Genomic DNA, 56,158 nt, shown 5'->3' on the forward strand with positions numbered 1-56,158 from the left:
AAAGGACAAAGCTCTGTTCTCAAAGTGTTTGTTTACATTCTATCAGGGACGACGTGCATACAAAAAATATCTATAAAGTAAAGAAACTGACTCCTGTTGGGAGGACATGTTTGTGACTGGGCCAGAAGATAAACTGGTATATTACAGTAATCTCTAGATTAGGGGCAATTAAAATATTAGCTTTGAAGACAGGAGACAGATTCAAACTCCAGCTCCAATATTTAGTGCTTGACTTTAGACAAATTATGTAGGTCTCTGGGCCTAGGTTCATCCTCTGTAAAATAAAGAGGTTATACTAGATAGCCTCTAAGGGTCCTCCCACCTTTGACAATCTGTGCTCTAAGTTCCCTCCTAATTCTGACATTTTTTGTTTTGAGATTTTTCTCAACTCTGGCATTTTATGTTCTATGCTCCTCTTAGCTTGGACATCCTGTTTTCTAAATTCTTTCTTAGCTTTGACATCTTGTGTTCTAAAGTCTGACATCCTCTATTCCATGCTTCCTTCCAGTTCTGACATCACAGGTTCTAAGGGCCCTCCCAGCTCTGACATCCTGAGTTCTAAGGTCCCTCCCAACTCTGATATCCTATGTTCTAACACTCCCTTCAGCTCAGACATCTCATGTTTCTTTTTTTCCCTCAATAGTATTTTATTTTTCCAAATACATGTGAAGATAGTTTTCTTTTTATTGACAGAACCCATGCCAAGGTAATTTTTTATAACATTATCCCTTACACTCACTTCTGTTCCGATTTTTCCCCTTTCTCCCTCTACCCCCTCCCCTAGATGGCAAACAGTCCTATATATGTTAAATATGTCGCAGTATATTCTAGATGCAATATACGTGTACAGAACCAAACAGTTCTTAAAGATAGTTTTCAACACTCATTTTGTCAAACTTTGTATTCCAAATTTTTCTTCCTCCTTCTCCTACCTTACCTCTCCCTAAGACAACAAGCAATCCGGAATAGGTTAAACATGCTTAATCCTTTAAAACATATTTCCATTTATGTCATATTGTACAAGAGAAATCAGACCAAAAGAAAAAACATGAGAAAGAAAAAACAAAGAAAAAGGTGAGAATTCTCTGTTTTCATCCACATTCAGTCTCCATAGTTCTCTATCTGGATATAGATGACATTTTTTATCCCAAGTCTATCAGAACCATCTTGAATCATTGCTTTGCTGAAAAGAGCCACGTCCCTCACAGTTAATCATCACATAATCTTGCTGTACCTGTGTACAGCTCATTTCATTCAGCATCAGATCATTTAAGTCCTTGTAGGCTGCTCTGAAATCATCCTGCTCATTTATTAGAGAACAATAATATTCCGTAACTTAGTCAGCCATTTCCCAACTAATGGGCACCCACTCAGTTTTTAATTCCTTGCCACTAATGTCCTTGCACAAGAAGGGCTGCTACAACATTTTGCATATGTGGGTCCTTTTACCTCTTTTATGATCTCTGGGATACAGACCTAGTAGTGATACTAATAGATCAAAGAGTAGTTTTATAGCCCTTTGGGTATAGTTCCAAATTGTTCTCCAATTTTGATTAGTTCACAACTCTACCAACAATACAGTAGTGACCCAGTTTTCCCACATCCCCTCCTATATTTATCATCTTTCCCTCTCATTTTAGCTCATCTGAGAGGTGTGTGTATAGTGGTGCTTCAGAGTTGCTCTAATTTGCTTTTGTTCAGTCAATTATGATTTAGAGCATTTTTTCATATGAACATAAATGGCTTTAATGTATTTCATCTGAAAATTTTCTGTTCATATCCTTTAATCATTTATCAACTGGGGAATGACTTGTAGTCTTATAAACTTGAGTCAGTTCTCTTATGTATTTTAGAAATGACACCTTTATCAAAAACATTGTTTCCCAGCTTTCTGCTTCCCTTCTAATCTTGGCTGCACTGGTTTTGTTTGTGCAAAACTTTTTTAATTTAATGTGATCAAAATTATTCATTTTGTAATTCATAGTGTTCTCTAGTTCTTCTTTGACTACAAATTCCTCCCTTCTCCACAGATCTGACAGGTAGACCATTCCTTGCTCTACTAATTTGCTTATAGTATCACCGTTTTGATGTTCCATTTTCTAAGATCTCTCCCAGTTCTGACATCCTGTGTTCTAAGTTCTCTTGTACCCCTGAATTTTATGTTATAAAGTCCTTCACACAGCTAATGTTTGAAATGGGATTCGAATCCAGAACTTTCTAACTGTTCTTTAAAAAGATGTTCTATACACATTTTTTTTTTTCAGTTCATAGAAGTTACTTCCTTTCTATTTATTTTTCATCACTTCAGAGGGGCAGCTTTCCAAAATACATTATTCAGGTCCCAGTTGCCATGAATAGAAGACATAATTTCACTGTATCATCACTGCAATGATTATTTTTCATTTGGGTTTTTCTTTCTTTTCCATTGTTGTCATTTCTACGTGGGGAAGAGTCAATGTACCTCTGGAGGATAGAGGGAATAAGGGCGGAGAATGCCACCTTCTTTCTGATTTCTTGTTGTCTGTGGTCAAATGAAGGCAAAGAAACCAGATTAATAAAGGTTTTCCCCCATAACTTCTGCCTTTTTTCCTATTCCCCAGTTCATAAAATGGAGCTGAGGGAGGAGAAACTGAGGGAAGGAATTCTCCTCAGGTCCTCACAGACCAAACTAGACTGAATCCTGGACACAGTGCATCCTGGGCACAGGCCCCCTAGTCTCAGGGTCTCTAAGACTTGCCAGGACTCACTCTTAGTCCTTGGAAGGACCATTCAGTCCTGGGCAAGGCCCAGGCTCTCTATCCCGGGAGGTCTGGTCTGGCATCCGAGTGGTCTTCCATAAACCATCAGAGGAGCTGCTCCCTTTCTGCTTATAGACAACATCCTTCAGTTACTAGAAATCAGTCAGTCAGTGGACAAGCATTTATCAAGCACCTAGTGGGTATTAAGCATTAAAGATATAAAGAAAGGTAAATACACTGTTCCTGATCTCAAGGATTTTACAATTCTTCCAGCCAGGACAGAGTGAGTCCTTGTATTGTTCTGGCTACCGCCTGGTACTTTTTAGGCAGGTGGTACACAGGGCTGTCTCCCCTCTGATGTACTTTCCAGAACCTTTCCCAGATACCAAATATAGGTTTCCTATGATGTTGTGGTCCTCAATCCAAATTTCCCCAAACTTCCCTTGATTTCCTACAATGATAAAGCAGATGCAATTGCAGCTGTGGGTCAGACCCAGGATATGGTGGTACTCTGCAGTAGCTGATGAGATGATGCTGATTAGCTTATCTTGTCCTTTAATTCCAAAAATGGAACCAAGTGTCAGATTCCAGCTCTCCTATGGAAGCTCTTCTCAAGAACATGAAGGCTGAGCTGGAGAATTTGAGGAAGATGGCTGACAGAGTCAGGTCTCCAAACTCCTTCAGTAAATTGGTAAACTAGGTTGCTAACTCTGTAGGGAATTTTTAAATGTACTTATTAGTTTTCAACCATCATTTTTATAATGTTTTGATTTTCATTTTCCCTCCCTACTTTCCTTCTTCTCTCCCCAAGATGGCAATCAATCTGATATATATTATATGTGTACAATCATTTTAAATATATTTCCACATTAGTCATGTTGTGAAGAAAGAATAGGAGCCAAAGGGAAAAACCACAAGAAAGAAAAAACCAATAAAAAAGTGAAAATAGTATGCTTTGATCTGCATTCAAACACCATAGTTCTTTCTCTACATGTGGTCAGTATTTTCCATCACAAATCCTTTGAACTGTCTTGGATCATTGCATTACTGAGAAGAACAAAGTCTGTCACAGTTGATCATTGCACTATGTTGCTGTACCATAACAAATATGGAAATATGTTTAGAATATGTCTAGAAGACTTGCACATGTTTAACCTACATTGGATTGCTTGTTGTCTAGGAGAAAGGGAAGAGAGAGGAGGAAAAGAAGGAAGAAAAATTTGAAATACAAGGTTTTGCAAAGGTGAATGTTAAAAACTACCTTTGCATGTATTTGGAAAAATTAAAAGCTATTATTAAAAATAATGTTGCTGTTATGATGTACGCTGTTCTCCTTTCACTGAGCATCGATTCATGTAAGTCTTTCCAGGTTTTTTCTGAAATCTGCTGCAGGAACTTTTGAGGCCAGTTTTAGGAGAATGTCCAAATGATCATGCTTCCCCTTGGAGGAGATGAAGTTTCCAATCCATATAGTATAGAAAGCCCAGTACCAGGGAGAGAGAGAAAGTATGGATGACTTTGCCCATTCTCACCTGCTACAGGTGTGGGGACCAGGTTCTTGGGTAGTTGGGTAGGCACAGGGTCACGGGGCTAGGGTTTGGCTGATGTAGCTTCTGGTTCTACCATGGGGAAGAACAACTACCTAAAGCTTATTTTTAGAATTGTCGGTCAAATAGGAATCAGTAGGTCCTGAACTCGGATGCCGGAGTTTTGCTCGAGTTCTGGGTTGTTCCAGGGAGACTGGCCTTGATACAAATGGGGCTTTACTGACTTGACTGCTGCTGAAATGAGAGGGCAACGGAGGCCATTTAACAGGGTTCCTGGGAGATGGCAGCCTTGAAAGCCAAAGAAGGCTTGGCAGCCAGGAGAGACCAGAGCTGTCCATCTCCTGGGGCTGAATGGAGCCACTGGCTCAGAGGCCTTTGAGTAACTCCCATTTTCACAGAATTGGTTTCACAAAGTATTTTCCTCATAACAAAGTACTTGTGATGGAGAGGACACCAGAACTGGAGTCAAGGAGATCTGGATTAAAAGCGCAGACATTTGTGAGCCATGTCACCCAGACAGGAGTGTACCCCCATGTTATTTCTGTGTGTCTCTCTATCTCTCACTACTCTGCGTCCTTCTATCTCTATCTCTGTGTCTCTAACTCTGTTCAGTCTCTGTCTCTCTATGTCTTCTATCTCTGCGTCTCTAACTCTGTGTGTCTATCTCTGTGTCTCTCTGTCTGTCTCCCTTTCTGTGTCTCTCCATCTGTGTCTTTCTCCTCCCCCTTTGATTCTTCCCCCGGTTTCTTTCAAGTCCCTGTTAAAATCCTGCCTTTCTCGGTTCCCCTTCATTCTAGCGCCCTCCCTCAGTTGCTTATCGCCAATGTATCCTGCCTGCGCCTTGTTTTGTTTTGTTTAACGGTTATGTGGATATTGTTTCCTCCTTTAGACCACTGTGACCTCTGAGGGAGCGGGGATCGCTATTTCTCCTTCTTTGACTCCCCAGAGCCCAGCACCGCGCCCGCCGGCACGTAGTAGGCGCTAAATAAATGCCTGTGGGCAGCGGACCTCTCCCGTCCGCCACCTGGTAACGGTTTTGCCTGCATGTGTTCACGCACCTTTTGTCTCTACGGCAGACTGTAGGCTTCTTTGGGAGCTGGGGCTGGTTTGTTGTTGTCTCAGTAAAATCAATGAATAAATGCTAGTTGACTGAGTGACTGAGCTAGTCCTGACTCCGGAAAATACTTAAACCCAGTCCCCCCCTCCTCCTGAGATAAATAAACAAAAAACTCGGGGGGTCCGGCCGCCTGTAGGAATCTGGCAGTAGGCCCTTCCCCCAAGTGTCCGAGGTAAACCTTCCGAGGTGATTAAGGGTTGCAGATGGAGCTCGGCTCTAGGACAAAAGTGTCCCCCAGATTGGGGTGGGGCGGGGACGGCTCAGCTCTCATTGGGGTAAAAAAGGCAAAGCTTCGCGAAGTTAGGAAACGTGTCCCTAGCGGCGGCCCTTACGCAGCGTCCCGCGAGACGTTTACCTGGGCCCCAGGTGAGCGCAGAAGGAGGAGCTGCGCTGAAGCTACTCACCTGGCGGGACAGGTAAGCGGGGCGCTGGCGGGGGGGGCGAGGGGGGTCCCGCGACTGGCCTGGGCTGGCTTACCTTACTTGGACCTTACCTGACCTGGACTCACCTGTCTCGCTCTCACCTGTAGCACTCCTGGCGGCTGGAACTGGGCCGGGGCCGCTCCCAGGGGCGCCGCTTCCGGGCCGACCGGGTCCTGGGGAGGAGCGGCCTGGGCACCCTGACCCGGCCGGGAACTCCTAGCCTAGCGCTGCCCAGGATCCCCAAGGCGAGGGTGGGGTAGGGCTGGGACCGCGGGAAATTCCGTGCTCTCCCGTGCTCCACCCCGCAGCTCCAGCCCCGGAGACCCCCCCCCCCCCCCCCCCCCCCCCCCCCGGCAGCTCCAGCCCCTGCGACCCCCTCCCCCCGGCAGCTCCAGCCCCTGCGACCCCCTCCCCCGGCAGCTCCAGCGACCCCTTAGTGAGCGCGTATGTGCACCCCACTCGCCCTGCAGGTGCGTCCCCCACCCAGCGACAGCCGGTGCCACCCCAAACCCGTCCTGTGCGTTGCAGTGACAGTTTGTGCGACCCCCGCCCCCATGCCAGTCTGTCCCTCCCCCAATCCGGCTGTGTAACCGGGGCCAAACTCTTGTTAGCACCTGGTGTTTCGGAGGGTTTCCCCCCTTGGCAGTCTCAGGGCCAACAACTGTGGATGTCTGGTGAAGGAAGTTCTGGAGAAACCCAGGAGGCGGGCTGGGGGTCTGGGGGCGCGATAGGGCACTAACGGAAGAGCCCAGACCTCTGACTGGAAGACTGAGCCTGGGGCCAGGGAGGTGTGAACCCAGCAGCTCATCTGTGCCGGCTTCCTGTCCCCTTCTCTCTAGTCACTGTGTTTAACTGGTTCCTACCCTGAGTCTGTGCGGAGCCGTTCTAGGGACACAGAAGGGGAGGACTCCCCTACCCATAGGCTCGGAGGTTAAAGAGCCGCTAGGATTCCTCTGGCCAGAGAGTCGTAGACTTGGCTCTCTCACAACCCCTTTATGTGAGCACACATCCAGCATTTACTGATAATCATTTCTGGACCCTCACATTCAGTTAGGAGATCCCATATGGAGTCAAGAAGCCGGGATCCAGCCCCGAATAGCCTCTTGATGTGTATTGGCTGAGTGAGGGAGACAGAAATCTATGAATTTGATGGATGGTGGGGATCTTGGATGAGGGTGGAAAGAAACACAGCTGATGGGTGGGGAGGGGCTTCGAACCCTCCTTACTCAGCCAGGGAGCTTGGAAATTTGAATAACTTGCCTAACATTTTAAGATCTGGAAAGCTTTTTTCCTCACAACATCCCTGTGAGGTAGGAAAGTTCAGGCATTAATCCATTTTATAGACCAGCAAACTGAGGCTTTTTGAGGGGCAGAGTGATTCGCCTGTAATAGAGTATTCGTTATGTGATCATAACTAATGTTAGAAGTAGATAACTTTCCTGAGGCCAGCTTCAGCAGTAAGAAATTACAGTAATCAGGGCATAGTTGCAATGGAAGAAACCATTCAGGAGACCCGAGTTCTAGCCCTGGATGTACCAATGATCAGTTTTGTGCCCTTGGTTGAATCGGTTTCCATAGTACAATGGGAGAAATCGTTTTAGTTCCTATGTATTTTGCATTAGTACACCTCAGGAGATGGGATCTTTTGCAGCATTTGGGATGTTCCAACCTGTTTGAAAAGAACCAGACCAGCTTAGAGAATGGAGTGCATGGGATGGCATCCAAGGGAGTTGGTGGCAGGGGGAGAGAGGCCTTCCTTTATCAATCAACAAGCTTTATTTGGTTTCTGGGAATACAAAAGCAAAAGTGAAATAGTTTTTTCCTCAAGGATTTTTTTTTTTTAATGAGAAAGATAGTGTGTGGGTCTCTATTGCATGTTCCAAAAGTCTTAAGGAATTGGAAGCTTTAATATATTTACTGATGATTATAGTAGGGACTGTCACCATCCTGTGGGGAGGGGGGGGGGGAAGAAGAGGAGGAGGAGGAGGGAGGAGGGAGGACAGAGAGCAGCTGAAGCAGGGACTGGGGCTCAAGCAAACAAGGGTTCCAGCCTTATTGCACTCGAGGGTTTGGGGTTAGCTGATGGGAAAAGGAAGGAGTTCTGCATCTGGCCATTAATTGTTTTTTTTTTTTTTTTTTTTTTTTTTTAATTTAATAGCCTTTAATTTACAGGATATATACATGGGTAACTTTACAGCATTAACAATTGCCAAACCTCTTGTTCCAATTTTTCACCTCTTACCCCCCCCCCACCCCCTCCCCTAAATGGCAGGATGACCAGTAGATGTTAAATATATTAAAATATAACTTAGATACACAATAAGTATACATGACCAAAACATTATTTTGCTGTACAAAAAGAATCAGACTCTGAATTATTGTACAATTAGCTTGTGAAGGAAATCAAAGATGCAGGTGTGCATAAATATAGGGACTGGGAATTCAATGTAATGGTTTTTAGTCATCTCCCAGAGTTCTTTTTCTGGGCATAGCTAGTTCAGTTCATTACTGCTCCATTAGAAATGATTTGGTTGATCTCGTTGCTGAGGATGGCCTGATCCATCAGGACTGGTCATCATCTAGTATTGTTGTTGAAGTATATAATGATCTCCTGGTCCTGCTCATTTCACTTAGCATCAGTTCGTGTAAGTCTCTCCAGATCTGGCCATTAATTGACCATTATCTGTGAAAACCACTAGTTAGGGAGGGAAGAGGTGATGAGAGCTGAAGGGATTGCCTAGAATAGGACAGACCCTGGGAGTCTGGATGGGAGAAGAGAGTTAAATAAATCTGTGTGTCCATAAAGTGACATCTTAGCTGAGGGTTTATCACCGGAGGGGAGCAAGGGACAGAGAGTTTGCCTTGAAGCAAAAGGCTTGGCAAGTCTGCCCAGTCTGAGTTCTAGATGGGGAGCCTGGACTTAGACTTAGGGCAGATGAGAAATAGAGCAAGGAAGGAAGGAAGAATATTGATGTCCCCATGGAGGCCCCAGGATGAGGGCAGAGTTAGAGCCCTTGTCTTTGGGATCCTTCTCCCAGCCTAAGGAGCAGAAGGCAGGATGACCCACAAACACTTCTATGTTTAGGGGCACAAATGGCCTCAGGTTGTGGTGAGTTAATAATAATAATAATAATAATAATAACAATAGCATTTATATAGCACCTCAAGGTTTGCAAAGCCTTTTACCATGATCTCATTTGAACTTCACAACAAACCTAAAAGATAAGTGCTACTCTTATCCCCATTTTGCAGATGAGGAAACTGAGGCAGGGTCACACAGCTAGGATTTGAACTTTGGTCTTCCAGACTCCAGATCTAACAGAAGACAGCTTCTACTGAGTGAAGAAAACTGAGATTCAGCCGTCTTTATGATCATCCCTTGGAAAGGCAGTATTGAGGAACTAGATTGAGTTAGAAAGGCCTGGATCCAAAAGCCACTTTAGACATTTATCAGATAGTGAACAAATCAGTGAACAGAGTGGTGGACATGGGAGAAAGAAGAGCTGAGTTTAAATTTTGCCTCATGTTTACTGGCTGTATAAATCTGGGCAAATCTGGACAAAAGCCCCCTGTTGTTTTGAGTCGATCAGAATGGCTGTTGCTTCTAGTTGCCAGTGCTGTTTAGTCCTGGGAGCTCAGAACCTAGCGGAGGAATCAAAGACACAGGGATGGATGATGGAGCTGGTTGCATGAACTAGTAACATCAGAGGATCTGGGCTTGCAGGGGGTCTGTGTCCCCTGGAACAAGCTCAGTCCTCTGTATCCAGATTTAGACTTGTAAAGGACCCCCATCTAGTCCAAGTCCTCAGCTTGAGAGAGGGGGAGCCAAGGATGTGGGGTGCCTTGCCTAAACTGATGCGGCCAGTAAATGGGCTATTAAACTAAAGGTGGGAGCAGGGTCAAGGAGACATGAGGTAGGGCACAAACTATCTCAGTTGGGGAGAATGCATGCTAGGCTTGGAATGGAGAAGGCCTGAGTTCAAATCCAGCCTCAGACACTTACTAGCTGTGTGCCCCTACACAAGTCACTTAATCTCTGCCTCCATGTACTCCTGTGTCAAATGTGGATAAGAAGAGCGCTGTTCTCCCCGGTTATTGTCAGGATTGGATGAGATGATAATCGCGAAGCTCTTAGCACAGGGCCTGGCATATAGGGAGCTCTGTGTAAATATGGTCGTTATTGCCATTCTCAAGGCATTGTTACTCCCATCTTTGTTCCTCCACTATTGAAGGAAGATTAATGCAATCATCCGGATCTCTGAGCAAATATAACTAACTCACATGCACTTAGCAAGATGCTTTCCCATCATTCCCTCATCCAGTGTTTCAGACACTTCTGTGAAGGTCGGGCAGGTATTGTCCACCCATTTAACAGATCAGGATGCTGAGGCTGAGAGGTGAGGTGACTTGCCCAATAAGTTTGTAACCATCATTCTGAGCTATCTTGTCTTTTCCTACTACATTTGTCTGAGTAAATGCATTCCGCACCTCCTGCCCCCAAACCCCTTCCAACCATCTGCTCACCATCCTTTCCTGAAGGAGAAAAAAAAAATCCCAAAAGAAATTGAAGACGGCCAGGAAACTCCAGATGGGGGAAGTGGTGTTCAAAACCAGAATCAGAAATCATCTGGTGTAAATCTCAAGTACCTGTTTGTTGGCTGACATCTCCTTAGAGCTGAAAACACTCTTAAAACCTCAAACAAGAGGGACTTCACGAAGGCCTGGGGAAAGTGATGGACACAATACCAGCTCACCTTTCTGTAGCACTTTAAAGTTTCTCACTAACAATACTCTGAGCTAGAATGTAAAGATTATTCTAATTTTAAAATTAAGAAATGGGCTTGGAGTCGGCTTAGATCACACAGCTAGTTTGTAGCATCACTGTGTCATCACTAAGTTTAATGCCTTTCTACCATACTACACTTCCTGGTTGGTTACTGGTAGCTGGGGTTTCCTGGGCCCTCCTCGGTCACCCTTCTGCTCATTTCCCCCAACAGGGTAGTTAGAATATTCCTTGCTCTCCATCGCTACATCCAGGTTCTTCCTTCTACCACCATCTCTCATTACTTCTTCCCTGTCTCCCACTCAAAATTCTAGGAACTGTTCCCTCCTGCTCAATTCCTTAGGGTCTGACAGCTCCTTCCCAACATAGTCCCATAGTTGGCTGTAGGTGTTGGGAGGCCCTGGGAAGCCTTGGATTCAGTCATCACCTGCACAGTAATGATTCTCAAATCTGCTCATATAGTCTTGACCTTTCTCCTCCAATCGCAGATCTCTAGCATGTCCAAAAAAGGAATTCACCTTTCCCCCAAAGCTTCCCTTCTTTCTAATTTCCCTACTATTGTTGAAGGTACCAGCATCTGCCAGTCACATAGGCTTATAACGTGGGTATCATCTTCATCTTTCTCTCTCCCTCCATAGAACTTACAAAATCCTCTGTTTGGCTTTTAAAGCTCCATAACTCCCCCTGCTCTGCTGTTTCAATCTTTACTGCCCCTTTCCCCTCTCTTAACTCCAGTAACATCAGCCTCTTTGCTGTTCCTCAAACTAGACTGCCCACCCCCCCACCCCCCAATTCTGACCATTTTCACTGGCTATTTCCTACATCCGGAGGGCTCTTGCTTTTCCTCATCTCATCTTCCTGGCTTCCTTCAAGCCCCAGCAAAAATTCTACCTGCTCCAAAAAGACCTTTCCCGATCCTTCCTAATCCCAAAGCCTTCCCTCTATTGATTATTTCTAGTTTATCTTGTCCATAGTGTATTGTATGTACGGGTCTACACTGCATCTCCCTTGGTAGATTGGGAACTCCTGTTTACCTTGTCCATAGTGTATTGTATGTACGTGTCTACACTGCATCTCCCTTAATAGATTGGGAACTCCCTTTTACCTTGTCCATAGTATATTTTATGTACATGTCTACACAGCATCTCCCTTAGTAGATTGGGAACTCCCTTTTACCTTGTCCATAGTATATTTTATGTACATGTCTACACAGCATCTCCCTTAGTAGATTGGGAGCTCCTTGAAAGCAGAGGCTGTTTTGTTTGTTTTTTGCTGTTCTTTGTATCCCCAGTTTAGTGTGCGATCTGGCATACAATTGATACTTAATGGCTGATAAACTATCAATTAGTCATACAAGGTTCAGTGTGGTAGAGATCTGGACATACATCTAATAAGACCTGTATTTGAATCTGAGTCTGATTGGTTTATTAGCAATTTTACTATGATTTTCTCTGCCTTAATCTGCTCTTTGGTAAAATGCGAATAGTGATACCTGTAGTATCTAATTCAACAAGTATTTACTTAATACCTATTCTTTGTCAGGGAATAAGGATATAAACTTAATACAGAGCTTGGTGTGTAATGGGCCTTTAATAAATGCTTATCCATTAATTGATTGAAGTACATTTATAGATGTATGTACATACATATACATGCACAAACCCCATCTGAGGTAGAAGGGGAGGATGGTGGAAATTTCTCAACCCCCTTCCTCCCCCAAACAGAGGTGTCAAAAAATACTGGCCAAGAAAGGTCTATTATCTTCAGTGCTATTGGGGACCAGATTAAAATGCAATTAGGAAATATTACCGAGATAAAAAATATAATAGAATCTAGATTATGTGAATATGTGGTTTTCTGAGTCAACATGCAGCCTTATTAATGGCGACAAATTCTGGTTTTACACTTGCCTCCACCCTCTCTCCCATACTGGGATGGAGGAAGGTCTTTTCTAGCCAAGGTGTCCTAACTGCAACAGGGAAGATGAAAGATGGGATAAAGACTCAATTCTCTCCAGGCAGAGCAATTTGCTGCATGTCTCAAGTGACCCGAATGGATGGGAGGAATAAGGGCTACTTCTCCTTCTTCAAATCAAAGGTTTAGCAGTGAGCTGGGGGAAGGGTAGCTACCTTTGACCTTAAAATCAGAAAAGGGTAGGATTAGTGAGACTGAACTCCCCCTGATTGAGTGGGATGCTAATCCAAAAGATGGATCACGGGTTCATCACTAAGAAGAGCTTACTGCAGGATTGGTAAGGACCCCAAAGATCAAGCATTAGTTGCCTTTGAATCAAGAATTAGTTGAAACACTGGGATTAAGGGGAAATAGAGGCAAAAAAAATCCCACTGCCTTTGGGAATGGGTAACCTGGATACTAGTTGCAGCTCTGTGGCTAATTCTCCCCTTTCTAGGCCTCCAGTTTTCCTCAACAAAAGGAGGACTGGACTAAATAAACACTGATTCGTTCAGGCTCTGACATCGTGTTTAATATTCTGGATTCTAGTCCTAAACATTGTTATGTGAAGATCTTTCTGATAGACAATAAGGGAAATATAAATAAACGTGCCGGTACCTGCTTTCATGGGCCTTCCAGTCTACTAAAGGAATATGGCACAGATAATTCTCGGACATAATAATAGAGGTACAAAGTGCCCTGTGAGGTCCTCGGTGACCATCATTACTGGCCAGGGGGAGCAGGGGAAATTTCCTGGCAGAAGTGGGTGCCCTTTTGAGTTGGCAAGAACTTGGCAGTTGGTCGGAGAAAGGAGAGAGAGGAAGACCATGTGGGCACTGAGGATGGGCCGAGAAATGCCTGGCTGCTCTCGGGGCCAGCAAGGAACCGGCTGGAGTCAGATTAAGTGGCACCAGACTGAGGGCCTTGAGTACTAGGTAAAGGGCTTCTGTTTCTCAAGCAACGTCGAGCTAAAAAGGCAGAAATTTCATGGCTGTAGCTCTGCAAAAAGAGGGGTTTGGGGGCATCACAAAGCCTGGCATGGGAGAACACTATGGAGGGGATCAAGGACGAAGCAGCCCAGGTCAGTACTTGATGCTGGGTGAGGTCCGTCCGGCTCACAGGCCAGTCTGCTCAGCTTTTTTGCTGTTGACCAGATGACCAGTTCATCTGACCGTTTGACCTTCTCCCAATTCAGGGTGCTGAGGGGGACGCACAGAAGCCAAGTCCTGGCCCCCGGGCGGGATTGTGGACAAAAAACTAGACCAAGAAGCCGGAGGCAACGCCAAGAAGATGTAGGTCGCACAGCAGAGTGACCCTGAGGAACCAGGCTCTGAGGTAGGTCCAGGAAGGCTTCGGGGAGGGGGGTCTTGGACAAAATGGCACCCACGGATTGGAGGAAAGGAAATCCTGGCTCAGGGGAGCAGCCTGTGCAGAGCACGATGGGAAAATAAGTGTTTGCCTTGTCACCTCCAGGCAGGAGGAAGCAGTGAGGCGCTTGGCCCGGCCACAGCGTGGAGAACTTAAAGCAAGCAGAGGAAATTAAGGCTGGAAAGGTAGGTTGGGCTGGGTCATGGAGGGTGGGCAATGGGGGCTCCCTGCTAGTCTGAGAAGGTGCTGAGAGGATGGTGAGCCACAAGGCCGTGACCTTAGTGAAAGGTCAGACTTATGGGCTGTGTGACATCAGGTGAGTCATTAACCCCCCATTGCCTCCAAAACAAGAACAAATCCCCAGATTTCTCCGGCTTTGAATGGGCTGATCCTGGGTGGGTGAAGTTCAGGGAACCAGGCAGGAGGCTCTTGGAGATCATTCAGGAAAGGCCTGGACGTGTGGGTGGGAGGCCCAGGGAGCTGAAGGGGAGAGACCGTTACCGTGGGAGCAGAAAGCTTGGGGACTCTGGCTGTGAGCGGGCAGAGGAGGGCACCGAAATTTCCAGCCCTGGAGCGAGGAGGAGGATCAGAGCCAGGGGCAGAGGCAGGGAAGTCGGGAAGAGCAGGTTTGGGGGGGGGGGGGGGGGGGGGAGTGAAGGAGCTCAGGTTGGGCTTCCCAAGGGGAAGGGAACAGGCATTTATGCAGCTCCCCCTGTGTGCCAGGCTCAGTGCCAGGGCTCCCCATTACCACCCAGTTTGAGACAGAATGGTCTAGAGCAGCTGGAGCCGCAGGTCAGGGTTGGGGTCTCTGGGGGGAATGTGGCCAGAGCTGCGGGCTGGCCCCTGGGAGGCGCAGGTAGGCCGGGGAAGCGGTGCCGGGGCTCCCTGGGACGGGCAGAGTGCCCGAGCGCCCCTCCCTGCTGCAGTGGGGCTGTGAGGTGGCAGGGGCCCGGTTCTGACACCTCAGAAGGGAGTCAGAGAGGGCGGTGGGAGGGGCGAGCCTGGGCCACAGTGACTAGTGGATGCATCATCCCCTTGGGCCTGGGTGTCGGGCCCCAGGAGCCCTGATCCTGCTTGGGCTGGGAGCTCCCTGGAGGAGTGGGCCCAGGGGGTGGGGCAGGGGGGCTCTGGGCTGCTCTGAACACGAGGCGTTTGTTGTCAGCTCCTGGGCAGGGTGTGAGAGAGAGGCTGCCATGGGCAGGCCCCAAGCTGGGCAGACGCACCAGCCAACCCTTGGGAGCTCCAGAGAGAGAGGTGCCGGGGCAGGGAGCGAGTGTGGAAGAAGCCCGGCCTCCCTGTCCAGGTGACCCCAGGCAGGCTGGCGTGCGCCCTCCTGCCCAGGAACACTCCTGCTGCCCCAAAAGGAACTGGACAGAGGTAACGGCTGCTTTCCGCAGCCAGGTTTGGGGAGAGGGCCCGGATGACTTGGGAGTAGAGATTCCCGGGACGGTTTCTGGGTCTCTGCAGAGTCCTAACTTGGCCGGCCTTGGGCCGGGAGCCGAGGGGCCTGGGAGGCGGCTGGGTTGAGGGGATGGGGGTCCTTCAGCGCTCCTCCCTGCCCCCCCAGGCGCCTGTAATGTGGTGAGCCATGCCTGGCCGGCGTCCCGGACATCGCCCGCCGTCCTGTGCTCCCCTGGCGGGCCAGGCTTCCTCATGGGAGCGGCCCGCGGGCGTCTCCCCTCGAGAGGCCTGTCTGGAGGTGTACGGCGCAGCAACGCCCCAAGTCAAGCCGGGCCGCCGGCTGGCCCCCCCAGCCACCCCCCGCCGGGTCCGCCGGCCCGGCCCCAGGGACCCTGGCGCCCGGGAGTCCGAGAGCATCACCTTCATCTCGGGCTCGGCCGAGGCCCCCCTGGACACTGGCAGCTGCTGCCTCCCGCGGCCCTGGGTGTGGAACTTGTGCAAGGCCGTTTTCTGCTTCCGCCGCTGCCGGGCCTGTTACCAGCGCTGCGGGGGCTGCGTGCGCAGCTGTGAGGCCTGCCTGCCCGCGCTGGGCCCCTCGGAGCCCTCGCCCGACGAGGGCTGGGGCAAGGAGCACAACGGCGGCCCACCCCCCAACAGCCCATCCGTGCCCGCCCCCAGCCGGCATGACAGAGCGGGCTTCAAGTCCGCCATCGGCAGCAGCTTCAGCTACCCCGACGTCAAGCTGAAGGGCATCCCCGTGTACTCGTACCGGGGTGCAGATGCCGACTCATGCCACAAGGAGCCGCTGGCCGAGCAGCCGGCCCGCCGCAGCCTGCCTGGGACCCTGGGCAGCAGCCCCCGCAGCTCCGAGGAGTACTACTCCTTCCACGAGTCCGACCTGGACCTGTCGGAGATGAACGGCGGCTCCATGAGCAGCCGGGAGATCGACGTGCTCATCTTCAAGAAGCTGACGGAGCTCTTCAGCATGCACCAGATCGACGAGCTGGCCAAGTGCACGTCGGACACGGTCTTCTTGGAGAAGACCAACAAGATCTCTGACCTCATCAGCAGCATCACGCAGGACTATCACCTGGACGAGCAGGACGCCGAGTGTCGTCTGGTCCGGGGCATCATCCGCATCAGTACCCGCAAGAGCCGCAACCGCCCAGCCGCCGCCTGCGAGAGCCGCCTGAGCCGGGGGCCCGCCCCCGACAGCGGCACCGACACCATGGTGGCCTCAGTCCTCAGCCAGGACGGTACGTCCTCCCTGGCCCCGCGACTTTGGGGCTCAGAGCGCCGTGCCCGGTAAAGCTCGGGCTGGGGGGTAACCAGGCCCCGGAGGCCCCAGGCCAGGGAGGGCTTCCTCGGCGGTTTCCACTTGTGACCCCTTTTCACCCAAGCACTTCCCGTGTCCCTGGCTACGTAGGTTAGGCATCAAACATTTGCTGGCGAGAAATTTCACAACCCCCGCATTTAGCTACGAGACACCCCCCCCCCCATGGGGTTGTGACCCCCAATTTAGGAAGCCGGGACCAAATGTCTTATCCCATGGAGCGATGAAGTGCCCCTCTGTGACGGGCAGACAGACACACTGGGGGAGGCACAGAATAGTGTGGGCAGAGGCAGGCACAGAGGCGAGAACATGGGCCAGTTACCCAGGCTCCTGGTGAGGAGCAAATAAGAGGCTACAGGAATGGGGTGCCAGGCGGATACCTGAACTGGGGGGATAGAAGGCATGGAAAAGCATCAAGCAGAAGAGTGACTAGAGCTAGATTCAGGTACTGGTACACCCCTACAGCAGCCAGGAGGTGTGCTTTTGCCCCCCTCCATCTCTTGACTGGGGGAGAGGGGGGTCTCTCCTTCTCCTCAGGCAGGTCTTTTTTTAGAGCTTATTTGTAAAGTTCTGGTATTTTTCCTAACAGCCCCAGGAAGGGCAGCTATTAGCCCCTTCCAATAGATCAGGACCCTAATGGATTATCTGACTCAGCCAAGCTAGCACATGGCAAAACCAAGGCCAGAACAAGGGCTCCTAACCCCCCTCCCCTTTTTCCGAGGGCATTTTTCTGCAGCTATTCCCACCTCGGGGCCTCTCTGCCTTCACCAGCTTGGGCTAGCTCTGGTGGAAGTGGTCCTGGTCCCCGAGGGGCCTGCGTGGGTGGGAAGCAAACCCCCCACATTAGGAAGATGCAATTGCTGCAGAACATCACCCCTTCTAGTGATGGGCAGCCCCACCCCCACTGCCCATCGCACCTTGGGAGAACCTCCATGACTAGATGGGCTCTTCTAACATGCAGCCCAAAATCACCTCTCCCCAGCTCCCACCCGTTGTGCCTGGCTCTGCTCAACAGCTCTAATCCCTGCGGCCCATTGCTCTAAATGGGAGAATTCCCCCTCGGGGTTGTTACTCTCTGGGGTCAACAGGCCTATGTTTCTTTCTCAGAGCTAACTGTGCAGATCTCCCAGGAAACCACATCGGATGCCATCGCCCGAAAACTGAGACCCTATGGAACTCCAGGTCTGGACCCCCACCGTGGCATTGGCAGGGCGGGTACTGCAGGAGGCCGGGAGGGCAGGGAAGAGATCAGAGCTCTGCCCTTTCAGGCTGGGGCTTGGCCCAGAACCATGGGAGCTCTGGAGTTCAAAGTTGGAGATTTAATCCCAGCTCTGCCCCCTAGAAGCCACATAACTTTGTTAAAACCATGGCCTTTCTAAGCCCATTTCCTCATCTTGAAAATGAGGGGGTTGAGTGAGGTCCTCTCCAGCTCTCAAGCCTAAGACCTTGGGGCATCAGCCTCTTCTCCACAGCAGAGGGTTTGGATAAAAAGAACCTCACCCACAGGTTGTTCAACATGTAGCACTTTTGAGGTCTGCATCCTGGGGAGGGAAAGGCAAAGAGAAGACAGGTTTGGAGAAATGGGGCTTCCAGGGTACAGAGAGGCCTTGTCCTGCTCCTGTTCATTCCTCTTGACAGAATTGTCTAGCTGGGACCCCATGAAGGAAGATCATTCTTTACAAATTGGGAAACTGAGGCACAGAGGAAAAGCAGGTCCCAGGACTTTGGCTTGCTTTGTGAGCTCCCCTTCTGTGGCTCTCTGTGGGAGCTGGGGTCGGCTCCAGAGCCCAAACCTCACTTTACCCATCTTTCTCCTCCTCAGGTTACCCACCAAGCCACGACTCTTCCTTCCAAGGAACTGAGACAGACTCCTCAGGGGCACCCTTGCTCCAAGTGTACTGCTAGCCCCGACCCCAACCCTTGGGGGCCTCCTGGGACTGCAGGCAGGACAGATGGGCCCCACGAATAATTTTTCCCCCTGCGGTGGGTTACCACATAAATCGTTCTGGAGATGGATTCCAGTTCTTATACCGGCTACAGACTCATAACTGGTAATGCCTTTGGGGGTGCAAGAGCCCCTAGCCCCCTTCCATTGGTTTACCCTCTTTGCCTCCCCCCCAGAACTAAAGACTAATTTCCTAATGCCGTGAAGCACTCAGTTTCAGGGCCTTTCCCTGATCCCCAAGAGCTTCTCTTACTAGCTCTTTGGGGGAGGAGTCTTGGGTTCCTTCCCCAAGTACCAGGGCCCTGCAGGCTCCAAGGACTTTCTGCCTTCCTAGTGGATTGAGTGGCTTTGGTTCCTTTCAGCATCCGAGATTCTTGCCACATGGTTGGTTCCACATCAGGATTCATTTGCCATTATTTACAGAAAGGGCTCAGTCTGTGTTTTCCCCAGTTTTGACTTCCCGGCTCTCCTAAACTAAGGGGCCTCAGGTTTTTGGGGGGTTACAAATTCATCTGGGGTCCCATGACAGACCAACTTTGGAGAGCTGCACTAGAGACCCGGTGGTTCTTACTGCTAGCTCCATACACTTCAGTTGATTCTGTTGAATACGTGTAACTCTGACTTCGAGAAGCTTGTATGATATTAATAAAGTTGTTGGCCGACTGGTCACACCAAACTGGAGTTGTTAATCCAGGGTCCCTCTGGCTTCAGTGCTGGGTGAGGTCCTGTTTGTACCAGGGCACCCAAGGAGGGAGCCTGGCGGCTGGTGGGCCTGGAGCAGGAGCACCTGTTACCCCACCCTACCCTAGAGTCCTGGGGCCTGTGCCCACTCTCACTGCTGAACAAAAAGCTCCTGGGTGCCAAGGTTTAGTTCCTTCTTGCCTGGGCAGGGCAAGGTCACCTAAAGCAAACACCTGTTCCGATGGCCTTGGGGAGGCCTGGCTGGCACTGCCAAGTGCCCATGGGCCCAAAATCTTTCCCTTCAAGGCAGAAAAAGGAAGGGACTCGGAGCAAGTTATTGTATGAAATATCAGTTGGGAAATGAACTCCTCCCCCAGCAGAGGTAATGGGCCCATACCCAGGGCCCCCCAGAGATAGCTCTGAAAAACAATCCTGGCTCTCAAAAACTTGGGCAAATCTGTAACTTAGGTCCCTGAGGAGACATTTCTGGTCCCAACCAAATGCACAGCCGAAGCATCCCCAGGGCCCCACGGCTCTCCATCAAGGCAGGCGGCTGTGGCCTCCCCGTTCCGGTTGCCAGGGCATTGGCCCCAGATCCGTTGGGCACTGCCAGAGACCTTGGCTCCCCGTAGGGGAACAAACAAGGGGCCTCAGAGCTGGACTTTACCCAGGGCTTTGGGGGCAGGGGCCTAGCCCTGGCCAGAGGTGCCTGTGCCAGCCCCATTCAGGTGCTTAGCCTTTCTGCACAGCGGGGGCCACCCCAGAAGACGTTAAGGCAAAGACAAGAGATCAGGGTCAAACGATCTTTTACTTCTGTAACAGGCAGAGTGGGGATTACAAGCTTTCTCCTCCCACCTTGGAGGCTCCAGGAACAGTCCTGGGAGGTACCTTTGGGGCTGAAGGCCCAACCTGGGGTTAGGGGTCCTGTGCCTGTCCCTGCATTACAATCCCTTCTCCAGGCGGAAAAGGTGTCCCGAGGTCAGGCAAGGGGGAGGAGGGGCATAGGATCCCAAGGGAAAGAAAGTTGGGGGGTGCCAAGGTGCTAGTTGAATTTGGCTTTGGAAAAGTCCATTTCTGGATGCTGCTCCATAAACCTGGGGGGGGAAGAGAGGGAGTGTGTAAAAGCCAGGCTCAGCCCAAAGAGCCTGAAAACCAGCCCCCTTCCCCAGGGTGCGGCAGTGACTCCGAGTTACCCGGCACTGGCCTTGCCCCGGAGATGCCCCCGTGGGTGTGGCAGCGCTGTAAAAGCATAAAGATGGCGGCCAACAGCTGCCGTGGCCCCAGCTCAGCTCAGCTCAGCCCTCCATCCCCCCCCCCGACACTCACTTTTTCAGAATCTCCTGCTTCTTCTGTTCTTCCGAGGTCGGCAGGCCCATGGATTTCTGCCGCTGATCGTACATCATCTTCTCGACCATACTCCTGGTCTCACTGTCGAGATCGGACAGCTGGCATGGGAGGCAGGTGAAGAGGATGAGGGCCCCCTAGTTTGAACCCCCCCTGGGCCCAATGCCAGCCCTGCCCAGATGCCCAGCTACTTAGCTCACCTTAGAATTCTCTGGGTTGATCTTCTTGGTGTTGATTTCAGGGTCACTAGACACCAAGCGGCTCCACCACTCCATCTTGTTGATCTGGGGGGAGACGGGATGGGTTGTGCACAGGAAACAAATCTTGGGGTTCACACTCTGAAGCCTATTCCTGAAGGATTCCCCAATTCTTCCCCTCCTCCCCCTGCTTTCAGCCCTACCCCACCCCCCAGCCTGACCCCCTCTGTGGGTGACAGTTGCTGTAGCCCCACCTTTTCCAGGTGCACAGTCACCACCTTGCCGTCTTCAATGAGCCAAGAGCTCTCCTCCACCTTGACCTCGTTGCAGAGCTCACCATCGATGAGTGGGGGCTGCCCCTTGAGCCCCACCTGCAGATGCCGCCGCTGAATGTCCACGACCACGTCCTTGCCCTTTAGCCGGAAGCTCACAGGGAAGGGCACGGCCAGCTGGGGGGAAGAGGGGAGAAGATGTAGAGGTGAGACCTCTCTCTACAAGAGACCCTCCTCCACATGCCCTCTTCCCCAACCACTTACATCCAGCTCGGACAGGGTCTGTGTCCACCGATACTGGGGGAGGTCAGCTCCATTGCCTGCATTAGGCCTCAGTTTCCCTTTGTCCTTTTCGTCTTCCTCCTCCTCGTCATCATCCTCCTGCTCGGAACCAGAGGTTGGGTTCTGGATTCTGCCTATCTCCCCATCCCCCTCCACCCCCCTCTCCCCTTGGGAAGGTCTCAGGGAAAGCAGCAGCTGGTCCATGTAGTGTCCGGAGGCTGGGGAAGCACCAGGATCTGGGCCTGGCCTCCGGGGTCAGCTGAAAAATCAGAGCTGTGAGTCCGGAGTCAGGCATCTGTGGGAGGACGGGCCCACCTCCCGACAGTGACTGCAGCCGGGCCAGCCACAGGTGTGGGAGGTCTGCCCGGGGTTCTGGAAGTTCCCGCCTGGCAAGGCCCACCAAGCCGACGAAGACCTGACGAGGGCCCTAGCCAACCCCACCTCTGCAGGCCAGGGCGGCCATCTCTGGTAGAGAGAGGCTACATGGCCCCCGCACGCATGCCCCTGCACACAGAGAAGGCTCACTGGGATAGGAGAGACCTCTGCAGGCTCATGGCACAGAAACTCTCTACCTCCACGGGTCTACTTGCCCCGAACTCTGAGAGTTGGGCCCAGGAAGTAGGGCTCAAGCCCAGCTCTCCATCTGCCAGCTGCCTCCCCCAGGATTCATCCACCGTTTTAAAAAAGGTCTTTAAATCAACTACATTCATGTGATTACGATAAACCTGAGAAAAGATGGGGTAGAAACATCTCCATTTGACAGAAGAGAAGATGGAGGCTGTGCCAGGTAAAGTTCCTGGCAGAAGAAACAGAAAGCTCCTGGAGTGGCCACGGCCGGGTCTTTCCAGTGATTTAGGACATTTAGGAAAGGGGACAGTGGAAGAGAAAACAACCAATAAGCACGCCCTTGGAAGCCCCCCTGAGGCTTTACCTGTTTCCCAGAGGAGTTGGAAGAGCTGTTCAGGGGCTGAGCTGGTCCATCTCCCTGACTGTTCTCCTTGCCCTTCCTCTATGGAAAAAAAACAAGCAGAGTGTGCCCAAGTGCCCTGGCCCAGCTGCCCACACCCGCTACACCAGGCCTCAAGCCCCAGCCTCACCTGGTCAATCTCCAGCTGGAGTCTCTCTGCCTCCTCATCTGTCAACTCCTTGATTTGGGGCCCAGAGGCCTCCTGCTGGGTCTCCCGGGCCAGTCTTGCTGCCCTCTCGGCCTTCTCTCGCCTCTCAGCCTCCTGCCGTGCCTGCTTCTCTCGCCGCCCCTTCTGGGCCAACTGGTTGTGGTGGCGGAAGGTCTCTTTGATGAGCTGGAGGAGAAAGACTAGACCTGACGCCTGAAAACAGCTGAGGCAGAGGAGACTAGAGCTTCCTCCCTCTTGCCTCAGCACCCCGGTGCACCCTTCCTAAGGGCTTTAACTTCCTCTCCCATCCCAGTCTTGCCTTTCTTCCCAGACAACCCAAACCCATCTCTCCTCCAAGCCCAGCTCAAATCCCAGAAAGTCTCTGCTCATCCCCATCCTCAACCATCTCACACGGAACAGTCTAAATCTGAGAACACACAATGTTCTCAGAGCCGGAGGGCTCCTAGGATGGCATCGTCAAAACTCATCCAAGTCTGATAAACCTTTTGTTTTATGAAAGGATCCTTCCCAGAATGATAAAGCTGGGACTGAAGAAGCTTGGGCAAGCTCTTCCTTTTCTTCCCACCTTCCCTCTTAATGTGGGAAAAGTTTCAACAACCTATTAGGCCACAGAAGAAACTCTTGATATCTAACACACAGACACACACATACACGAAATGAATCCTTCTACAAAAAAGAAAGAAGCTGAAAGAACAGGGTGTCCCCAATTAGATACAAATGGCAGAGCATCCAGTTGGTATCCAGCCAGTTAGTACTTTGAGTCCCAGGACATGGTTCTCCCACGGGGCTTGTGAGTTGTCACTCATTTCTAATGACTTCTGAAACTGCAGAACCATATTCATGTTGGGGAAAGGGCTTCTTGTGTGGGATTTTACAAAGGTGTACTAGGTGATCCCAAGGAAGCCCTGTGTAAATACCCCAAGAGTTAGGAGGCCCAACTCTAGGGCACTGCCAGCTCATACCACACGGGTTTTCCTTAAAATCTCCCTTCTCCAGCTGAAAGGGAGCTGTGACAACGCCTTCCCTGCTTCCAAAGCAGAGGACTCCTAATTAGTTGCTACTCCTTGGATGGCAAAAAGGGACTGTCCTTTCTCCCACCACCCCGGAAATGGTGAGGCTAAAAGACTCATCTTTCTTTAAATTTATCACTCAATAGGATGAGATAACCAAGAGAGGGAAAGTTGGGAAGGTAGAAGCGCTGTGGCTGCAGTGACAAGAGCCTGGATGTGGGTCAAGGCCGGGCCTGGCCACCAAGTGGCCATATACCCTTAGTTAAACAACTTCCCCCTTCCGGGCCTCACTTCTCTGGAAAATGAGGGCACTGAGAGACAGAGTTCTAAGTTTCTACAATCTAGCTCTGCCGACTCAAAGCTGAGTAAGGTTCTGTCCAGCTCTTTTTCAAAGCACCTTCCAATTAAGTTAAACAAGCATGCACCGATTCTGCTGAACACCCCTGGGTTATTCCCCTTTGCACTAGCCCTTTAAAGGCAAAGCTAAGATAACTAAGGGATCATAAAACCCACCCCCTCATTTTGTAGATGAGGAAATGAGTGTTCAAACTTGCCCACTCTCAGTGGGGTACTAATGGCAGAGCTGGGATCCAAAGCTAGGGCTTTGCCCCTCCTGTGTGGTCTGAGTTTTAACTCCAGCTGTGACAGCAATGAATCCTGTAGCCCACACAGGGAAGGATCATATCCTTTCCCCCATCTGTGAGGGGTGAACTTAAAGGGGACCCCACAGGTCAGACCCTATCTCCTTACCTACAACAGTCCCCTGGGCTTGCCCCTAGAGAGTACCCAACATCTAGTGGCCTGGGGTCCCCAGGTTCTGCAGCAAGGGGTGGCAGCAATCTCTCAAGGAACAGAGCAGTGGGTCAGCCACGGCTAAGCAAGCCAGGAGATATCGCGTGACCGGGGAGGGATGCACCTGCCTGAGCCACCCTCCTGCCCATCAGCTCAGCCCCAAGTCCCTGTCTTGGATTAAACCTCTTCCCTGGAGCAACCCCCCAAAGTATGAGTTCTGCCTAGTCATGGCCAAGGCCAACAAATGGTGAGAATAATGATGGTGGTAACTCTGCTCCTGATACCGTGCTCGGGGCTTCACAGAGATGATCATCTCTGCTCCTTTCAGCCCTGGGAGGCAGGTGCTGAGATTAAACTGCCACACAGCTAGTAAGCATCCAAGGGTGGATCTGAGTCTCCTGACTCCAAGCCCAGCATGCTACCCAGTGCACCACCAACTGTCTTGCACAAATCAGCTCTCAATGGCCTGGAGTCTGAGCTGAAGGTGAGACATAGCTGAGGTCAAGAGCTCTGTTGGGAAAGATCAGGAGCTGAACTATGAGGTTAGGGCCTGGAAGATCCTTGCCAAGAACTCTGGGCTTGGGCCAATCAACCCCCCCATTTGCATTCCCCCTCTTCTACCCCTGAATAGGACACAGGGCACCAGTATAAATGAAGAGGATCAGCTTGGGGTGGGAGTAGGAGCCACAACTGGTCCTGTAGGCACCAAAAAGAACTCCCCTCTGCCCGGCTACGAGGGCAGCACGCAGAGAGACTGCCTCAGGGATGCCCTGGTCCCCAGACACATGTTACTGAGACCTTGAACCCAAGCCATTACCAACGCCAATGTACAGAAGGAAGCAGGGATCATCACGGCCTCCCTTTGCTGGGCGCTCCAGGTTGTCCCAGTGAATCATGTCCCTATCCTAAGGCCCCAAGGCTTATTGAAAGGACAAGGAAGGAATAGGGCCCCGAGCAAATGCCTCATCCTCCTGACCTCTCAGCAGCTGGGTCAACAAAGACATCTGCTAACACCCATTAGGCTTCCGTTGTGACCAAAAAGAGAACCTTGACACAAAAATACATGAAATAATCCCAAGAAAATTGTCTTGGAGTTACAGAACATGAGGGGAAAGTAGAAATAGAAAGACTCCACCAATGCTTCAAAGTGATCCTTTGTAGAAAACATAGGAATATTAATGCCAAATTTTGAAACCCCCAGATCAAAGAGAGAATTTTGCAAGAAACAAGAAAAAAAAACAATTCATATATGTGGAACTACAACTGGAATTGTACAAGACTTATTAGCAGCTACAATAAGAGACCACAGGTCTTAGAATCATTACCTATGACAATCAAAAGAACTATAGCCAAAAATGTAGCCAGCAAAATTATCTATAACCCTGAATGAGAAAAAATGGACATTCAATGAACTTGCAGATTTTCAGGCTTTCCTATCAACCAAACTCAAACTTAAAAGAAAATTTAACATATAAGAGCCAATATAAAAGATCAATTTTAAGAAACTTAAAAAAGACAAACTGTTTAAACATAAGTTATTTGTATTTTGTATATGTGCATGTATATATATGTATACATGATTTATATCAACAATAGGGTAGCTCAAAAGAAAAATTGGCAAAGTTAAGGTAAAAATAGCAATCATATTATACAAATGAGGTGCAGAGGAAGAAGACACAGGAATTAGAGGGGAGAAGGCTGGTAGTTCTGAAAACCTACTCACATTGGAAACAGGTTCAATAGGTAACACTACATATCAAGAAGGGTAGTTCCTATGTATACACAAATATATCTCAAATGCAGCTTGCTTGGGAGTGGTGAGGAGGGATGAAAGGAGGAAAAAAAGAAGATAGTTAATAAGGTGAGCAGCAGAGAACAAAAGAACAAGTTATAAAGAAGTAAAGGAAAAAAATGATCATTCATGAATATAATTTCTTCTAATATATACTTTCTTGATCTGGTAATTTTGTTATATATTTTGATTCCTATTCTGCTGAGCACACAATATTCTCTTTTGTTTTGTATTTTGTTTTTGTTTTCCTTTTTTTCTTATTGTTTCTTTTTCCAAATAAAAAAATAAAAAGGGAAAAAAAAAGAGAGCAGCTCACATTATTACCACAGCCATTGCCTCCCTGAGCAAGAATCTGCATGGAGCCTTTCTGAGGACTGGCCGAGAAGGATCACTAACTTCCCCAAGGCAGCCCACTACTCCTCTTCTGAACACTTCAGGAGTTTGCTTCCACTCAGCTACCTGGGGCCTGCTCTTCTGTCCCTAGCTCAGCCCCATGTATCCTCTTCTGGATTCTGGTGCCCAGCTCATCAGTCAGGTGGACCTGGCCTCTCGATGGTTTCTAATGTAGCCTGAGGCTGTTTTCTAACATCACCGACTCACTCTAACCTAGGGAGCCACTAAGTGCCTCTAGATCTTTTTTTTTTTTTTTTTCCCAGATGAAATGGGATCCAGCACTGCCTCCAACCTAGACTTCTGAGCTCAGAACCCTGAGGCAATTCTCTCCCAACTGACATCATGCTCTTCCTTAATGCCTCCTGGTGGAGGGTAACTGTTCAAGGCCTTCTTGGAGAAGCACTCTGGGAAAAGTCAGGCCAGCTTGAAGCAGAAAGAGGTCTTCTCTGATCTGGATGTAAAGCAGAGCTGCTATTTTCTGATCCTGGTATCCCACACCCTCCTGGAGAACACACTCTAGAATTTTACAGTGTTCACCATCACTCTCACCAGCCCAGATGCTGCCCCACTCACCTCCATTCCGAAATTAGCACCCATTCCCTTTTGTCCCAGGCCCTTCTTCCATTCTCTGCTCCCTCTGGCTCAGCAGATAGGCCTGGGGCTTCTTTCTCATCTCCATTTGGATCACTAAGTACAAAGCACTGGCCCCATTTCCAATCCAATCCAATCCATGGCTCTTTAGAGTCTCTTCAGCATTTTGGCCACAACTTTGATCAATTGGAAAAAGAAGAAATTTGAGCAGCCGGGTCCATCACTGACCAAAGCCAGACTTTCATGGGTACATTTCCTCTGACAGCTGTGGCCTCCTCAATGGCACAGACTCAGGAACCGTAACACAGGGGCCCAGGAAAGGCCCATTTAAGAAGAGGATTATTAACGAGTCACCAGTCCCTTTGATCCATCTGCTAATCTGGCCAGCATCACTGGGCAAGAACGGGGCTGTTTCTCAGGCTCAGAAGGGACAAGCAAGGCTGAGCCAAGAAACTAAAAAAACCAAACCAAAACAAACCCTTGGTGCCAGGACGTAATGGCAGCTACCTCAGCCACCCGCTGCTCAGGATTTGTCTGGCCCCTCCTTAGAGGGCTCAGCAGGGGCCCTCCACAGCAAGGCCTTCCGCAGAGCTTCAGTCTGGTGGATGCTTTTCCCACGCCAACCCACATCTGAATTTCACACAATCCTGCATGCTACTGCTGTCATCTCAAAGATAAGGAAAGAGGGGGCTCGGAGAGAGAAGGCGGTTTGCCCATTATCATTGGTTTGTGGAGGGCAGCAAATCCATTCCTCAAAACTACATGAAATGTGGGGAACAAAATGGAGCTAGACCCACATTTCAAAGTGACTCAATCCTTCCAACAAGACACAAATTCACAGGTTTTTAAACTGCCTGAAAGAACAAGACAGAGATGGAGCTGTGCTCACCAGATTACCGAACAGAGGGGAAGACATGTTCACACACCACATTCTGATGAGGGAAGAAGTAATGATGAACACAGAATTCAGAAAGACTCACAGGACCTGACGCAGCCCAAAGTGAACAGAGCCACGAGATGCCAGAACCAGAGTAACAGAAGCAAAGAGTGAGGGGTAGCTGGGCTCCCAAGAGCCTGCCCAGGTAGAGGGGGTGGAGGGTAGGGGGGAAGGTGGCGACAGTCAAGGGAAAGATGAGCAACGAAATGATGGCGGGGCACAAAAACCTGAGACTTGGGTGCCAATGCAGCAGAACATAAGGACTCTGGGTTGAACCAAAACTCTTCTGGACACTGTTTTCAGAACAAGTTCTCTACCTAAGTTTTGTATCTAAATTATATTTGAACTGAGGGAAAACATGATATTCATGATGCCAGAGTTAGAAAGCAAAGCAGGGACACAGAGTTCCCCAGGTCCACCCTCTCAACGCACAGAGAAGACAGTCAGGCAAGATTTACCCAAAGTCATCCAGTGAAGAGAAACCCCGCCCACAGCACAGTGATGGAGATGGCTGGGGTGACCTGGACATAGAGAATTTCCTGGGGAAAGTGGAGAATGGCCAATGCTCAATATGCCGGACAAAGGAGCCTCAGGAGTGCGGGCCTGTCCTTGAGAGGGCAGCGCCAGGGGTCTAGCATGGCTGTGGGTGACTGGCCCCTGAAGTGGGAACCATTCCTCAGCCCCTGGGATGATGCCTTTGGTTCATTTTGGCAGGACCCCAGAACCCCAGACTTCATGCTGGAAGGGGCCATCAGCTCCTAACTTCTCATTTCACACATTCAGGCCAAGGAAAGGGAAGGACTTGGGTGACTTTAAAGCCAAGACTTGGCTCCCTCATAGACTTTCCTAGCCAGGTATGAGTGAGGAACCTGGCCTGGAGGGGAGAGAGGAAGGGTCAAGCATAAAGGTCCAAAGCCAGGAGAGAATCCACAAAGCAAGCTGTAAAATCAAAGTGATTTTGCAGCTTGTTTTGGAGATAAATACTAACACACACACTGCCTTCACATAAGATATGAAGCCATTTGCTGAGAACTCTCTCTTCTCCCATCCGCCTCTCACACCAGTCAGTGTGAGACCCTCACCCTTTCTGCTGGTCGTCACCCTCTCCACAGTGGTGTCTCCAGGCTTTTGAACTCACTCTCTTTCTTCTGAAGTTTTCTTCTTTTTGACCCCTATTCCTACTAAGGGCACTGCCATCTCCCAGGTCCCAGGCCTCATCTTCAAATCCTCCATCTCTCCCCAGTTCCTATATCCAATCTGTTGCCAAGCCCTGTGATCCTACCTTCATAACACCTCTCGGGTACTTCCCCTTCTCTGACCCTGTCACCACCTTGGGGGGAGGAGGGAGCACTTCTCACTATATACCTGCACTATGGGGGTGATCTCTCTGCCTCCAGTCTCTCCCCATTCCAGTTCATCCTCCACTCAGCCAGCAAGTGATTTTTCTAAAGTCCGGATCGGACTGACAATCTCCACTTCTCTCCCTCTTATACACATGTACACACCCTCTTATCCCCTTTTCCATCCCCAACACACACACTTCAATCAACTCCAATGGCTCCTGATCAATGCCAAGATCAAATATAAAATCCTCTTGTTTGGCGATGGAAGTCCTTCCTAACCTGCCCTCCCCTACCTTCCAACCTTCTTGCATCTGACAGCCACCCCCAAATCTCTGATCCTCTGACTCCAGGCTCTTCCTGACACTCTGCCCTCAACTTGGGGCATTTTTGCTTACTCTCTTTCCGTACAGTCAGAAGATCCACTCAGCATTCTTTCTCACCAAAACCTCACAGTACCGTGTGAACTAGTTAATCCAGATGGGGTCAGCCCTTCTCCACAGGGATCTCTACGAAGTCCTGCACTACATTTTCTATAAAACTGTTCCTTCCCAAGTGCACAGAATGCCACAATAAGTGCTCTTGGCTCCTTACTACTTGTTTGTAATTCTTTCCTGGGCCTCATCTGTAAAGGGAAGAGGCTGGCCTGGAGGGGATTTCTGAGCCCTTCCTGGATAGGGGGCTGTGCTCTGCAATGAGCCTGGAGCTTCTGTCCACACCTCAGTTTCCTCATCAGTAAAATAGAAGGGTAAAGGGGTGGCCCCAAGGGCCCATCTGGCTCTACCTTGGTGATGATGGGAAAGCTTATTCTAAAGTCACAAAACCCAAAAGAGATGAAATGTAAAACTACCACCACTGAGAGTCAAAAGGCCCCTTGGGGTCTCTGCAGATGTCTCCTCTTACTGCTTTGCACCACTGAGGTCCTATATAAAATTCTCATCGTCATCCTATGTATTCTGACCAGAACAGGGCCGGCCGCGCCATCCTCAATAGCTCACTAAGCAGTAATGGCAATGGAGATGACATGTGTCAAATGAAACTCCTTCCCAAACAGAAGGGGAGCCCCGAAGGATGCTGCTCGGGGCCCCAGAAAGTACCCGAGGCAAGTCCACAGAAGAGCCCATTTCTGAGCCCTGGACCCCAAGAGGGGAGGGAGCCAAAGCCCGACACCTCACCTTTTCGGCCATCCCTTCCTCGCCCCCGATGAAGAAGTCTGTTTTGCGTCGCAGGAAGCTGAAGAAGGTGTTGACAAGCTGGAGGACACAAAGAGATACGAGGGCGCAGGCTTAACAGCCAAAACTAGTTATTTGTGGCGCATCAAGCAACCTAGCTAGGACACGGTCTTCCTTCCCTGCTTCCAATCCTGGCTCCAGCCTCCTCTAGGAACCTTCTTCTGGACGGGACAAGACTCGGGCCCTTCCCAAGCAGCCCTCTCCTTTTACAACGCCCTTTACCTGTTCTGTCCCCAGCGGCCCGAAAGCAGGGTCCCCTTTAGGGAAGATTCCTCTTTACAGGAGGGAGCTCTCTCTCCCACTCACCCAAAATAGGGGGAAAACTTCCCAGCCACGTTAGTCTGGGGTGTCTAGGCCAGGGTGGGAGTGAAGGTCAAGGGAATGGTGATAGCTGCGGGAGGACAAAGAGAACTAGGAAGAGTGGCAGCGAGAGCAAGGGAGGAGCCCGGGCAAAGAGTGGGGGGAAGGGGGGGCACGTAGGACGCCGTCTGGAGGAAAGGAATCCGGAGGAGAAAGGTGGGCAATCACGGGGGCCGGAGGAACAGAGCGGAGGCAAATCCTGGGGGATTTTAGGCGGCTGGGAGGCTCAGCCTGGGGAAGGGCCCGAGGAGAGCCCTGAGGGTCAGAATGGGGAAGGGGAGAGGCCTGGAAGGGATCAAGGTGGGGAAGCAGAGAGATCAGGGAAGGGGGGAGGGGAAGGGAAGCCTTGGAAACCGGGATAAAAGCAAGCATGGGAGAAGAAACCTGAAAAACACGGGGGGAGGGGGCTGAAAGCGGAAATCGGGACGGTAAAGGGAGGGGGCAGGAGCGGGGCTGGGAGCTCTGGGGAAAGGGAGGAGCCAGAGCCGGAGCGGGTCACAGCGGGGTCCCTGAGCGCCGCCAGCAGCCCCGGCACGTGGGGGGGGGGCCGGCCCCTCCGCCTCCCGCCGGGCCCCGTTACCTCCTGCACACCGCCCTCGTGCTGCTGGGCCATGGCCAGCAACATGCCGTCGAAGCGCTCCTCTTCCTGCTCCCCGCCCATCTCGCCGGCCCCTCGCCTCAGCCGCTCGCACTGACCCCGACCTCGGCCCCACTCCCGCTCCCGGGGCCGCTCCAACGGTTCCCTGCGGCCGCCTCCACCTCCGCCTTCCTTCCGCAGCAGAACCGGAAACAGAGCCGCCGCCGCGCAGCCTCAGACTCGCCCAACTGGGGGGGGCCTCGACCCGCCCCGCCGCCCCCTACCAATGGCTGCGCGAGAAGCTAGCCTCGCCGCCCTGAGATTGGCTGTCCCCGCGCCCAATCGGCGATAACATCCGGACACGAGGGGAGGCGCTGAATCAGACCGGTTGTTTGGCTGTGTTGCTATGGTTACCAGGCGCCCTCGAGCTTTCCAGAAAACTCTAGACAGAAGACGAAAGGGTGGGACTTTCCTCTGCCATCCTCGCTGGTGACCTCCCTAGTCCCCAAATTCAGAGCCCAGAAAAGGTCGTCTATCCCCTTGCTTCCTTTTCACCGGCGTCTAACCCCGGGCATTGAGCCCTAGTTAGGTCCTTTCCCGTTGGACCCACTCAGCGGGGGGGAGGGGGGGGGGGGGGGGGGACCGCGCGCTCGGGTAATTGTGGGCGCCTCCACACGTCGGCTCCTGCCAGAATCTTCCTCGGCTGCCGGGAACCCGGAACCACGTGTCCTCTCGCCTGAATCCGGTGGAGGCAAATCGGGACCTCTCCTTCCAAACTCGCACCAAATCTGCCGAGAGATCATTTCCGCCCGCTGGAAATCACCTCATGCAACCAAGGCTTATCGCTTTTTTCTTTTTTAATTTCCTCCAGTTACGCGTGAATAATTTTTTAAAAATTGTACATGCACTTTCATTATTTACATATTTCCTAATGAATCGTGCTGGGAGGAAAAAGTCAGAACAAAGAGGAAAATCATGAGGAAAAAATGAGCATAATACGTGCTATTTTACATTCAGTCTCTCTCTGGATTCAGAGACCATTTTCCCCTCAAAAGTGTCCTGGGGTTGCCTTGGATCTCTGGATCTTCGAGAAGAACCAAGTCTGTCGTAGTTGACGATCCTGCAATCTTGCTGCTGCTGTCGACAATGTTTTCCTGATTCTCTTTGGGCCACTCCGCCTAAGTTTATTTAAATCTTTCCAGGACTTTCTTATCATCATTTCTCATAGCAGAATCATATTCCCTCACTTTCACGTACCAGCGCTCAGTCAGCCATTTCCCAGTGGATGGGCAGCTACTCATTTTCCAGTTCTTCGCCGCTCCAAAAAGAACTGCTACAAACACTTTTGCACATGTGGGGGCTTTTACCTTTTTTATGATTTCTTTGGTATATAGACCCAGTATTGGCCCTGCTGTGGCAAAGGATAGGCACGGTTTTATAGACCTTTGGGCGTAGTTCTGAACTGCTCTCCAGAATGGTTGGATCAGTTCACAGCTCCACCAATAATGCATTAGTGTCCCGGTCTTTCCACACCCCCTTCAACACTTATCATTATCTTTTCCTGTCATTTTTGCCAATCTGAGAGGTTGAGTGGTGTCTTAGAATTGTCTTCATTTACATTTCTCTAATCAATATTGCTTTAGAGCGTTTTTTCTCATGATTATATATGGCTTTAATTGTTTATATTCTATGCCCTTTATCAATTGGGGAATGACTTGTATTCCTATAAATTTGAGTCTGTATATTTTAGAAATGAGGCCTTTATCAGAAACACTGACTTAAAAAAAATTTTTCCCCAGCTTTCTGATTTCCTTTTAATCTTGCCTGCATTGTTTTGTTTGTGCAAAAACTTTTAAAATTTAATGTGATCAAAGTTAGCCATTTTACATTTCATAGTGTTCTTTAGTTCTTTGGCCATAAGTTCCTCCAAGAGTGATATCTTAATAGCTAAATCCTATAGCCTCATTTCATTCTCCATTCTTTTTTATATTTCAGCAGCTTTTGATTCTATTTACCACCCCTACTCTGGGTGTTCCTTCCTCCTTTGACATCTATGTGACTGCTATCTCCTGGTAATGAAACCTACCTTTAAGGAAGCATCAAGGAATAGGATCAAGAACATTTTGTATTAACATATTACATAGTTGGGACTTGACCTTCAAAGTGGGACCCAAGCAGCAAACTCGTATTATAGTAAGGTTCCTAAGAGGATGACATTTTGCCAGAACCATCCCTCTGTCCTACCCAATGAAAGAAAAGATAGCTTTCAGGATTTATCTTGGGATAGTCCCCAGTCACTAAGATCTAAACAGGAATTGTCCTTTGTCCTTTTCATTGCCCCATGTTGTTGGAAAATGAGTAGATAGATGCCCATTAATTGGGGAATGGCTGAACAAGTTGTGGTACATGAAGGTAATGAAATATTTTTGTTTTGTAAAAAATGAAGAACAAGCTGGGCTTTAGAAAAGCCTGAGAACATTTACATGAACTGAGCTGAGCAAAATTTTTTTGTTATCTCTCCCATGGTTTTTCCCTTTTATTCTGATTTTTCTCTCCCCAAATGATTCATAAAGCAAGGTGTGTTAATTTTTTTTAAAAGGAACATATCCCCATGTTATTGTTTGAAGAGGACCAATGACATCACAGAGTGGCGTCTTGACTTACATGTGATTGGACATAAGCAAGACAAAGTTGCACACCAGCCTCACTCTTCCTTACAGAGTCATCAAAGTCCAGTGACAAAGTCAATATAGCTGGCTCTGTCCCAGGATGCAGAAGGTAACCTTGACATCCTTGATGTCTGACCAAGCTCTAAGTGCTTCACTGCACCTGTTTCTGCCGCTTTCATGGCCGTTGGAACAAATTGTTCTCATTTTTCCACTGGGGGGAAGTCTTCACATGCCTGAGGTAGACATCCCCAAACTCAACAATGGGTTTGAGGCCTATTGGTTACCTATAACCTGATCTGATCTATCTGCCACAGTTTATTGGGTTTGTCTGCTATTCATGGGACAACTTCTTGGAGCCACTGGTGAGAGTTGAATGAAAGCTAAACACCAAAGGTAGATGAACAGCTCTAAAAAGGTTCAGCAAACCTTCCCACCCTTTGGGTGCTAATGCTCCCAAAAACCCCATATAGTCCATAGATATCCTCTGTAGGAAGAGGTCAATGAGTGAACGAAGAAATGAATTACTAAAGCAGTACCAAGTGGTTATGGTATGCAAAGCACTGATGATACAAATTAAAAAGTAAGATGGCCCCTACTTTCAAAGGAGCTCCCATTTTAATGGACAAACAAAAGTTCTAATCAAAGTCATATTGGTAAATTCACATCGAACAGAAACTAAGGGCCCTAGAAAGCTAAGTGATTTCATAGCATAATAAGTCTAGAGTTGGAAAGGACTTCGGGGTTCATCTAGTCAAACTCATTTATTTTTTTGAAGAGGAAACTGAGACTTAGAAAGAAGTGAAGTGATTTACTCAGATCAGCTTAGATGGAGTTACCCACTTGGAAGACTCTGAGAGACAGAAGAACTAGTACCTTGGTGGACATTTTGTATTAACATACTACCTAGTTGGGACCCCCTTAATCTTCAGAGTGGGACCAGAGCAGCAAACTCATATCACACTAAGGTTCCTAAGAGGATGACATTTTGCCAGAACCATCCTTTTGGGCTATCCTATGAGAGAAAAGATAATCAGCTCTCAGGATTTTTGTTTTTAACTTTTTCTCTTTCAACTTATTTCCTGTGTATGAAGGAAGGGTAGAAGAGCACACAGGAGTTGCATGGTCCTGTCCACAGTTTTATGAATGGATTGTCTCAGCAGCTGAGGCAGAAGTAGAGTGGCAAGAATTCCTGCTGAAGCAAATGGCAAAGGCAAACATGTATTTTTCTATGTCTAGAGATCATGTAAAATGTTTCCAGATCTCCGACCTTCTGTATAGAGTAGAAGAGGAGGGAACTTGACTGCCCAGGCAGAGGATGGTCTTGTCCTTCCCCTGCCCCAAAATAAACTGCCTCCAGGATGAAGTCCATCCTAGCAGAAGTGGAATCTTTTCTTTTTTTATGTGTTCCAAAAGCATCAATTCTTTTTTTAATTAAAGCATTTTTATTGGCAGAACATAATTTTCACAACATTGTCCCTTGCACTCACTTCTGTCCCAAGTTTTCCCTTCCCTCCCTCTCCCCCCTCCCCTAGATGTCAGGCAGTCTCATACATATTAAACATGTTAAAGTATATCTTATATACAATATATGTGTTCCGATCTGTACAGTTCTGTTGTTGCACAAGAAGAATTGGATTCAAAAGGTAAAAATAACACGGAAAGAAAAACCAAAATGCAAGCAGTCCACATTCATTTCCCAGTGTTCCTTCTCTGGGTGTAGCTGATTCTGTCCATCATTGATCAGTTGGAACTGAATTAGATCTTCTCTTCATCAAAGATATCCACTTCCGCCAGAACACATCCTCATACAGTATCATTGTTGAAGTATATAATGATGTCCTGGTTCTGCTCATTTCACTTAGCATCAGTTCATGTAAGTCTCTCCAGGCCTTTCTGAAATCATCTTGCTGGTCATTTCTTACAGAACAATAATACTCCATAATATTCATATACCATAATTTATTCAGGCATTCTCCTACTGATGGGCATCCATTCAATTTCTAGTTTCTAGCCACCACAAAAAGGGCTGCCACAAACATTTTGGCACATGTGGGTTCCTTTCCTCAGAAGTGGAAGCTTAAAATGTGTTTTGAAGCATCAATAGGGTTCAGGTAGGCTGAGGGAAGGAGGAAGGCAGTTATTGGATGGGTGCTAATATTGTCATTCTGATGTATGGTAAGAAGAACCTGGGTGCATAGAGATGGATAATTCTCAGAGATAGTGTAAAGAAAACCTGACAGAACGGTAACAGATTGGATGTGTTCAGTGAAGGAGAAGAAAGGGTCCCAGGTTTTCAACTTGAGTGGCTGGGAAAGTGCCATTAGCAGCAATGTGGAAATGGGCAACATGGTTTGGGAAGGTTCTCCATGATTGTAAGCCCTCAGAAAGGGTCCTCTTTCTCCAAGGGAATAGGAAAGGTCACAAGATCATAGACTGGAAAGGATCCAAGACCAGGAAAGGACCCAGGTCCAACCCCTTAATTTTATACATGAAGAACTGAAGCATAGAGAGGCTAAATGATTTCACAGAATCATAAATCTAGTGCTATAAGGAACTTTGGAGACCATATACTTAAGCCTACTTATTTGTCAGATGAAAAAACTGAAGTTTAGAGAACTAGAGTAATTTTCCCAGTCCCAAAGGCAGAGCCAAGAATTCGAACCCAAGTTTTCTGTCTCCCCATGCAGCACTTTTTAGGTAATTTAGTGGCATTAGGAGATCTGGGTTCTTGATTGTGTCTGAATACAGTTTAAAACATACTTTTTAAAAAACTTTATTTTTTTTGAAGGTTTTTTTTGGGGGGTGGTGGAAATCTATCTGTTATTTTGAAACGACTCTTATGGAAATGCTTTGCATAATTTCAGATGTGCCTTCTCATTGAGAGTGGAGTGGGGAGGAAGGGAGAGAATCTGGAACTCAAAGTTTTAAAAACAAATGTTAAAAAAATGTTTTACATGTAACTGGGGAAAATAAAAATATTTTTTAAAAGAGATCTGGGTTTTAAAGCCATTTCAGAAACTTGTCAAGGGAAAAACCACTTGATCTTTTTGACCTCAACCAGGCATTTATCCCGTGATTATGATGTGTAAGGCAGTGTATGCTAAACCCCTGAGAACCTAAAGGAAGACAATAAGCTCTTTGCTCTCAAAGATATATATTCTAATAGAAGAGAAAACATGCAAATAACCAGGTATAAACAAGATATACAATGAGTAAATAGAAGGTATAAAGAGGCTTGTAAAAGCAGAGATAGTCCAGGCTTCCTGTGGGTGCAGCTCTGGGCCATCTGCTTACTTGGGTGGCTTTCCCTGACTGTCTATATTTGAATTCTCTGCTCCGTTTGCCTCTTGTTTTTTTCCTTCCCAAATCCTCATCTCTACAATCATTTAGAGACAAATCTAACATCAGCATCAAAGCCTTTTGGCTTTTTCATCCACAGGTAACTTCAGAAGGAAGAGAGAGATCAGTTACCTCTTTGGGGCTGTGAACAAGAATTACTGCCTTTCTGATCCTCCAGTTTAAATGCCCTACCTTGCTGATTGTGGCAACAGGCTGAGATGAAAGATTCTAAAAGGTCATTTCCCTGAAAGCACTCATTCATTCACCATATGCTTTATTAAACACCTGTTGTGTTTTAGGCATCAGATCTAGGGACGAGGGTTAAAGGGAGTCAGGGGAAGTACAAAGAAGATTAAGAAGTGCCTCTGTCCCCAAGGAAATCAAACCGAGGAGGAAAGATTAGAAAGGTACACAGATAAAAATAATAAAAATTAAAACTTGATAAGTACAGAGCAGAAGTACAAAGTGCTAAGAGATTAGATGAGGAATCAGATGGGGATTCTTTTGATATGAAATCAGGGACCTTTTGATGTAAGAGTTGGCACACAAAACCATCTGTAGCATTTGGCCCATTAGAAAAGCAGAATTTGGAAAAGAAATGGGAGAGGAAATCCCTAACCCAGCCAGAGGAGAAGGAACCCCAGTCAGGCAGCAGGAGAATCAAACTATTTCCAGATATTCTCTGGACAACCTAATATTTTTTATTAAAGCTTTTTATGTACAAAACATATGCATGGGTAATTTTTCAACACTGACCCTTGCAAAACCTTCTGTTTCCACTTTTCCCCTCCTTCCCCCCATCCCCTGCCCTAGATGGCAGGCAGTCTCATACATGTTAAATATGCTAAAATATGTGTTAAATCCAATATATGTATAGATATTTACACAGTTATACAGCTGCACAAGAAAAATCGAATCAAGAAGGAAAAAAAATTTAAGAAAGAAAATAAAATGCAAGCAAACAACAACAGAAAGAGTGAAAATGTTATGTTGTGGTCCACACTCAGTTCCCATGGTCCTCAATCTGGGTGTAGATGACTCTGTTCATCATTGAACAATTGGAACTGGATAACCTAATTTTTAATGTGGTTTTACTACTTGGCTTTCCTACTGAGAATGGATACTTTCTCCCTCTCAATGATTAAATAGCCTTTCTGACTCTCTTTATGGGAGCTGGGACAGTGTAAACCAAAGCCCGATTGAGGCTCCCTTTCCCACTTTCCCAGCTAAGATGAGCACCAACAATTCTGATCTTCCCCATTGAGGTAAGGAAAAGGTAAATTACCTAAAATTCATTCCAAATCAGATCCAATGCTTAAATGTCATGGAATCAAAAAAATCCCATCATTTCGACATTGGCTGAACAAATATTTATTAACTACTTACTATGGGGCCAGGCTCTGTCCTACCAGCTGGGAATAAAAGAACAAAAAATGGAAAAAATGAAATGCTTGCTCTCAGAGAGGAGTATATATCCAGGAGGAAAAGGTGATTAACAGTGTCAGACAGTGCAAGGAGGTCAACAAAAAAAAAGGATTGAAAGGATTGAATTTGGTCATTAGAAGAGCACTGCTAACTTTGGAGAGAGCAGATTCAATAGGATTATTAAACTAGAATCTAGAAGGCAAGGACTTGATAAATGAGAGAAAAAAAGTATCGCAGAGGACAGGAAGTATCAGCACCAAGTGTAGCCCACTTTTTTTCCCCCTTAGGACTTTCGCCATCAAAGGAAGGACATAGAATAGGTAAGAGAAGGTACAGGGTGATAGCTTGGGGTATTACTGGGTCAAGGGAGGTTTTTTTTTTTTTTTAAGGATACTGGAAGTGTTTAAGGAACTGGAAATGTTTGAAAGAAGTAGGGAAAGAACTAATAGATAGGGAATGATTGAAGATTAGGGAGAAGTGTGATGATCATGGAAGTAACTTCATCCCATAGAAGAGTTGGGATCCAGGATACATGTATGGGGGTGGGGGGGTCGTGGAGAGGAGAAAGGCCAGTTCTAAATAGAGAATGGAGTAAAAGAGAAAAGATGAGGAAAGAAGAGAGACCCTCAAAATAGGGAAGTTGATAAGAGTGGAGTTGGGGGGATGAATTCTGTTTTGGTCACATGGAGTCCAAGGTGCTTATGGGGCCTCTGATTATAAAATATCAATAGGCAGTTAGTGATTAATAACTAGATCAAGAGAAAGAGCATGACTGATTTATTAGACTTTTGTTGTTCATATGTACAGCCTATATTGAATTGTTCGAATTCTCAGTGAGGAAGAGTGTAGAGGGAAGAAGGGAAAGAACTTGGCACTCAAAGTTTTAAAAATGAATGTTAAAAACTGTTTTTACATATAACCAAGGAAAAATAAAATGTTAAATAATCTTTTAAAAAGATCTTTGTTTTTTAGTCATGTTCAACTCTTTGTGACCCCTTTTGGGGTTTTCTTGACAAAGATCCCTGAGTGGCTTGCCAATTCCAGCTCTGGTTCAATTGACAGATGGGAAAACTGAGGTAAACAGGATTAAGTGACCTGCCCAAGATCATACAGCTAGTAAGGGTCTGAGGCCAGATTTAAACTTAGCAAGAAGAGACTTCCTCATCCCAAGCCCAGCATGCTGTACATACACCAAGCTGCTGCAAAGCCAGCCACACCTGGCTTTTTAAATCTAGCAGTCATAAATATAGTGGTCATAGTTGAACCTATAAGATTTGATGAGACGAAAAAAGGATATGGAGACAGAGGTCCCTATTAGACTCTTTGGGGTAGATCGATATTTATAAAATGTCACGTGAATGATTATCTAGCAAGAGACCAAAGAGTACTCAGAAAAAGAGGAAGAAAATAACGAGAGAACAATAGCAGCAAAATGCATGGAGGACAATATCCAGGAGGTGGGGGATTAAAGAAACCTCAAGGTGTCTTCCCTCTAAGGTTACTTTTGTCTACTAGTGTGTATCTTGTATGTGCAGTTTTGCACAATGATTCTCCATTAAACTGTGGGCTCCTTGAAGGCAGGAACTGTTTTCGCCTTCCTTTTCGTCCCCAGCTCTTAGCACAATGTCATATACATAAGAGGCACTTAATGTTTGTATAAAATGAGATAATAACTGGAAGGCACTTAGCACAATGTCTGGTACACACTAAGTGCCACATAGGTGTCAGCTGTTATTGTTGTTGACTGGTTGACTAATGCCTGTCTCTGGACATGCTGCAATCACCAGAGGCAGTAGCAGTATCCAACAAGGTAGGAGGTCCCAACCAGGACCTTGCCTGGTCACTTGAAAACAAAACATCACAAGGGGATCCAGTTGGGTCCTTCTGCTTGAATGGCGGATCTCGGTGGTCAACAAGAGTAGGAAACTGTGGCTCAGGTTCTATGTTGGCCCCTTATCAGGTTCACCTGTCGCCCAGAACGTGCAGTACCCTTAAGGTCACTCACTGCCCAGGGGCACTGTTGCTTCTCAGTCACCTCCCACTCCCTGTGGGAGAAGCTACAGCTTCTGTCAGCCCTGCTGCCCACCCTAATTGCTAGGGGGCCTCGGATGATCTCTCTGGATCTTCTAAACTTATTGTGTGGCCGCCTGGGCCCATTTATATCGGAGGACCTGGCTGTCTCATATCAGGAAGAGACAACAGCCTCCAGAGCCGACAGCTGGACAAGTGAAGGTGATGTCGAGCAGTCGCCCTTGCCCAGATGCAGCTCTTGGACCAGCTCAAAGACAGCCTTATTTGATTGGCAGGGACATTAGCAGATACCAGCTTTTGTATGTATGTATGTATGTATGTATGTATGTGATATCTCTGTGTGTGTGTTCTGGCTCAGCAGTTCCTGGAACATCCGTAGGCCATGAGAAGATTCACAGTCCGGCATCCTCACTAACTCACTTGCCTGGAGACATGGGATTGGGACTAACTAAACTCTCAGAGCTCCTTCTGGGCAGAAGATCTTAGGTGTCTGCGCTGTTTGCCTTGGGATGCTTTATATGATTTCAACTCTGTTCATCTTGTTCAGTTCGGTGCCCTCAGCTTCCTCCTCATGGATTGCCGGAGACCATCCAATGGGAATATCAGATGTTGAGAGAAAATATGGCAGATTGGGAAGATACCTATTTCCCACTTTGTGTGGTACTGCTCCTGCCTCTGGTGGACTCTGCTATAAAAGGTATCCAGACACAGAAACTACTCAGTCAAGACTGAAGCTAGGGGTCTGAGTTGGAGTCTCAGCTCTGTCCCCTATTTTCTTTAAGATTCTGAGAAAGATCCTTAACACTCCGTGGGCTTCAGTTTCCCCAATGGTAAATGAAGATACTAGACTAGATGAGGGTTACCTTCGACTCCACGGGACTGCCAGAGAAGTCTATGACATTATGAACTCCTAGGTCCTCTATGTCCTTCACCTCTGACATGCTACATTAGACTTGTTGATAATCTTTTGTGTTTTAATGTCTCTTCCAGCTTTCATAGTCCATGTTTTAAAAATATCATGCCCTCTGGCCATGTTCTAAGATAGACTTCTTAACCAAGTCATAATAAGAGTTAGTACTTGAAGGTTCAAGCTTGCAAAGCACTCTGGAAATATTGCATTTAATCTTCACACTAACTCTGTAAGAATAAAGTTATTGTTATTCCCATTTTATTCCCATTTCCCAGATGGGGAAAATGAGGATGTGAAGTTAAGTTCCTTGCACAGGATCACATAGTTAGAAAGGCCTGAGCAGTAATTTGAACTGAGTCTAAACTGATTTCAAGTTTAATACTCTAAACACAGTGCTACCTAGATGCCCTATGGACAGAGCAAATCTCAGAACATTGAAAAAGGGAACTGGTTCCAAGACAGGCTGTGCTTGGGTGAGTGACCAAAGACAGAAGATGGAACACTTACATTTTTAAATATAAGGTCCTGCCTCTGGCTGTGAATGATCCAAGAGGCAGGTGATTGGGCTGGGCTGAACTCAGCCCTGAAAGGGCACTCCCGTCTAGACAGAGCTCTGCAGTTTTGAGAGAAAGTATGGCCAACGGATAGAGAGAGACCTGGAGTCACATGGTTAATAACAAGAACTCAAAGTCTGACTTTAACTTCAGGCAACAGGAGAACCTTTTTATCAGCTCAGCTGACTGGGAGTCTCCTCTAGAATTTCCTGGGGCCCCAGCTTCAGGCTACAGTAAGAGAAGAGATGATTCAGGGAACTATGCCAGTACAGTTGGGAGGGCCCTTAGAACACAGAAGTTAAAGTTGGGAGGGTCCTAGAACCCAGGATGTCAGAGCTGGGAGGGCCCTTAGAACTCGGGAGGTCAGAGCTGAGGGGGCCCTTAGGACCCAAGAGGTCAGAGCTGGGAGGGCCTTAGAACCCAGGAGGTCAGAGCTGGGAGGGCCTTAGAACACAGGATGTCAGGCCTGGGAGGGCCTTAGAACCCAGGAGGTCAGAGCCGGGAGAGCCCTTAGGACCCAAGAGGTCAGAGCTGGGAGGGCCCTTAGAACCCAGGAGGTCAGAGCCGGGAGGGCCCTTAGGACCCAAGAGGTCAGAGCTGGCACACCTTTACTAAGGTGGCAAACCTGCAAAGACCTTAGAAATCTTTTGTCTAATCTCATTTTATAAAGTTTCTACCTATGTAACAGAGACCCCATAAGCCAGGTGGCCTATTATTATCCCCATTTGTTTGATAACGAAACTGAGGTCCAGGGGCCTCTAGGTTTTCTGTGTCCCAGCAGTCAGGGCCTCAGAAGCCTCCGGTGCAGGGCCCCAAGGTTAAACAAACAGCCGCTGATAAGGTGACTTCCAGGTTGTGCCGTCCAAGGTTGGTCTTGCTTTCAGGCTGTTTTCCCTCTGGGCGGGCCCCAATGCCGACAAGGACTGTGTGTGTGTATCCTGACACCTGCCATGTCCCTGATGCTGACTCTACACCTGGGTCCTTGGCGACCTGGTACCGGGCTGGGTTAATGGCCCTGTTTATCATGCCTGAGTCATCCCGATAAAGCAGGCTGCCCGCTGACCCCAGCTAGCCCTTTCATTGACTAAAAGCCCTATCAGGGCCACGTGGAGCCTTGGCCCGCCCTCCCCCTCCCTGCCTGCCACTTCCCCAGCCAACCGTGCCAGGGTCATCTTGTTTTTCAATGAATAGAACTTCCCTGATGGAGCCAAGGTTGGGGGGGGGTGGCTGGTTCCCCTCCCGCCCCAGCGATTATAAATAGAATCAGCCACGCAGGCCGGGGATGGTGTGTGGAGAGGGCAGAGCAGCTGAGCAGGGCCCCGGGGGAGCAAGCCACAGACACCTTCTGCTGCCCACCGTCCATCCCTTGCTGACCGCCCAACCATGAGCTTGGCCGGGCCGACCACGGGCTCCAGAGCTTGTGAATGCCAAGGGGGAGACAGCCAGCACGCCATTCTGTATTCGTTGCTGAGCCGGTCCCGGGGCCCCTCACCTCACACCCACTGTCTCTGTGCCCGACACCGCACAGTCTGCCTCCGGGCCCCCCAACAAACCTGCGTAGCAGCAGCGGGGGTGCTGGCTAAGACGGTCGCCTTCCTGCAATACCTGCCCTCGTTTGCCTTGCTGCCTCCAGGGGACCAGAGGCTGCTGCTGGTCAACTCCTGGGCCCCCCTCTTCCTTCTGGGGCTGGCCCAGGATGCGGTGACCATCGAGGTGACTGAGATGCCAGCCCCTAGTATGCTCAAGAAGATTCTGCTGGAGGAGAGGAGTCCAGAACCCCAGACTCCCCAGGCCACCCTTGCAGGGGTCTATCGGCTCCAGTGCTGCCTCCATACCTTCTGGAGTCTGGACCTGAGCCCCAAGGAGTACGCCTACCTAAAGGGAGCCATCCTCTTTAACCCTGGTGAGTGCGAGCTCTCCCCTGTGTCACCCCCACCCCCCTTTCAGCTAGTTACCTCGGTATCTTACCCAGGGTCCAAATGTTCCCTGATCTTCACATAGGCAAAGTTTCTGTGGGGAGTTTGGGGGCAGAAACCCTAAATCTAAGAAGAATAAGGGCTGGAAAACCACCAGGACACCTCCCACATACACACCTCCTTAGGAAAGGAAGCACCTTTGGGGAGAGGGAAGAAGGAAGAAGTGTCACCATGCATATGGTGATGGAGAGATCTAGAGCCACCGGGAAATGTCAGACGAGATGATCAGCTCCTCAGCCCCAGAGCCCCTCTTAACAAAGCCCTAGCCTAGCTGTGAGAGTGATGGAGACAGTGTAGTGAGGAGAGGACTGGATTTGGAGTCAAAGGACCTGGGTTCAAATGCTACCTCTGGGACTAACTCGCTGTATGGCAAACATTCTGGGCCACGATCTCATCTATGGAATGAAAAGCTCTGACTTGTTTAGCCATTTTCAGTAGTACCAACTCTTGGGACCCCATTGAGAGTTCTCTTGGCAAAGATACTGGGGCGGCGGGGGTGGGGGTGGGGGTAGTTGACCATTTCCTTCTCCAGCTCATTTTACAAAGGAAGAAACAGGTAAACAGGGTGGAGTGATTTGCCCAGGCTCATACCAGGCAACATCTGAACTCAGGCCTTCCTCACTCTAGGTCCAGTGCTCCATCCACTGCACCACCTAGCTGCCCTCAGGTTTGACTTGATGTCCTCCAAACACCCTTCCAGAACTAAATCCTATGTTACATGAGAGAGATATGATGCAAACATTTATGGAGCCTTGGTCTTAATAATAGAGAGAAAAGAGCTATGTGGAAAAAGTCATAAAATAACAGGCAAGTTCCAGTTACAATAATAGAATTTTGTATATAAAGTGCTAGACAGAACAGAGGATGTTAGGATGATCACAAGTCTTCCTGGAAGGGGATCTCTGGAACAATGTTAAGACACTGAAGATAGCCTTAGAACCCAGGATGCTAGAACTGGGAGGGCCCTTAGAACATGGGATGTCAGAGCTGGGAGAGCCCTTAGAACACAGGATATCAGAGCTGGGAGGGGGGAATACGAGATCATCACTGAACACAAGCCTCCTGCTTCCCGAGATGGAAGAGCAGAATCCCAGAGGCTGGGGAGAGCCGACTTTTCCGAGATTACCCAGAAAGCCTGTGGTGTAGGCAAGTTTGGGCAGCCAGACCTCCAGATTCCCGATCCAGTGATTCACCATCACTTGCTGCCTCTCAAAAAGAAGCAGTGATCTATAACTGGCTCTCCTTTCTCTTTCTTGCAGACACCCCTGGCCTCCAGTCTGCATCTCATGTCGAGAGCTTGCATCGGGAGGCAGAGCAGGTCCTTCAGGAGGCTTTGGCACTCCATCACCCGGTGGACCACGGTTGCTTTGGCCGCATCCTTCTCGTGGCCTCCACCCTTAAGTCCATCTCTCCTGCCCTGCTCAGCTCCCTCTTTTTCCATCCAATGTTTGGGGATGCGGACATCACCAGACTCATCTTGGATATGCTACTCTTGACTTAGCCTGGGGATGGTGCTCCTTCCTGATACTAAACGCATTCAAGACCCAGGCTCAAGACAATGCAGATTCCATTAGGCTTGTCAAGAGAGCTTGCTCTGAGGCTATGCCCCTCTGGATGGGCAGGGACTCACCATTGCCCGGCCTTGAGCTTCACATCTGGGCTCTGTACCCCTCCTTGATAGGTGCCAAAGCCAGCTGAGCAGGGCTGGGGGAAGAGATGCTTACCTGCTCAGCTCTGGCTCTGGGCTCTCATAGACTCCCAGCTGGAAGGGATCCCAGAGGACATCTAGTCTAGGTTAGGAATAGGAATTCCACTGCATCACACTTGATTCAAGACCTTCAAAACTTGTACAGATGGAAGGGTACATAGCTGCCAATCTACTGGTTTTGAAGGAAAACAAGGAGGGCCTGGTCTGGATTTTATCCAATTTATTGAAAACATTTATTAAGTACCTACTATGTGCCAGACACTGCATTAGATACTGAAAATATAAAAATAGGAAACCTCCTTTGTCCCCCATTGGGAACACCCATCTGTGGAGAGCATTCGACATCTTAGAAATTCCCCTCTCCTTTCCTCTCTATATCTTCTTTCTATGCTATAATTTAGAGATTTTTAACCTTTTTATGTGTCATGAACTATTTGATAATGAAGCATAGCCAATGGACCCTTTCTCAGAATAAAGACTTTTTAAAAAAAATTTCACAATTGGAGGAAATGCTAACTTTCAGTTAGAGGTTAGTGAATATAAAGATATAATTTTTTTTCTCATCTAAAATCATCAGCCTCCAAAAATCTATTCCCCATCAAGGGATCTATTGAGTTCAAGTTAAAGATCCCTGCTCTAAATCTCTCCTAGGATTGACTAGGAGACATGGGCAAGTCTGTGTAATATTTTCCAAAAATGGACAAAATTAGAGAAAAATGTCCAAAAAGGGACAGAAATTCACAACAACTCACTTTTACTATGAGTCCTCCCATCCCCAGTGATGATCCTGGCTTAGACTGTTGGGGATCTCTGGCTCCCCACTTTCTGAGGGGAGGATTTTTTACTTTCTTTGAACCACCCCCAGCTTTCCCCTCCAGACACCAAAGATAAAGGAAGCATCTTTCCATTCTGAGCTTGGAAAGTGGTCAGTGTTCCTTCCCAACATGATGACTGTGAATCTGGGCTGTTTATAGGCCAAGGCACCCTGGAACTTGTACAGAATTAATTTAAGTTATTGGTTTTTATAATAAAAGATTTCATATCCTTGAAACTCAAGCCTGATGTTTCTACGGGGAGGGGGGGAAGAGGGGAGATAGTATATTGTCTCTGCGCCCTGCCCTGCCACCATTAGAGAGAATTTTTAAGTTCCCAGACATTGGCCCACAGAGAGTTCAGATTATCTTGGTTTAGGGATTTGGAACCGTATTAAGACAGGCAAATGATATGGGGGTTATATGAATAGTCTCAGAGTTAGGAAGCCCTGTTCAAATCTTGCCTCCAACCAAAAATTGGCTGCAGAGATTTAAATCACTTAAGACTCTAAATTCCTGAGGACTTGCAGCCCTCCTCAGTGGCATGAATTTAAGCCCAGGGAATTGCTACATTGATGATATTAATGAATTATGAAATAGTAATGAAAATTAATGAAATCAGTATCCTCAAAAAGTCATAGTCAGGACTTCTATACAAAGGGGGTTCAGACACGTCTACTCTAGAAGGGATCTTACCTAAAACACAAAATGTCAAAGCTGAGAAGGACCTTTGAAAACAGATTATGGGAGCTGGGAGGATTCTGAGAGATGATATAATGTAGCACTTATTTTCAGATGAGGAGGAGACTAACTTGCTTAAGGTCACCTCGCTCAGCAGTGGTGGGGCCAGGACACACTCCTCTGTCTCCTGACTTCCAATGGGTTTTTTAAAATACTTTCCCACACTTAGCATGATTAAATCTGGCATTCTGGGGAGTGGGGGGCAAGGGCAGTACTCTGACCAGAGCCAACAGTTCAGACTTGTAATTTAAGATGAGAAATGTGTCTGCGTCTCTTTTCTTTGCCGTCCATTGTATTTGTATTTTGTGTGCTTGTGCATCCGCATCTGGCCATCAGCATGACCATGAATGTGTGTTTCTATGGGTTGGTCTGTGCCCGGGGAACCGGAGATGGTTTGGGGAGTGCTCTCTGCCAAAGCAGCCCATAGGGCAGTTTGTGGCCCAGATCTGTACGTGGAGCCTATCGTGGCCCCTAGGGGTGGGGGAAGGACAGTTTCCCAAGGGAAACAACCCAAGAACTATGTGAATGACCTCACAGTGAATAACCTTTCCCAAGAGAATGATTAACAAAGCCCTGATTGAGAGGACCCTAAATCTTCCTGGCAGTGTATGGATCAGAGCATTGCCCTGCCCTGGGTGTATGTATGAAGGGAGAAAAGAGATATCTGAGGTGGAAGAAGCAGGCCCACCTGGGGAGGAGCATATGGTGGGGTCATGTAGCAGGTAAGGGAGGAGGCGCTCACATGCAAAATCAGGGAGATAGGATGTCCAGAGGTCAAAGACAGGATCCTCTGGCCCATCTCCTACCCTTTCCTGGGAAAGGAATAACAGAGCAGACTATTCCCTAGGTCATCCTCCTGGTTTTTGACGGATGTCCCCCATAAGCAGGATAAAGTCCATTCTTCATGACCAGTGATGGAGGAGGGGGCAAGCAGATAATTGAAGATAATTACCATGCATGAATAATTTTTAAAATGTAGATTTAAAACTACATTCCATGTCTGTTTAGTTTATAAACCATTATATATGTCTGTGTGCATGTGGGGGTGGGGGGAGGGATGTGGCAAGGAAGGAGAGACAACTGATAGTTTCCTGACTCTGCTAAAAACCATGAATATGAATATATTTCCATTTTTTTTTGCTGAGGCAATTGGCATTAAGTGACTTGCCCAGGGTCACACAGCTAGGAAGTGTTAAGTGTCTGAGACCAGATTTGAACTCAGGTCTTCCTGATTTCAGGGCTGGGGCTCTATCCACTGTGCCACCTAGCTGCTTCGAATATGAATATATTTCCAAAGCAGCTGCTGGACAGAAAGAAGGATGGGAAAGCCGAGAGAACCAGCCATATTGGTTAGAGGTCATATTGGCCACCAGAAGAATCTCTTCCCTTTGCCCTCTCACTTTCCATGGACAGCTTTCTGTGTCGTGAGAACAGTGTCAACCAGATCTCCTCTCTAGACTCAGGCCAAGGAGGGTTGTCTCCTCCCCCTTGACTGTCCTGGACTTCCCCTTCTATCCTTGGGCCCTTTGTCTGGGTCTCAGGCTTCTCATTCCCAATTTGGGAGTGGATTAATAAAAGTGAATCATGAGACCCGATGGAAAGCCTGGGGCTGTAGAGGATCTGGATGTCTTTTACAAAAAGTAGTAATGCTAGTTAAATCCATGGGAGCTGATGAGTTTACCAATTTTAGGCTACATTGAGAGAGGCCTAGGGAAGGAGGAGGGAAATAGTGCTTTCTATGTGAAAGGCATTGGGCCAAACACTTTGCAAATATCATTTCATTTGATCTTCACAATATCCCTCAGAGGGAGATCTTTATGGTTTAGGAAATTGCATCAATTGCCCAGGGTCATATTAGTAAGTGTCCAAAGCTAAACCTGTACTCCCAGTCTTGCTGGTTCCAGGCCTACTGCTCTATCCAATATTTCACCTACCTTCATGTATAGCATCCAAGATTAAGGACCATTATTACATTCTGCCTCGTCAGATGTCAGTCATTTAGACCAGGACTTCTTAAACTTTTTCAATTTGTGACCCCTTTTTGCCCAAGAAATTTTCTTTTCAAGAAATTATCTTTTTGTAATTGTTTTTTTTCTGGTTATATATGAATATTAACTTTTAAAATACACATTTTTTAATGAATCATGTTGGGAGAGAAAAATCAAAACAAAAAGGAAAAATCACGAGAGGGAAAAAAAAGAAAAACAGAAAAAAGAAGTGAACATAGCATGTGCTGATTTACATTTGGTCTCCATAGTTCTCTCTCTGGATGCAGATGGCATTTTCTATCCAAAGTTTATCGGAATTGCCTTAGATCACTGAACCACCGAGAAAAACCAAGTCTTTCATAACTGATTGTGTGAAATCACACAATCTTGCTGTTACTGTGTACAATGTATTATTCCTGGTTCTGCTTGTTTTGCTCAGCAACAGTTCATGTAAATCTTTCCAGGTCTTTCTAAAATCAGCTTGTTCATCATTTTTTTAATAGAACAATAATATTCCATTACTTTCATATACCACAACTTGTTCAGCCATTCCCTAATGGATGGGCACCTACTCCACAAAAAGAGCTCCTGCAAATATTTTTGCACATGTTGTCCAAGAAATTTTTGGACTACAACAAGTATATAGGCATATAAAAGTTATGTAAATCAAACATTTACTGATAACAAATCATAAAGAAATTTATTTTAAAACTGTTCTTTGGTATACATATAATTTTACCATTTGCTAAAAACAAAAGCAAATTTGCATACTAATGAGATGGATGTACTTGTTTATTTTTACATAAAGAATTAAGTCTTGTCAGAATATTTGATACTTTTGGACTGTTGCCAAATTTTTTGACCCCCATGTTCAGTTGCATGATCCCCTATGGGGAACCCATAATTTAAGAAGCTTTGAATTAGACTACTGAGTTTAGCTCTAAGTGCAATCCATGATATATTGTTCTCTGAGCTCACATGGACCACATCTGATCTTAGAGGTTTAGTATGTGAAGAATCATATATTATCAAATGAGATAATATTTGGGAAAATGCTTAGCACAGAGCCTGGTACATAGTAAGGCTTAGTAAATGGTTGTTCCCTTCTCCTCGAGTTACTCCATTCAAATCTTGAAATGGATTGGTAATCATCAATTTGGCAATTCTTTTTAACAATGTAGACCGTGGACTCATCTATGCTTGCTCATTCAGTGTACCTTTTGTTTATGTTTTCCCATGAGTTCACCACAGGGATCTTATATTCTCTCTAACCTTCGGTTAAGACAAAATAACCAAGATGTGAGGTACTGCTGAATATTGCTGGTTATGTCCTACATAGGCTTCATTGAGAATGCCCCAAATTCATGAATTGAAGATTCACATAAAAATGCCATGCAGATGGGGAAATAGGCTATTAGACATTAGTGCCATTTTGAAGATTAAAGTTCAAGATTTTTTCCACATCTTTGGTGTCTTTCCCTCCTCCAAAAACCCTGCCAACTGAGTCCTTGGTACCCTCACAATGGCATCTCCTCTAGCACAGATCTCTGTATAAACTTGGTCCAAAATCTAGCTGCTTTTCCCAACTGTTCACTTTTGTTCTATTTTCACTTCCCCTATTAGAACATCTGAGGCTGTGATATCAGGGTTTAAAAGTGTGGTGGTCTTACTGTTCTTGATGGTGAAAGGAGTTTATTATAATATTTATAGTTATTTTTCCATTTTCTTCTATTTATTGTCCTTTTTCAATTTTCATCCTTAAATCCCCTAAGGATGACTAAAGGAAAATCTCCAAAATAAAGCTTCGGTATATTTCATGACTATATTTGTGGAAATGTGAGGAAGAATATCACAGACATCCATGATAGCTATGCATTTTGAGGGAAAGGGGAACAGCTTCTGTTTTACCCTCATAGAAAAGGCAGAAGTTGCAAAAGTTGAAGAAACCAATAAAACAGATTAAAATATAAATAAATCCTTATCCCAAACAGATAAGGAAACATAAAAAGAACTCAAATGATCAGTAGATTACTCCAAGAAGGCAATCAAGACTTGCCACTGCTGAATAAGCAATACTTCTTCCCCTCTGACTCTAAGTAACACCACTGTAAGAGTTCATCTGAAGAGACCAGTGTAGGTCTCTTCATGGAACTCATTAATCAACTTAGATTTTAATAAGAAATATATAGAAAATTGAAGCAATGCCAGGTATCAAATGATGAATACACAAGAATAGCATAGTCTTGTCAAAATAACATGGGGACCAGCTATTCTAGAGAGCAATTTGGAATTATGCTCAAAAAGTTATCAAACTGTGCATACCCTTTAACCCAGCAGTGTTACTACTGGGCTTATATCCCAAAGAGATTTTAAAGAAGGGAAAGGGACCTCTATGTGCAAGAATGTTTGTGGCAGTCCCATTTGTAGTGGCCAGAAACTGGAAATTGAGTAGATGCCCATCAATTGGAGAATGGCTGAATAAATTGTGGTATATGAATAATATAGAATATTATTGTTTGGTAAGAAACGACCAACAGGATGATTTCAGAAAGGCCTGGAGAGACTTACATGAACTGATGCTGAGTGAAATGAGCAGGACCAAGAGATCATTATATACTTCAACAACAATACTATATGATGATCAATTCTGTTGGACATGGCCATCTTCAGCAATGAGATGAACCAAATCAATTCTAATGGAGCGGTAATGAACTGAATCAGCTACACCCAGCGAAAGAACTCTGGGAGATGACTAAGAACCATTACATCGAATTCCCAATCTCTATATTTTTGCCCACCTGCATTTTTGGTTTCCTTCACAGGCTAACTGTACAATATTTGAGTCTGATTCTTTTTGTATAGCAAAATAATGGTTTGGACATGTATACTCATTTTGTATTTAATTTATCCTCTAATATATTTAACATGTATTGGTCATCCTGCCATCTAGGGAAAGGGGTGGGGGGAAGGAGGGGGAAAATTGGAACAAAAGGTTTGGCAATTGTCAATGCTGTAAAATTACTCATGCATATAACTTGTAAATAAAAAGCTATTAAAATAAAAAAATAACATGGGGAATGCTAAAGTTCAGAATAAGATTTTTTTGTGAGGAAAGCTAAGAACACCAAAAGAATTTTGTCTTTAACCATATTGGGAGAAAAAAGATCAAAAGAAAAAATAGAACCTTTGGGATAGGTGATAATTTCCAACAAGACAGAAGGGATCAACTCGTTTCATTTTCTCTGCAAAGAAAAATGACCTTTATACTGAAAATGACTGAACAAAAATGATTAACAAGGAGTTGATATTCAAGACTCAAGATAAGCAAGAAGACGACTACATCTAGTTGTACTTGAATTACCGGTAGAATTCTAGAATGGATCATTACAGAGACTACAGCTAAATATTGAGAAAAGGAAATACAGCTTCAAAGAACTAGCATTGCTTCATTGACAAGTCATACCAGACTAACACCATTTCCTTTTTGACAGGATTACTAACAAGCATCTAAGGCTGTTGTTGTGGATATAGTTTATTTAGATTTGGACAAAGCTTTTAATAAAGTGTCACATATTATTCCTGTGGAGAAGATGGAAAGTTATGGATTAAATTATTACACAGAGGGATTCGTAATTGACTGCATAGACAGACTTAAAGAAGAGTTATATTTTAATGGTTCGATATCAACATGACAAGAGTGAAATACCTAAGAAATATACTTAGCCTTGTGGGCTATTCATTTTTTTTTATCAGGGACTTAAATAAAGGAATAGATGATAAATTCATCAAATTTGCAGATAACACAAAATTAAGAGAGGTAACCAATATAGAAGATGCATCCTAATAGGCTAGAAAATTGCATTGCATCTAATAAGATGAACTTCAATAGAAAAAAATGTAGTCTTTCATTTGGATATATTCCAGGGCTTTGAACCAAACCTGAAGTATTTTGTGAATTGCTACATTTGTTGAAGGAGATGTGACTCCTAATTACTGGAGAGAATACTGAGGCAAACACTACATACCTATGTAATGGGGTAGAGTTTGTAATATGGCTTCTTGTGGTGAGAGGTACATATGGCTCCAGAAACTCTTTGAGAGAGAATCATAGGGAAAGAGAGACTATTAAAGCTGAAGATATGTAGAAGCTGGCTCCTCAATACATCCTTGATTTCTAGACTTTGGGAAGTTTCTATTGAATGTGGTCAGGTTAGAACTAAGATCTCATCTCTCTTCTACCTAAAGAACTCATTTGTGATTATGTATCCTTTGATATACTGTCATTGGTATAATATCTCTGATTCGTTTGCTATTTGCTTGAATAAATGGGCTAATAGGCTATTTGTTATTTGCAATTGTTCTTCTTATAACCACCCTTTGTTGAGGAGCGAAGCTGAAAGAAGGCTACTCCCCGCCATTAGGGTGATCAGAGAAACCGTTTTTGTCCCAAATCTATTGTATTCCTAGACCAGAAATATTTGGTGGAAGTGGGGAGAAACCATTCTAATCTAATCTAAATACTCTCTGAAAGTGAAAAAAATGACAAGTGTCAGGATGCTCCTAGGAACTGCTAGCCCCTTTCCACCCAGATAGATTGTTGAAACTACAGACATAAACTATCTGGGCATTCCAGAGATATCCATCGATGTTGTCTGAGATGTGTCTGTACTTTTAGACAACCCATGTAGAAACACTCATCTTCCATGCTCTCACACACACACAAACACACACACACCCCTCACAGATACCAAAAAAAAAAATCAACTTCTCAAGTATAAGATGGGAAGGCAAAACTAATCTGAAAATAATTTTGGGAGGGATTAGTGGACATCAAATTCAGCATGGTGTAGTAGGGAAAAAGCCAATGTAATCTTGGATTAAATTAAACAAAGCTTCCAAGAATAGGGAATTAGAATGGTAGCACTTGATTTTTCTCAAAACTTATCTGAACCACTTATTCAGTTCGGAGAAACATAATTTAAGAAAGACATTAACAGTATCACTCTTCTGGAGTATCCAAAAGAACCAAGCAGGATGGTGAAGAACGGGATAACTTTGGCCTGAATAAGAGAAGACTTAGTGTGAATACATGACTTGTTTTCAAGTATTAGATATTAGAAAGATCAAGGATTCTCACATTGAACTGAGATTAGATTTGATTTGATTAGGCTCAAAGGACATAAGTAGGAAGTTCAAAGTGGCAAATTTAGGCTTGCTGTTATTTTATTGAAAATATTTTCTCAATTAACTTTTTTCTTTATTCTGTAAATAAACCATACCATCTAGAAAGTATTGCCTTTTTTTGGCCTTTTCTTATTTCCTCAATTTCCTTTTTGTTTATCAATATATCTAGAATTTCAAGCACTATGTCAAATAGTAGAGAATATATTTAGCAACTTTATCTTATCTCTGATCTTAATGAAAAAGCTTCCCAATGTATCTCCATTACAAATAATGCCAACTTGCAGTTTTATGAAGATTTCTTTACCATACTAAGGAGAGATTTTTTTTATTTCTGTGCTTTTAAACATTTTTACATAAATGGATGCTGTATTTTGTCAAATGTCTTCTGTATATGTTAATATAAGCATGTTATTTTAAAATTATTTTTGTTATTATTATTCTATCACCTTGGGCTCTGATCTCTAACCTGTCTTAGGAGTAAGAGAAATGTCATTCCATTTAGTGCCAGACTCCTGCCTTTGAGGTAAGGAGAAAAAATACCATTCTCTTATTTGAGGATTTCTGACAGGTTTCCAGCCCAGGGGGAAGAGGAGAAATGTCATTCCATCCCACACAAGTCTCTCACTCTTAAGAGGAGAAATGCCATTCTATCACACCCAAGTCTCCTCCTTGGTTACCTGTCTCCCAGGGGAAGAGGAGTAATGTCTTCTATTCCCCAGGAATATACCCTTTTATGCCCTTCCAGGGAAAAGAAAGGCCATTCTTTCAAGTGCCTAACCTGGTGTCTAACCTTGGGAGAAGGGTAACAGCTTTCTTTCAGCCCCAATGCTGATTTCCTCTCCTGAACTCCTTTAGGCCCTGAGAGAACTTCATCCCAAGGCCAAACTCCTACAGATAATGAAAACCTACCTGGACTCATTCCTCAATGATTAACAAATTCTTCCCTATTCATACTTCACCCCGAATTCCAGTGGTTTGAACCCCTAGGTGTCATCATTCAAACTCTGTTCTCAGTCCATTTCCTTATTCCCATTCCTTTTCTCCCATATCCCAATTTAAAACTACTCCTTCCCATTGTGCTTTCTGAAATGCTTGCTCCATAGGCAACAAACATATTTTCATTTAAAAATTTTCCTTATACTTTTTGCTTTTCATTCTTCTCATTTTCTAGCTCCCTCCTACTGATACAGCCTCTCTGGTCTCTATTCCTAATACTGTCTGCACTTTTACTCCCTCCTCCAACATACTGGTCAAGATGGGGAAGTTGAAAAATTCCTT

The 56,158-nt window shown here is 46.8% G+C and overlaps 3 protein-coding genes across 3 annotated transcripts; 2 read left to right on the plus strand and 1 right to left on the minus strand.

The window, feature by feature from the left end:
* Nucleotides 1-5,733: 5,733 nt before the first annotated feature.
* KDF1 (keratinocyte differentiation factor 1) lies at nt 5,734-19,283 on the plus strand. Its single transcript, XM_031962504.1, has 7 exons — nt 5,734-5,818; nt 13,756-13,895; nt 14,034-14,113; nt 15,091-15,305; nt 15,496-16,585; nt 17,770-17,844; nt 18,485-19,283. Exons 5-7 carry the CDS (start codon nt 15,517-15,519, stop codon nt 18,565-18,567), a joined length of 1,227 nt encoding a protein of 408 aa, XP_031818364.1. The 5' UTR covers nt 5,734-5,818; nt 13,756-13,895; nt 14,034-14,113; nt 15,091-15,305; nt 15,496-15,516; the 3' UTR covers nt 18,568-19,283.
* Nucleotides 19,284-20,077: 794 nt separating this feature from the next.
* NUDC (nuclear distribution C, dynein complex regulator) lies at nt 20,078-31,806 on the minus strand. Its single transcript, XM_031962505.1, has 9 exons — nt 31,547-31,806; nt 30,550-30,627; nt 22,481-22,684; nt 22,315-22,392; nt 21,366-21,482; nt 21,084-21,278; nt 20,833-20,916; nt 20,615-20,733; nt 20,078-20,382 (listed from the first exon to the last, which is right to left on the minus strand). Exons 1-9 carry the CDS (start codon nt 31,625-31,627, stop codon nt 20,331-20,333), a joined length of 1,008 nt encoding a protein of 335 aa, XP_031818365.1. The 5' UTR covers nt 31,628-31,806; the 3' UTR covers nt 20,078-20,330.
* An 11,962-nt stretch (nt 31,807-43,768) lies between these two features.
* NR0B2 (nuclear receptor subfamily 0 group B member 2) lies at nt 43,769-47,200 on the plus strand. Its single transcript, XM_003764982.3, has 2 exons — nt 43,769-44,374; nt 45,707-47,200. Exons 1-2 carry the CDS (start codon nt 43,855-43,857, stop codon nt 45,946-45,948), a joined length of 762 nt encoding a protein of 253 aa, XP_003765030.2. The 5' UTR covers nt 43,769-43,854; the 3' UTR covers nt 45,949-47,200.
* The last annotated feature ends 8,958 nt before the right edge of the window (nt 47,201-56,158 follow it).

This window comes from Sarcophilus harrisii, chromosome 3 (assembly GCF_902635505.1).
Source record: "Sarcophilus harrisii chromosome 3, mSarHar1.11, whole genome shotgun sequence".
NCBI lineage: Eukaryota > Metazoa > Chordata > Mammalia > Dasyuromorphia > Dasyuridae > Sarcophilus > Sarcophilus harrisii.

Bases quoted from the DNA above. Each gene is read 5' to 3' on its own strand.
- KDF1 (XM_031962504.1), top strand. From the start codon at position 15,517: ATGCCTGGCCGGCGTCCCGGACATCGCCCGCCGTCCTGTGCTCCCCTG. The intron at 16,586-17,769 runs GTACGTCCTCCC...TTTCTTTCTCAG, and splicing joins CTCAGTCCTCAGCCAGGACG to AGCTAACTGTGCAGATCTCC. The intron at 17,845-18,484 runs GTCTGGACCCCC...TCTCCTCCTCAG, and splicing joins GAGACCCTATGGAACTCCAG to GTTACCCACCAAGCCACGAC.
- NUDC (XM_031962505.1), bottom strand. From the start codon at position 31,627: ATGGGCGGGGAGCAGGAAGAGGAGCGCTTCGACGGCATGTTGCTGGCC. The intron at 22,685-30,549 runs GTGAGGTGTCGG...TTTCTCCTCCAG, and splicing joins AGGAAGGGATGGCCGAAAAG to CTCATCAAAGAGACCTTCCG. The intron at 22,393-22,480 runs GTGAGGCTGGGG...TTTTTTCCATAG, and splicing joins TCCAGCTGGAGATTGACCAG to AGGAAGGGCAAGGAGAACAG.
- NR0B2 (XM_003764982.3), top strand. From the start codon at position 43,855: ATGAGCTTGGCCGGGCCGACCACGGGCTCCAGAGCTTGTGAATGCCAA. The intron at 44,375-45,706 runs GTGAGTGCGAGC...TCTTTCTTGCAG, and splicing joins AGCCATCCTCTTTAACCCTG to ACACCCCTGGCCTCCAGTCT.